The sequence below is a fragment of the Phytophthora infestans genome, genomic scaffold (genome assembly GCF_000142945.1).
Source record: "Phytophthora infestans T30-4 supercont1.26 genomic scaffold, whole genome shotgun sequence".
In the NCBI taxonomy this organism is placed as follows: domain Eukaryota; phylum Oomycota; class Peronosporomycetes; order Peronosporales; family Peronosporaceae; genus Phytophthora; species Phytophthora infestans.
The window spans coordinates 794,372-864,404 of NW_003303733.1; the positions used below are offsets into that span (position 1 = coordinate 794,372).

Consider the following 70,033-nt stretch of genomic DNA (forward strand, 5'->3'; position numbering starts at 1 on the left):
ATGTTGCGCTCCATGATTGCTGGATCCGAGTTACCGTTGAGCTTCTGGGGGGATGCGGTGGAGTACGCGGCGTATATTTTGAACCGCAGTCCCACGCGGAGCAATCAGGGCCGCGCGTCTCCACTAGAGCTGCTAACCGGACAGAAGCCCAAGGTAATTGACATCGTTATCTTCGGCTCTCCGTGCACTGTGATCCGGGAGAATAGACACGGTGCACTTGCGGAACACGCGGAGGAGGGTCTGATAGTGGGCAAGGACGACGATACCAAGGGGTACAGCGTACTGTTCACTAAAGATCGCGTGGTGCGAACCACGCAACACGTGAAGAATGTACAGACGCTGAATGATGGATCAAATGCGCTACTACAATGCCAGTTGAACGCAGAGCGCACGGAAGAGATCGATGACAAGGACCCGGTGAGAGAGCCGTCTAACGACGAGTTGTCCACGGACATAACCGATGGAAGCCAGCCTGAGGATTGTGCAATCGGAAGGAGCTGGAGATCACATCACCGGCCACTAGTGCCAGGCCAGCACGGAAGTCACGGGGTAGACGTGGGGGTCGGAACAAGGGCAAGCCGAAGTCGACGAAGAATTCTGCGGTGGAGAACCCGGTGAAGGCCACACACAGGACAGTGACTCGCTACGGTGGCTCCAAGACACCTCCACGTGAGATCGTTCGTGCTGTGTATCGCAAGGACCCCAAAACTGGTCAGAAGCCATAAAGTCGGACGACAGCGACAAGTGGTGCAAGGCAGCGGGGTCCAAGCTCGCGTCGCTTGAGGACAACAAGACTTGGGAACTAATGGCTCGCACGGGTGCCGTCCGAGCGCTGCACACCAAGTGGGTCTCCAAGTCCAAGACCGACGCAAACGGTAACGCCGAGCGCTACAAAGCGTGGTTGGTTTTGTGTGGAAACGAGCAAGTACACGGCGTCAGCTACACGGTAACGTTCTCGGCGGTCATGGACACAGCGATCACCAAAGTGATCTTAGTGCTGTCATTATTGTGGAGAGTTCCGGCCCGCCACGGAGACGTGCCGAGTGCGTACGTAAAGGCGGAGACTGAGCCAGAGTTGGATATTCACTTATGTGTCCCGCAAGGCATGACTGTGGACGAGGCCAAGATGCGTGAGCATGGTGTGGAGAATAAATCCAGATTGTATTGCGGCTCCACCGTAGCCTGTACGGCCTGAAGCAGGCTAGTCGCCGGTGGGCCAAAACGTTGCACAACAAGCTCATCAAGAGTGGCTTCATTCAATGCGCAGCGGACACGTGCATATACCTCAAGTCGGACATATGACCGTGGTAGGAGTGTACGTCGACGACTTGCTTGTCACCGGAACGAGCGAGGGACTTGGGGACGAGCTGTTTAGCATGCTCTCCACGCTGCAGATCAAGGACCTGGGCATTGTCAGCAAATTCCTGGGTATGCGCGTCACGCTTACACTCGAAGGAGAGTACACGCTGGACCAGGACGACGAGCTGCTTACATGTTTGGACTGCAAGACACACATTCGGTGACGGTGCCGATTGGCCCCGATAACGAGAATGATATATCGGATGGAGCTATCTTACTGCCGAAAGAGACGTCAGCTGGTGGCGCATCTATCAAGATGTTTTTTTTAGTCAATAGTGGGTTCACTCCTCTGGCTTGCGCGGTGCACGCGCCCAGACATCGCGTACGCCGTGCACAAGGCTACGCGGCAGACACACGCACCGACCAAGGCCTGGCAAAGCGATTCGTTCGATATCTGAAAGGCACGAAGGGAGCTGTGATGCGACTGGGTGGTGTGGCCAACAACGCGGGCGGTGTGCTGTATGTGGATAGCTACAGCGATGCCGACTTTGCTGGCGACAAGACTGATCGCAAGTCCATTAGCGGCGTGGTAATGCGCGTAAATGGTGCTGTGGTCGGCTGGCTCTGCAAGAAGCAGACTACCGTGGCCCTTTCTACTAAGGAGGCGGCGCTCGTCGCAGCGGCCCATGCTGCGCAAGAACTCATGGGACTTCGCGAACTTTTCGGCGAGCTCGGTATCCCTGTCTCGGAGCCCTTGGTGATGCACATGGACAGCCAAACAGCTATTAAGCAGGTGCAGAACGAAACAAGCGCTGGTAAGGCAAAACACATCGACGTGAAGTACAAGTTTACAAAGGACTTGGCTGTCAAGGGCATCATCGCGCCGACATATGTTCCGACTGGCGAAATGGCTGCCGACTTGCTAACTAAGTCGTTCGCCGCACCGAGGCTGCCGGAGCTGTACGCGCTGTATGAACTGGACATGCAAGTGAACAGCACACATGGTCGTGGCACCGCAGGTGAAGGCATGCCGCCGTGATGGAAGGAATGTCGGAAGTACATGTGCATGTACATGTACGGGCAAGCTCACGCCGTCGTGTACGCTGTGAAGATCTGCAAGCTGGGTACCCTTGGCAGCTGGGAACGCGGAGAAGATAGTTGAGCTGGGTAGCTGGGTACGCCGAGAGCGTGTCCCAGAGTGTGTAGACCTACATCTTGTAGTATCTGTACTAGACGCAGCAGCAGACAAGTTAGCTATCGTTTAATCTCACTTCACTTCAAACCTCACCACCTCGAGCACACTCGTCTCCTCAAGCATTCCTCAAGCATCGCCTTCCGACACATTTTACATTCAAGGGGCAAACAGGGGCAGCGCCGAGGGTTAGAGCGGTGGGCAATGTGTCTTGGTCTGCCGTACGACGCGCGTGGGGGATCCAGCGGAGGCCTTGTAATCACAGGAGAGCCGCCGATCGACGCGTCACATTCAACGTCCTCGTGGTGCTGGTCGTATGTCGAGATTGGCTGCGTGGCCTTAGATAGCAGGGATTTTTTTAACAGTAAACACAGTATGCATATTACCGTATCACAGCCCGCGGGTCGTGACTAAGTCGGATTTTATACTTGACGTTAATACCAGTATCGGTCGGACAGTTGGAATTTTGACGGTATGGAGTTTGCACTACGTGCACAATAGTGGAGCGATGTAGTGACTAAAATGCCTCTATTCAATAGGATTTTTTCCGTTGCGCCTTTTCACTTTCGCCGTGCTACTTCACGGCTATTTTTTGGCTACTATTAATAGACGACGGGGTCGGTTTTTGGAAAATTGTAAGTAATTGTCTATTTGCATATTTTGCAATACTGGTGGAGATGCTGTAAGTGTTGTTGCTGACTACAATCAATACATTTGCATACAAAAATGCTTCTCATTTTCGTATCAAGCTTGTCATATAGGCTATTTCACTTTTACTCAATAGTAAACCGTTGTAACCAACTCGGTGGACATGCCGTATTCCTTCTGTGATTAAGGACATCCCTATTCTTGAAGTGAATGCTGCCTATCGCTAAGCAAAAACATACCTTCGGTAAATTGATCAGGTTTAATCCTGATCTCGAATGCTACGGTATGCCGTTCGCCTAATTTGGCATGCAGCAACTCAGCGGTCTGATGAATGTATATAGCAATATTGTGCTGAAAGCTCACCTCGCAAGGCACGCTTACTCGTAAGGTAATTTTGCTGGTCAATTGAACAAGATGGCCCACGCGATTCAACCGCCGCAGCTGGTACCGTGGTACACTTCATTGATGCTGTCTTCCATCACCATGGTGTAATGAGCCTACTCTGTGTCCACTATTCTGGCTTACCCGTTAGCTCACGTGTATGAGGAAGCGTAAGATGCGGTTCACCTTAGATTTATGTCGATAAAGAAAGCAAAGCCGATTTCTGGTAGAATTGAGAGCTGTCAATTCCTTTTGTTTGGGGTTTCTCCTAATTTGGTATTCTTAATGAAAGGTATTCGCCGATGAATGGCTGGCAGAGTTCTACTATTCTACTTGGTTGAAGATGCTGACTTCTTTCACTGACGCAACTCAAAAACAACCCATGCAAAAATAGTTTTGGACAATCAGCATCGAATATCACATTTAAAAAAACAATGGCCAGCCTGGACGCAATTTCTGCAAATACTCCAAAACAAAATGACAAAGGTGCCGTACGGCAGCGCCACGACAAAAGAATGCGTGAAGTGTGAGAGATCGATATCTCGCACGAACTTCTCAACGCACGCGAAGAAGTGCAAGGGGATAAAAGCGCGTGAATCCAGGGTTGATATTCGCAAGAGGTCGTGGGTTAAGCACCGCGCCAAGCGCGTCTCCGAGCAGCGCTCTCGCCGCGCTACACAACTATTCCAGAAACTCGAAGGTACCGTGGGTATCTTATATTTTATACGCAATTGTGGTACTTACTATTTGTATCTAATAATGCCAGCGCTCCGACAGGAGCTTTAGAGAGGTGGAGCACAGCGCTCTCTCTGACAAGCCACAACCGAAAGGGCTAAGACAACACCCCCTTAAAAAGCTCAGTCAAAACGGACCGCTGTTTTAGTACATTTTTGCTCAGGTACAGATATTCCGGTAAGCTTTCAGCTAAACAATCACACTGACTGCCTTTTATTATTAGATGGACGAAATCGACTTGATGTCAAAGGCGTGGTTCGAAAAGGCCTACCTTCTTCTGCATCCTGACAAGCGCCATTGGATGCCACCAGAGTTTCAAGGAGAGCCTGCTGAGAGTTTGCTTCAAGAAAAGATGCAAAGTATTCGGTCAGTACAAGGCACAAATGCTCGATGCGGACGCTCATACTATTTTTGGAGAGAGGATCCGCCTTCAAAAATATCTTGCTTATTTACGAACGACGTATAACGAGCGCGTCAAGCGGTGGCTTACCAGTTGTGAGGAGATACAGGCCCAAAACGCAGCTCTCAGAGCTCCAATTCAAGATGAAATTGACAGCTTCAAAGAAGGCAAGAATTGTGCAAGTTTAGCTGAGTTTGAAGGGATATATATGGCGGGTTTTATCGAGAAAGACAAGATATATGAGAGCAAGATGAAGGAAAAGGAGAAGGAAAAGGAGAAGGATCTGACGGACGAGCGTCGCTTTCGGGAGGTGTTTGGTTTTGATTCGGATAGTGAAGAAGGATAGTGAAGAAGATTACGCGATAATTTTTTATGTTTTAATTTTAACCAATCCGATTTACCCCCTAACAACAAGACTCTAAGTACAAAACTAGACTCTAAGTACTAAACGAGACACTAATTACTAAACAAGACTAAAAGTACGAATCTTTAAATGATTGGTTCTGCAGCTCATTGGTATTTTGGCTGGACGACAAGCATATACCCAGCCAGTGTCTATCGTATTTATGGCAAGACACCCCGCATCATTTCAAGAGCTGTTACAAGGCGGTATCGACACAGCAACACACGTGATTAAGCAGGACACAAGGAATGTGTATGTATCATATTTCAGGAAGTTCTGCGAGTTTTGTATCGCCAATGAGTATCCCAACCCAGCACTTACGCGACATCACGAGCTACCTTCTTTACTAGTCGCCTCATGGAAAGTGTCTCTGCATCCGCTTTGGTTTCCAACCAAACCGCAGAGAAGATTCGCGCAGCTGTAGCAAACTACTACGGAGGTTACGAACGTCGAGACGCAGCAGGACCTGACAAGTGGATGGTACTCACAGACGATCAAGGTAACAAGTATCGCGGAGTGGTGTTTTGACTAGCCGGCTGAGTGTTGCGAAGCTGATTTCGCTGCTCAAATGGGAGCTTCAGATGCCAAAAACGCGACCGATTCTATACTGTCAATGTATAGTGCATACTACACGAAGCACTGGCTGAAAGACACCGCCGAGTTTAACCTGAATGCTCTTACAATCAATACGCTAGCATGGTGCATTCGCCTGGACATGAAGCGTCGGGTTGTTAAGTCGAAACATACCCACCTATAGTGCAAGTTATATATTCTTTCATCAGTATTTTTGGTCTTGCTGTAGTATTTTTCGTCTTGTCTTAGTACTCTCAGTCTCGTCAAAACCACATAGTACTTTTGGTCTTGTCAATTCCTTTACGCACTCGAGGCCTTCTACAACTATTTTTTGTTCACCTTCAAACGTTTTGCACATTCAGTATTTTTTTCACATTTTCTGTGCTCGCGAAAACGAATAGAACAAAGTGCTCCGATTGGACATGCAATCGAGAGTTGCATATTTTGTTGTTTCTGGACGCGGAAGTTACTTCAGACAGAGATTAATACAAAAATCAAGTAAGTCGGAAGCAGCTTCCGTTTCCTGAGATTTGCATTTCGTACAGCGGCGTCAATAGGGTTAGGGTATACATACAAAGCATAAGTAGTTATGCGAAACCTTTGTTTTCGTTTCGTCAATGGAAGCGCTACTTCAACGAATGAATACCCTAAATGCATGCAGACCAATAGTCTACCAAATGTAACCATTGGTGTATCGCATACCAGCGTGGAATACATTCTTCATAGCCAAGTGGCTACATGTAGCCTCGAATCTACTGCGTTCGATCGTTGTTCGCGCTTCTCGTCGATCTTCTGGGTACGAAACTGTGAAGGCTCACAGCAGACGATCCCAAAACGGATGGCCAGCCTGAGCTGTTGAACCGGCTTCTTAACGAAGGTCTTCAAGGCAACGCGAAAACTTCCTTACCTGAAGACCCCCCTGCCTAGCTCGCGCAGTGCATGCGTCGACTGGGATCTTCGGTAACAGTGGATTGGAGCGCCGATGCACCCGTCATGTTGAAGCCGACGACTAGCGCTACACAAGCGCAACAGGAAAAATTGGCCGTAGAGGAAGATTAGCTTCTCCAACAGTTTTGTAGACTTTGGCTCGGGTTGGACAAATTCTTCGCTACGACATGCAACACAGGTGCGTGTGGCATTGAATGTCTTCCAAAACACATATAAAAAGGTTTAATCAGTTTAACAGCACTTTAATATAAATTACAAATCGGTATAATGCGCATCAAAACTGTTTTTGGAACACGACCTTTGGGGAAAGTTAGGTTCCGACATGTGTTTAATCACGTTGCTACATGAAAGTCGGGTTAGAATTGTTTCATGAGACCTAAACGTGGCCATCAGACAATTCATCGTAATTAAACTTTAATGCGCGAGTTTCTATGTAGGTACCGATTAGCAGCAGCTAAATTCAAGCCCATTTGGCGGCGAACGGATACGAAATTGATTGTGACCTGCATCTCAAGCTTATTAGGCGACTAGCCAGACTCGCCACTTTGATGGAGCGTCGCTCGCTGTCCCGTCAAGTGCAGCTTTCACGCAGTTGCGACATAATAACGACCAGCAGCGACAGGTCGATGTGCCCAATAGATCAGCTGAGAGTGCGCTCATGTATGGTACTGCTCGGAGCCATTTGAATGGAGGGTTTATCCCTTCGGAGCTGCACCTTGGTGATCTTCGAAGCGAAATAGAGCTTCCGCCGTACGCACTGCGTCCACCATAGCAAACCGCTAGCGTTTTCTGCACCTAGTAGATATATCGAGGACATTGAAAAAAACGATCAATAAATTCTTTTTTTATTTTTAGTTTACGTTACGCCGATTATTGTTAGCTTAGAAACGTATAGTAGTTGAGCTGGTCAAGCTCATATCCATAGTGATGATACAAATTTACCCCTTACGCGTTCGTGGTTTTGATTGTATCACACTCATAGCAACTGTCCTTCTGACGTCAAAGCAAAATGCCAGCGGCGCGTGTCGCCTATTTCAGTTAAAAGAGAAACCCAAAGTCAATAGGATTTAGCTGCGGTGAGTTTGACTGCAAGAAGAACAAAAGGGATCATCCTATATGTTCCAGCTCCTTGCACATGTGTATCTTTGCATTGTCTAAGACCACGACAGGTCTTAATAAATAAAAATACCAATAAATCTGAACAACATTTTTTAAATAAAGAAACAAAACAAACAAGAGTCTTACCTTGGTAGAGGCCACGGGTTCATAAAAGGAGCTATTTGCTTAGCTAAACACTTCGTGGAGCAAGTGCGATCAAATGCCCCTCTAGCTGTATCCCAATGGATAATCCTCAGCATCAAATGCATCTAAGACTGATATCCGCTCTCATCGATTGATTGGCTGCGACACAATGGCAGTCGAGTTTCGCCGAGAACACGAGGTTCGTGTATCTACATAGAAAATACCAAATTTAGCACCAAATTACGATATTTTTAGGTGCATTTATTAATTTACCGTCTTATCCTCTTTTGCTCGCAGAAAGAGAATGGCAGGTTGCCGAAGATGGCCCACTCAAGCCATTCAAATCGGTGTTAAGCTTTCTTGCTGATCCATGGCAAGAGCGGCTCCGTCCTTCTGGACCCAGCTGCCGGCATTTTTGCCTCAAAGTTGGGGCGCTTAAGTCGTATGTGCTGATTCAAGTTTGGAGTGTCTCTTCCAATTGGTTGTTTGTGGATTGTAGCACACACTTTGCAGCTGTAGTAGTCAGTTGCCTCCCCATTGTTGTCAACACACGGCGAAAAGTAGAAAAAAATCTGCTTGAGCGAAAAGTGAGGTGCTGGGGGCGGAACGGTAGGGCCGACGTCTGCCATGGCTGGTAAATTCAAAACTGGGACTTCGTATTGAAGGATTAACGGGCAAAACGGTGGTCGAAGGAAGAAGGAGAGACTTGTAGCCACTCGTGTGCCGATTTGGTAATTACAACCTTTATTTTTACGCATTAATAATGCTTTTGTAAGACGTTTTGCCAAATATTATGCATGTCCAAAATCACAGTAGCTCCCATGCGTAATGAGGCCTAATTAATGTACATTAATGTAAGTCATTATCCATAATTCGGGAGTCCTGTACAGGTTGAATGCAAGACGGCACCTTTCATCCGCTTTGTCTGATTTAGGTGGGTAAGGTGATGCAAGTGAAGATGCCCTCACACAGCTAAGTCAAGCGCTTTAATCGCTGTCTAGGTAGTGTCCGAGATGCACGAGATAGCGGGGATTATTGGCTTTGACCTGACATTGTGTTTGGCTGAAAATATCAAGAATCACGAGAAAAGCCATAGTGACCCCCAAATTGAATGTTCCATGCTCTCCCATGTATTATACTATGAAATGCCAAGTCCAGCCTAATTTTCGGTTAAGATGTGATATATGACTTAGTGCAAACTAACTAGTTTAGCGGCCTACTGATGAATACTTCTACAAGCAATTTGTCGTCTACTACGCTTTAATTCGGGTATGAGCAGGAAAGTGGTAGCCAAACGATCTTGTGAGTGCCTACCAACAAAGATAAAGAAGCTCTACAGCAAGTTAAAACCGTTTCACCGTGGTCCCTGTCTGCGTTGATGAGACTTCCAAAGACGACAGGGACTGGCTGCGTGGTGTAATGGGCCTACTTTAAACCCACTACTTCGGCTTACATATTTGCGCACGTGTATGAGGAAGCGTAATACGCGTTTCACTTAAGATTAGATTAACTATACTTTCGTCCACAAAAATAAATTTACTTAAAAAGGAAAGCAAAGCCGATTTCTGGTAAAATTAAGAAATGATAGATATCTGTCAACGAATGGTTGGCAGAATCCTATAATCCTAGTAGCTGAATACATTGACTTTTAACAGATGAATGCTCTAAGTGCATGCAGACCAATTGTCTACCAAATGTAGCCATTGGTGTATCGCATACCAACGTGGAATGCATTCTTCATAGCCAGGCGGCTACATGTAGCGACATGCGTGTAACCCCGTTCCCCGGACATTTGCTCTGAAATGCTAGCGAGTGACATGCTCAAAGTAACCATTGCCGCTGAAGAAAACATAGCTATGGAGATTATAATGTTCCTTGGCATCATATTCGACGTGGACGCACGATTCGGAGCATTTTATAGCCGTCTTTGCGCGCTACGATGTTGACGGAGTACCCTGTCGACAGCTACTTGCCATGGCACCCGTCCTAGAGCCACCAGGGGACGGTGCTAATGACGCCGTGATGCAGCATAATGCTGAAGCACACCGGGAAACCATGGTTCTCATATTACGCGTCTTTGGTAAGATCATTAAGCAGGTACTTTTTGGTTAGTGACAACTGCCCTCTGAGTAAGCGCCTTGCCCGTCTACTGGGCGTGCCGCTGATCGGATATGCGAGCCACCGGCTGAACCTCGCGGTGTCACTTGTGACAGACAACCTCGGTAAGTGTGCTAGCCAATATCCAAAAACGGATGGTCAGGCTTCGTACTCTGAATCCATCGGCCAAGCTACGGTATACCTTTTTATAAAAAAATATTATTAAAAAATGTTTTTGTCGTAGATTCAAGACAAAACGCCACCCAGTACTCCGTCAAAACACCAGATGGGGATCTACCTTCAAAATACTGCCCCGCTATTTCGAGCTACTCGAATTCGTTGACCGTGAAGATGGGATCCTAGCTGAATTTGTCTCCTCAGCAGCCGAAAACAAGAAGCTGAAGGTGTTGCTGACAGCGCTGGAGCGTTGTCAGTCGGTGTCTATGAGACTGCAGTCTGACGATGTGATGCTATGGGAGGCTCGCGTCTTCTTTGACGCATTACTCAAAGAAATACCCGCCTTGAAGCGATACCTGGGTATCTTTTACATTACATTGTCCATTAATTATTTCTACTAACTAGTATAGCAGCGTAGATGCAAGCGGAGCTATCGTGAGTAATCAAGATATTAAGTCGGCTTGTGTCAGAATTTAGCGTGACAAGCAGCATCCCATGAGCCGTCAAGAGAAAAAGGCTGTCCAGCCTTTCCTCCAACAGCCTGTGAGCGAAGTTATCCCGCAAGGTTCGCAGAAAGAGAGTTCTGCTGTGTCCGTGCTGGAGAAGGCCCGCCTGGAGTCCGTGGAGAGCAAGTACAGACCTATCCATATTATATATCCGCCATCATATCTTGGAGAATGTGTGTTCAGCGTGGCTCGGGCGACCTATGGTATTGACAGCCACTCCTTGCTACCCATTTCATTGGAAATGATTTCGTTTCTTAGGGTCAACGAGCGCTACTGGGATGCTGATACCGCTCACCGGTGCATCGATTAGATTGTATTAATGCGCCCATTAATTGCATTAATGGCCATAATGTATGAATACCTTCTTGGTTTGCCTGATGCATAATGTATGGACGACTCAAAAAAAGATATGCGATTAATGCCACTTTCGGGCGCCCCGGACCTGTAGCTATCCTGAGTCAGTCGACGCTTCTCTTTGAGCTTGATTCGATCTCGACCTGGTTGGCAGCTTCCGGATGCTCGACGCGGCATTTTTTTACTTGGTATCTACTTGGTCTTGTATGTGAGCCAGACAGAGACTGAAAAACTCGCTAAATGAGTACAACTATCACCAAGAGCCTCACGTGCTTGCGATAGATGAGCCAAAACGCGTTAGACATCTCTCTCAACGTAGATTAACATCAGCGCGCTGAACTTGGGGTTTCCCGTTAGATTGAGCAGCTCGACATACGTCAAGACACCGGGATCCTATACATGCCCGCTGGGCTATCCCGATAATGGCAAATTTTCAGTCACCTCGCCAAACGACCTAATGCTTAATATTTTACCTTGCCTGCTTCTCGTAGCTCCTCTGGATAGAAGCTGGGATTCCGTTTCATGTACCCCTCTACAAACGCTTCCGCAGGAGCTGACCAGTGTGCAGACGCGCATGCTGTCATGTTAGGCGAGACGTTGCCATTTTCCTTGAATTGCCGGTGGCACTGATCAATAGAGCGGATTGACACGCCGAGCGCGGCGGTCACCAGTGCCATATCAACGTCATACATGTAGACGAGCACCACATCACGCGAGCGCAAATCAACCGACACCGTCATTACCTTGGATCAATACGCAGTCAAAAGCAAAGTAAGGCAAAAACGAAGGGTTAGCTTTAGCGAAACTGAATGGCGGGTAGTCATCCTCCATTCCGCGATATATCTCTCAACTAGCGAAGGTTAAACAGTGTGTTGCTAAAAAAAAAACAGTAATGTATTCCTCAAAATGGTCTAGTTGACTTTTGAAGTGTCTCGACGAGAGATAGAAAACCAGCGAAAATTAGTACTCAGCCGCTAAATAGTGTCAAAATCACAATAAAGTATGTTCTGTTTTCACAATAACAAAAACTATAATCGTTTGTTAAAAGTTTTAATCTTTTTTTTTCAGCCCAAAGGTTAGAAAAGGAGAATAATCGAAATCATCGTCTGCACTTATTAATTCATGATACACTTACGGCCAAAATTAAACAAGCACATCTAAAAAGTGCCGTTAATCTTTAAATCCTGTCATTTTACGATGTTGTTATGACATGAGTACCATAACACGGCTTTAATACGCTGTATTGTCGCGATTCCGCTCTCTGTAGAGTACATGTAGCTCACAAACAAGAAAAAAACGGTTTGGGACTGTAACGGGTACGTAGACCTTAGTGTACCCTGGTTACATGAAGTGTGACACGTCACACGTCATACTTCGGGATATTTGGTACAAGGAACCAAGGTCGTCCAAAGCCAACCATTGGTCAACGACATTGCATTTCTATAGGTGACTTATAGTTTGTATTAAACCCAAGCTTTAATCTATCTATAAATATACTTAGTTTACATTCTAACTTAATTAGGTCACTTCGCTCTCTTTTAAATAAAAAGGGGACCTGTGAACTGCCGTTCACTGAGAGTTTGTATACTCTCGGAAGCTAATTTTCTCTAGCGCAAGGTGCTGTGTGACCCCGTCACACTTGGTAGCACTCGTAGTCAATCCACGCCACCGTCGGTAGACTACCTGAACCTCTCCGAAGTTCGTTGCCATGGATAGGAACGACTTCTCCCATCTGAACGACTCTCCGTTCGAGTCGGTTCGGGAGATGGCAAGCATCTTCGGGATGGAGGCCCTGCAGAGCCTGGTGGTGTCAACACCGTACGAGCAGGGCCTCATTGCGCATGTGCGCGAGAACCTGCAGGCTCCGGTGGCGGAAGCAAATCCGCCTCACCCGAAGCCAATACGGCTGAAGGTCAAGCCGTAAGAAGGGACGGAAGGCGAGAACTTTCACTACTGGGTCCGAGAAGTAGAGCTCGCGATGGACGCGGCTCTGATCTCGACCGAGCAACTTCGTGTTGCTTTTGCGCTCTCCAACCTTAGTGGTCGTGCTAAGCGTTGGGTGTACGCACGGGAAGCAACATTTCCTGGATGTTTCACATCCTGGGCTCAGCTGTGTGAACAGCTCTGAGCCGCGTTCCTCTCGGCGAGCTACGAGTACCGCCAGCGTTAACGCTTCCTCTCGTGCAAACAAGGCGTGAGCTGCACGAGTTCGTGCAAACGATACGGGAGCTCACGGCGTTCCTAGTGGGAAACTCACTTAACGAACACATCAAGACGACTGTGTTCATGAACGGCCTTCGAGTGGGCCCCGCACGCACTCAGCTGTTCCGGGTACAGTCAAACACCCTTGAAGAGGCGATTCAAGTGGCTCTTCAAGAAGCGTACAGTCGTCACCAGGCGCGTACGCCGGTCTCAGCGTGGCCTGGGAGTTCCTTGTCGACTCCCGGTCGAGCGAGCCCCAACGGACCAGTTCCCATGGAGCTCGGGTCCGCCGAACAGCGTGACATCCGCTGCTTCGTCTGCGGGAAGATGGGCCACTTCAAGCGCGACTGTCCCACGAAAAGACTCCGCAGACGATCTTTCCCGAAGACAGTCCTCATGGGTCGCTGGCAGAAGCCAGGATTCCGGGGACAGGGGAACGCTGGAAACCAGTAGGGGCGAGGCGCCCTACTGGGGAAGAACTAAGTCTTCGTGATGGGTGCGCGGGTGGCGCGTACCACGGGGACTTAGCCCCTGAGAGTCTTCGCACTCTCGTATCGGTGAAGAGCAGCGGCGGATTGCTCGTAGTACACGGTCGTGTACGGGGATACGATCATCCCTTTAGAATCTTGATCGATTCTGGGGCGTCGAAGAATTTCGCACGCCGCCAGACAGTTGCTCGTAATAGCAACAAGTTGTCCGATGCTTTGAGAGAAAGCAAGGGCAACGGGACGGTGTCAGTGCGACTGGCCGACGGGAAGGTCGTCACTGTCCCCAATGTCCAAGTGGATCTGGCCGTCAAGTTTGAAGACTTTGACAGCCTCGAACAGCTCACTGTTCTCGATATAGATCCATATGATATGATCCTGGGCATACCCTGGCTCGAGAAGCACGAGCCCTTGATCGACTGGCGAGGCAAGGCAATCGGTACCGGCCGCCCTGCGCAGTCCGACAGAGCATTGGTGAGTCATGTTCCCGCCTCTGTCAGGACCCGGGACGCCCGCAAGGGCTGCCAGGGTACCAAAGCATCCGGCCGATGCATGGGAGTCGTCGACGTATATGACGACTCCGAGGATGCTGTGATGGTGGCAGCGCCCAGAGGAGGCGCTGGCCAAGTGGGTAACTTAGGTCCACAAGCGGGTAACTTAGTTCCGCAGACAGCTGCAGCTGTCACGAACACTGAGAACAGCGTGTTCAGAGTGGGTAACAGAGTTCCACTCACGGTCGCCCAGACATTAACTGAAGAGGAAGGCTTGAACACGCTTCCTGTGTTGATACCTCAGTACCACACGAGGCCACGAGTGCCTCGGATGTTGAAGCGCCGACATACCCAGACGTAGGTAGCAAAACTCCACGTCACAGTCGCCGTCGACGACGACGCCGCCGCCGCAAGTCGGACCCGAGCTTCGTTCAGATCGACGTCGCATCAAGCGACTCGGAGTCCAGGGCCCGGGCTCCTCTGATAAGGCCGGTGGAAGAGTGCTATCACATCTTCGATGGCGAGACCGGTTTACCCGTCAAGGCATCTGGTGTCCACTTGGAACCGTTGCCAGAGGTTGCAGAGATACTGGACCTCGAAGAAATTACGGTCGAGTATTTCCTGGCCAACCTCAAGGACGGAGAGATTGCCGAGATGGTGCTCATGAGACCTGAGACCACTCGGGAGGAGCTACATTCCTGCTCTGTCTTGGACGAGAACGTCCTGGAAGACCTTAACAAGCAGCGTCAGACGCGCTTGGGTTATGAGATCTTTAAGAACCCCAAGGATCCGGTGTCCCCTTTGGTGACGGAGTATGCGGGCGTGGTGAACAAACACTCACCGACCCAACTCCCACCGGATCGAGGCGTACGGCATGAGATTGATCTCGTGCCTGGCACAAATTATTGTGTCACGAGGCAATGGCCTCTCCCGCGCGAACAGTGCGAGATCATTGACGCCTATCCGAACGGAAAGAGGCGTCTGGTTCACGCTTATAACAAGCCGAACAACGCAACGCCGCCTGCCCAAACACCGATTCCACGAAAGGATGTGCTGTTAAACAACATGGCCGGAAGCGTTCTGTACAGTGCGCTGGATTTGGTAGGCGGATACTACCAGATCCTGATGCGAGAGAGTGACATCCCACTCACCGCGGTGAGCACCCCAAGCGGCATGCTTTGGGAGTGGCTCATCATGCCGCAGGGCTTGTCTAACGCCCCGGCGCCCTGGTGACGCAACTGTTCCGCCCTTTGCGTACCTTTGTACAGACGTACTTCGACGACATATTCGTCCATAGCCGTGCCGAAGGAGGCAAGACGGTCATGGAGGTGCATCTCGGACACCTCCGTCGAGTGTTGGATGTAATGCGATCGAACAAGCTCTACGCCAACATCAACAAGTGCGTTTTCGCGTCACCAGAGATTAAAGTTCTCGGTTGCTTCGTAAGCAACGTGGGCGTTCGGGCTGACCCAGACAAGGTCAAGGCCATCGCAGCATGGTTAACGCCTCGATCCCAGAAGGATCTCCGAAAGTGGTTGGGCTTGGCCAACTACCTTCACAAGTGCAGTGCAGGGTACGCGGGCTTTGCTAACCCCTTGTCGCTCCTCCATCAAACGGACGTCGACTGGCACTGAGAGCGAGAGCACCAGGATGCCTTTGACAGCATCAAGGCCAGTCTCGAGGAGGCCCCTGTCCTGGCCCTGCCGGACGAGACGAAGCCGTTTAGCGTCGTCTGCGGTGCCTCCGATTACGCCATCGGGTGTGCATTGCTGCAGACCGACACAGCTGGACATGAACGCGTCATCTCGTTCCAGTCCAGGCAGCTCAAAGCCGCCGAGTGGAACTACCCTGTCCACGACAAGGAGCTCCTGGCAATGAAATATGCCCTTGTGAAGTTTCGTGCTCACCTTCTGGGCTCCCGGTCCTTCGTGATCTACACAGACCACGCATCCTTGAGGACGGCGACTGACTCGCCTCACCTCTCCCAAAGGATGGCGAGGTGGCTGTCCTTCTTCGCGGAGTACAGCTTCCGCGTCGAATACAAGCCGGGCAAGCTCAACGTGCTTGCGGACGCCCTCTCTCGGCGTTCTGACTACGATTTGGCCCACATCACACGGGTGACAACGAGTCTATATGATCGGATACGCATGGCGTATCGGGACGATGAGGCTGTCGCACCCAGCGTCAAGTTCCTCATGGCAGGAACGAGCGTGAAGTCCGACTGGCTCTCGTCGCAACAACGCTCACGGCTCCACCGATATGAGTTGAAGGATGACCTCCTCTATTACCGGGTGGGGCCCGATGATCCTCCACGGGTGGTCGTACCCAACGACGAGGATCTGAAGTTCGATATCCTCGCGGAGGCGCACGACGCGCCCCCCAGCGGCCACTTGGGCCGCGGTAAGACCTTTCTGTCGGTCTCTCAGGCCTTCTGATGGACCCACATGTACACGTGGGTCGCCCAATACGTAAAGACATGTGAAACGTGTCAGCGGGTCAAACATGCAGGGCACTCTCCGTCTCCGCTACAGAGCCTGCCCGTTCCAGCTGACTGTTGGAAGTCGATGAGTCTAGACTTCATCTTTGGGCTTCCCGCCGACGGACACGGCAACACCGGAATTTTGGTGTTCGTGTGTCGGCTGAGCAAGATGGTACATCTTGCTCCGGTTCCCGTCACTGTTACGGGCGAACAAACCGCAAGGTTGTTCGTCGATGGCGTGTTCCGCTGTCACGGTCTCCCGGAGACGATCGTTTAGGACCGAGACCCGCGGTTCACGGCTGCGTTTTGGAAAGCACTGTTTCCCTTACTGGGAACTCGTCTACAGATGTCCACTGTGGACCATCCGCAGATAGAATTGCAGACGGAACGCGTCAATCGAGTGCTCGAGGACATGTGAGCGCGGCAGCACCACGTACGTGGTCGACGCAGCTTCCTGTTGTTGAGTTTGCGCTCAGCAACGCGGTGCACGCGTCCACGGGGCTCACGCCGTTATTCTTGAACGGCTTCCGTCACCCCAGAGTGCCTCTCACTCTTCGTGGAGACACCGACGCCTCAATTCTAAGTGGGGGAGAGGCTCGGAAAGCCCTTTCCTCCCAGGTCTCGGATGTGAGACCTGTTTCTCTGCGGAAACAAGTGGAATCCTTATGGATACCAAGCTGAGCATTGTCAGCAGGATCCGCGATGCACTGTCAGCGGCCCAGGATAGACAAAAGGAGTACTCCGATAAACATGGAAGAGGAAACTTAAGTGTATTTAAAGTGGGGGGGGGCTTAGTGTTACTAGACACGAGGAACCTACCTCTTGACACTGTCAGCTCTGTCAGCAGCAACAAGCTGAAGCACCGCTTCATTTGCAGTCCTGGCCAGACATGGTGCGTCGTACATCATCGACCTGCCTAAGTCAATGACGACGCACCCGACGTTATATGTTGGACGTCTTAAGCGGTACTATAATCCGCAGGGGGTTGCTGACTCGCAGACCCACCTTGCCCAGCTCCTCGAAGCGAGGGCCGGTCACAGACGTCGACGAGGGCGTTGAAGCAGGCACCCAATCCTCGATCCGTCGGATCATGCAAAAGGCCTTGTCCAGATCGGACGAAGAGGCCCGGCGATCCACTTGCAGATGCAGGCTCGCGACCTCTCGCCCCAACAAGTCCAGGCGGCCCGCAAGACGAGCAAGCTCGCCCTGATATCCGGCCTGGGCGGCAGCATCACCGCCAGTCCCCAGGCCAAGTGCAATCTCAAGCACGAGGAAACGTTGACGGAGACGGTCAATCTCAGGGCCCTGTGTCGGACCCGCAGCCGGAGCACTCGAACGAGAGTGGCGTCCGGGAGGCGCCGAGTACTCGTACTCGTACGAGGGCACCTCCGCCCCTGCTTGACCGGAATGGAGAAGTCCACTTCCACGTGGTGCGAATTCTCTAGGAGCAATGACGTCGCGGTAAGCGACAGCTCCTCGTGAAGTGGAGGGGTTATGCCCACTCCGAGAACTCGTGAAAGCCGATTGAACGGCTCCTGATTGACTGCCCAAAGGCTGTCGCAATCTGGGAACAGAAGCGGCGGCAGCTTCATAAGTAGTCCGGGGCTTCTTGCCCGAACGGGGTACGGACGTTGAATACATTCCGTACCCGCGCTCATCGTGAGCGCTAGAAGTCGCACGCTTCAGGGTGTCCCTTGGCAGCATGCGCTTGCTGACCAAGTGGGCAAACCGAACACGAATATCACGCTGGTCCAGGATGCGGGACAGCAGCTGATCTTCACGGAGTTCCCGCAACTCCGTGGGTGAGTATTTAAGAGACTCCACCCATGCCCAGAACATGTCGTCAAAGGAGCGCCAAGTGGGACAGTTCTCGGGCAGAGCCCAGGGGTATCCCCAAAGAGGATAGAGACCACCCCGGGTCTCTGGCTTCTTACGACAAGTCGTGAAGTCCTTAAGGGGGATGCGGTGTGGTGCGAGAAGCACACACCGAGCAGCCTCCAAGTTGTCAACGAACAACTGTTCCTTCTGAGCAAGGGCACGTTCGTAAATGCCCCTAGAAGTGTGGCCGCCCACAAGGCCACGAGCAGAGATGAGAAGCTCTAGGAAGAGGTCAGCCCCAGAGATCTCCTCGGGAGGCCAATACCCTCTGAGTTGATGGCAGCTCCCTGGCTGACGGGTGCCACCACCGAACCCCCACGCACACGCTGGGCACCTTAAAAATCCTCCTGCTGCTGGTCGAGGTCATTCGTGACCTCCCGGGCCTCAGCGATAGCACCCGCCTCTTCCTCCTCTTCCTCCTTCTCATCTTCTTCATCCGAGGAGTCGAAGAGGCCCCGATGGGAGTGCCGAGTCTCCTTCTCCTCGCGGAGTGAAGACTTAGAAGCTGTACGCTTCTTAAAGGGCTTGGCGTCTTCGGCTTTAGAGGCCTTAGCACGCGCAAGACCCTCAGCAAGCAAGAGACGTTTGCGAGGTTTCTCTTCCTCATCGCTAGCAGCTTTGGGAGTGCCCTTATCCTTGACGGCCGGACTCTCAGAGCGCACAGACGTCCTGGGACTGTGATCACCTTGATCACTAGCGAGCGACTGCACGCTGTCGTCCTTGGCACTGGGTTGTTCCCTTCCACAGAGCCCGCAGGAGCATCGTGCGTTCTCTCGGACTCGGCTTCGTCCTCACTGCCAGAGTCGAACTCATGTTCCACGAACAGAGGGTTCGGACGATTGTCTGAGGCAGAGGGCGACGGGCTGCGGCGCTTGCTTGTTCGCTTGCCCACAGCCTTGTCGCCCAATGAACCGATCGCCTCGTAGGCCACCTGAGTAGCCTCCTTAAGTGCCGAGTCTTTGCCGTGAGGCTTAGTGCTCTTGGCTAGCGCCTTCCCAGCAGCAGCCTTGGAGCGTGTCTTCGCATCGCTCTTTGCAGTGCCACGAGGCATAGTAAACGGTCGAAGTGGAGACCTAGAAGAAGAGCGCACAGACTGCTGCTCGAGGCTCTAACTGTGAAGTGAGCCTCCGCCGCGCCCGCGCGGCCAAGTCGATGGTTTTCGACTTTGAGAATGATAGTTTGTGACGAACACTTCTTCATTCTGATTGGTCGGTAAATCGAACCTAAGTGGGGGAGGATATAACGGGGTATGTAGCCCTAAGTGTACCCCTAGCTACATGAAGTGTGACACGTCACACGTCATACTTCGGGATATTTGGTACAAGGAACCAAGGTCGTCCATAGCCAACCCTTGGTTGATGACATTGCATTTCTATAGGTGACTTAAAGTTTGTATTAAGCCCAAGCTTTAATCTACCTTCAAATATACTCAGTTTACATTCTACCTTAATTAGGTCACTTCGCTCTCTTTTAAATAAAGAGAGGACCTGTGAACTGCCGTTCACTGAGAGTTTGTATACTCTCGGAAGCTAACTTCCTCTAGCGCAAGGTGCTGTGTGACCCCGTCACAGGGACGGTATCTTCGTGAGCTTTAGACCAATTATTTTATGTTCCCTTCTCGCTGTGCCCATTAATAATATTATGAGTGATGTACGAGCCCGAAACAAATGCCTAGTCTGGTGTCTTTTATTATACCAAGACTTTCGTTTTTTTTACATGCAGATAGCTTTGTGTAGAGAAGGGGCAAAATCGTTCTTTTTATGTGATCTACTCTCAAGAGTGCGAGCTTTGGCGCATTAGAGGCACCTTCAGTACCCGTGCCAAAACCGCATCGTAAACGATAAGAATTGGAAGTCGTTTAATGTAATTTTCCGGGAGTGTGCAAATAATTTTTTTTCAATTCTGGAGATCGGAAACGATATTTACCAAACCTTTAAATCCGGGTTAAGGCAAAATAAACTTATCTCCGTTACATGTATGCTAGAATACTTGGTGAGTAAATGTACTCCAGGAGTAAATTTTAGCCTTTTAGGGACCAGAGGTAAGACATTGTTACAGAGAGTTAGAGCGTGTTTGTGTTTGCCCTATGTCCATGCACTTCTATTAATTCATGTTTATAGCACGAGTTGCGGCAGTGTATTGCTTAGCTTTTTCTGAAGGCCCAAATGGTAGAGAGCATGTAAGGCGACAGCACTCATACTGGATCGGCGTGGGATGTAGATTCGCATGTGTGTTTACCAGAAAGAAGATTATTTCAAGGCGAGTCGAACGTTCAACGCGTACGCTTGCTTGTTCCTGGGCTTGTGCACGGGAATTTCGCGAGATTGTTGACAAGCAGCGACAAAGGATTGCATCCGAGTAGGTAGAAGAGTATCTGCCTTGTCGCATCGGCTTGTTATGTACAAGAATTTTGGTATTAATATAATAAATCCCCCAAGCCTCGTATCGTAATCGCTCGACCGCAAAACCACCTGAGCGCCTCAGATCCTTATGCCGTGTTGGTTTGGCGGTTTGTGTCGGAGATAGGCGCACAGCTGCGTGAAGTTTGTTTGATAGCCAACCTTTTCTCTCTTCGTACTATCACAATTCAATCCCCTGTTGTCGTCTCCCTCTCAATCCAGGACCTCTTGACAAGAGTCTAGTGTCTTGACACCACTGCACGATCGCCAATGTCCTCGCCGATCAGGTCCTCGGACACGGACTTGGATAATCACGCTAAGAAGCGACCTCGTTCCTCTCACGACGAGTTTATCCGTCAGTTCATACCAGCTACTGAGCTTCGTCCGCGTGGCAGACCCCGCGCATCCAGCAAAGCGCCGCTTAGTGCTACACACGAGATCCGTCAATTAAGAGCTCAAGTAGCGTCCATGAAAGAGGAGCTGCAGAAGCTGCAGACCAAGTGGACGGAGCAGCTTCCGGACTCACGGACGTTGGCCATCGCACAGAAATCCGCCCGCGAAAAGCGTGAAGTCATCCAGACAGAAGCCACGCATAACAAGCTTCAAGGTATTCTTCTCCAGCAGCAATTGATGTTTGCCACTCTGCAATCCGCCCTCCTCCATGGGCCTCTGCACTCAAGTGGGAAGGAAATACTCAAGACTCTACATTTCAACACTCAACTCAGTCGTGACCCAGGCGAACGTGAGAAAGCGCTCCTGGTGCATCACGAGAGATCCGTCGCCACGCTGCCGTCCGCCGTGGACAAATTTGCGCAAGTCGCGATCGACAAGGTCCTCGCACATAGGAAGGGTGCAGATCTCGACAAACCCGTGACGCCGCTGTCCCAGATCGACATCACGGGCTGCAAAGACTTCTCCCTCATTTCGAGCGTCTTCATCACTGAGATACCACACACCTCTCTGGAGAACGTGCACGCGGCCATCTTGAGATATTTTGACGACATCCCAGCGTGGATGGAGCGCCATTTTGGCATTGCCGCCGAGCGCAAGAGACTCAACAGCGCAGAGTCTCCAGCGGTGTATTGGCGATTAAATCTGGAGGGTGGTGGCCAACCAGCAACAGTGAACCACATTTTGTGCTCGGAGCTTACGAGCTCGAACGGTATGTTCCACATCGACGCTATCACAGACGATCCGTTGAATCCCGTGTCGTCGACAAATGTGGTGGAATTTGGGCTCAACGGGATTACGATTACCCCGCGGGTACATCCAAAGACAGGCAAGGTCACCTCCGTGACACTGCGGTGGCTAGTGGTCTACCGCTACAACCTGTTGCCAGATGACCCTATTATTCGGGAGGAGCTGGAGAATATCAGACCTATTCTAAATGGTGATCTAATCACCTCCGCGGTATGCGGGTATCTTCAAGAGTCCAGCCCTCAAAGCGATAATTTTGGTGCAGTATAGATAGGGCTTCGAGGGGGAACAACTGGGCCATAGGGTCGCAGCCGGTAGTTGATGTGAAGCAAGCGTGCACAAGGTACGCCACGGGGACGCAAATCCTGTAAGTATTAATAATTGATAGCAGGTCTTAGGTATTAATAGATAAGGACTTGAATAAAAATTCTACCTTGGGTAGAAGGAATTTACCCAGCTATTTCAGCAAGGTTTTACTCTGGTTTTTGCAGATTTAGAAGAACCTCAAACGGCCACTGCATGTCGGTAAAGTTCAGAATCTACGGAGGAGCCCGTGACAGGAAAGATCTTGTCGGTGACGCCGCGGTGGCTAGTCTTGTACCACAACAAGTTTCTACCTGATGACCCGGTACTCGCGAAAAGGCTGGAGATCATTCGAACTATTCTGAACGGTGATCTCATCGTTTCTTCAGTTTGTGAGTATTGGCAAGCAGTCAATTTCTAGACATTGAGTAGAAAATGTAAAAAAGGGTGCAACAGTGCTCTTCACTTTTGTATCAGCCAAAGTTTATCAGGCCAACTTATGGTGCTGGGTCGGAATGATCGGAAGGTATTAGTAGCATGGCCCGAATCTGTGTTCTCTATGGTCTATTTGGAGAGGTAACTTATTTTAATATTCCACCTCCAAATGCTAAAACAAGCTCTTCCCATTTAAAAATGGAATGAACCCGATTGCAAATTTGGTGTCACTTGATATTTCTGAAGTAGCAGGGCAGCTCCGTCTTTTAAAATGCACCGTCCAAGGCTTGGATTAAGCATCACGAACAAACTTCAAACACGTTTGGAATCCTACAGTACTGTACCGGTACTGTATCACAAGATCAAGTTTGTTAAAGGCAACATCAACGTGTGCGCGCCAACATTTCCTGTTTGTAAATACAGGGAGTGGCAGTCGTTTACTTTTAATGACCTGTACCATTCACATGTACATACGCAAGTGAAGCTTAAAAAAAACTGTTGTCCGTACATGTGACGTTTGCTGCTTCTGTTTCGAATCAAGTGTCACGGGTCGTGAGTCGCGACTCGGTGGTGCTGCAGGATTGTGAGATGCGCGTGGAGGCTGGGGCGTGGGAAACACGGCAAAGCAGTTCGCTGAAAACCAGCCGCGTAAAGTTTACGGTAAACACCGAAAAACAGGCGCGAGTGTCTCCGCTCGTTCTTCAAGCAGCCAAGAGGAGAGACAACTTGGAGCACTACAGTCGAGATTTGCCTCGTTGGCTTGTGAACAAAGTTCACGTAGCGTATACCTCGATTCCTCTCCAGCAGCCTAGTCACGCACCCCAGTACCTATGGTTGTCATGGCCCCCCTTCCAAGACTCTCCTCTTCCAGTAGAGCCCGCAGTTGCCCTGAACCTGGTACCAGCGCACACGCTGTCAAGAAGCGTCGCCGTCTGAGCGAGATCCCCGATACCAACGAAGAGGTTATCTCTGCACTCACGGAAGGCACCACTCGTCCGCGTGGCAGACCGCGAACCTCGACTAAACCGTCTCTCACCGCCACATTAGAGATCCGAATGCTGAGAGCCCAAGTGGCGTCCATGGAACAAGAACTTCAAGGCCTTCAGTCCAAGTGGTCTAGGCAGATTCCAAACGAACGCACGCTAGCCACCGCGCAGCACTCTGCTCGCGAGAAGCACGCGGCTGATCGGTCCGACACGATGCACACTGAGCTACAACGTCTACTTCGACAGCAGCAGCTTCTGTTCGCTTCGCTGCAAACCGCCGTTCTCCATGCTCCACTACACTCAAGCGGGGAAGAAATGTTCAAGGCGCTGCACTTTGACACGCAGCTAGGGCGGGAAACGGGGGAGCGAGAGGAGATGCTCGTAGCGCACAACGAGCGGTCCCTCGCCACGCTACCTTCGATTGTTAAAAGGTTCTGCAAATTGGCCATCAACAAGGCGTTGGCAAAGCAGAGCGAAGCAGCCGAGGAGAAGTCCGTGATGCCACTGTCTCAAATTGAGATCACTGGGTGCAAAGACTGCACGTTGATATCGAGCGTGTTCATCTCAGAGATCCCACACACGTCGTTGGAAGAGGTGTATGCGGCTGTGCTAGCGTACTTCGACGCCATTCCGGTGTCGATGAAGAAGCATTTCGGTGTTGAAGCGAAGCGGACGAGACTGAACGATGCAGAATCTTCTGTGGTTTACCGCCGCTCAACTTTCAACGGCTCTGGAGTGCCAGCGACTGTGAACAACATCGTCTGCTCGGATCTTACTGCATCACACGGCATGGTTCACATCGACGCTGTGATGGAGGATCCTCTGCACCCAGTGTCTGAACTAGCATCGTCGCAGTACGGAATCTGCGGTCTCACCATAACTCCTCGGAAAGAGCCTGTGACGGGGAAAACCGCTTCTGTGACGATGCGTTGGGTGGTCGTGTACCGCTACAATATGCTGCCGTGTGACCCCGCTGTTAAGGAGGACCTAGAAATCGTCCGACCTATTCTAAACGGTGACCTCATCACGGCGTCCGTGTGTACCTTCATTCAGCAGAAACAATCCGCAACAAAGGCCACTGAAGCTTCCTAAATTCCTGGTAGGACTCCTATTATAATTTTTATCACTTAAAAGGATTATCAATCCTATCTTTTTTAACTGTACATGTAGTACAGTACATGTAATGCGTTTCATTGTTTTTAAAAAAATTTAAAAGTCGGGTGCTTTCTATTTGGGCATCGCTCTTAAAAGGAGTCCTCAGATAATCTATCAACATGTAATAGCTAAAGGGTTAGAATACAGTGTACTATTATACGTTTACATGCAGTACGTGCTCTTTAATTTAGAAGGGTCTAGCAGCCAGAGCTTGTCTGCTCCACTTCAAATATATGAACATAACACAATAAATAAGTTGTTAGCTAGTATTAATAATACTTTTTAAATGTCGTGCCAAGTATTGGTACAGGGTATTGACTTAAGACTTACTTGTATTTAATTCAAGTAAGCTACAAAGGAAGTTAATACCCTCTACCCATTTTTTGGCACACCATTTCTATTTAAAAACTTTTTCGATGGCAAAGAAGAGCGCTGTCATATCTGCAGCTGTAAGTGTTCCGACGAAGCGTACTCTACCCAAACGAGCGCTAGTAAAGAAGACGTCACTCGAGATTTATAAAAAAACTAGTGATACATGTACTCAGCTTGGTAGAGTTTTTAACATAAATTCCGTGAGTTTAAAAAATTTCTTTCCAAGCTTATCATTTATTCGCTCCAGGTATTAGAATTAAAACAAGTACTACTAATGCATGTATTACTATAGTAGTACTGTATTACTACCCCTCGTACTCTTACGCTTTGCACCTCCAACAAATAGCTTGACGTTCTGGTTCTGAAACAAAGAGACTTAAGTCGGACTAAAGAAAACTTCAGCCCGGCAAACCAGAGACTTTCAGCACTTTAGTACAGTAAAACATTAAACAATCACAGCAAACGACCATGTTGAAGCGGTTCATGTAATGATCAATCTCATTTTTTTTAAATACAAGCAACTTGTCCAGCAAATCTAAGAAAAAATATGAATAATTTGACGATACCGAGTGTATTACTGTAATAGAATCTAGATCCTTGCTTTAGATACAGTCAGACACGCGCTTCACGATCAAAGCACAGCTTCACGATCAAAGCGCATTAAGTGGTGCACTATGGCAGCGCAATCGCTCTTGCTATTTCCGATTTCGATTTGTTCGCAGCTACCTGAGCTCAAGAAACCACTTCCACCCAGGGTGGAATACTTTGTGTAATCATAAAACACAATGCAAGTGAATTCAGCTTTCTCGGCATACCTTCCATGTACTTTAGTATTATATCTGAATACGTTGTTGAGCAACAGGTTAATGTTAAGATTTTCGAAGATTCCAGTCTGGACTCTGGGGCTCCCGCCTTTCACATTCCAATTACGCTTTCCCGAACATGACGATACATGAATCTTAGAATCTCAGACTTGATGCGTGGAGGGATCGGGTGTGGCTTCCACCCATATGAAAATGCATGTACTGTAAGCGTGTTACTACTCTGCGTCGTACATGTACTGTACCGGTACTGTACTGTACGTTAAATCTCCATTACAGTAACGGTACAAGTTTCAATACCGGTGCATGTCCGGTATTTTTGTGCGCTGGAGTCGAAACTTTGGACAGGCGAACCCAGCGTGCGTCAGTACAAAGGACAGTTCAACAATTTCCTCCTGTGCCGCGAAGCTCGTGCATCGACGTCCAACGGAGCCTACAGTAAACTGCGTCACCGCCTACCGTCCTGGAACTTCTAGTAGAAGCCATGGTTCTGATGGACCTTTTTCCCGAGATGAGCCCGACGTGCTCCGACGCAGAATCTCCAACACAGTCTCCCAAAAAGCGACAACGAGCGTCTCTAACCAATGAAGACATCATCGCTGCAATTAAAGTAGGAACCCAATCGCGCGGTAGGCCACGCGTTGCCAACAAAACAGCACGCACTGCTACCCATGAACTTCGGCTACTGAGAGCGGAAGTAGCCTCCATGGAAGAAAAACTTCACGGTCTACAGTTGAAATGGACTAAACAGCTACCAGACCAGCGCGTGTTGATCACAGCGCAGCGTACCGCCTTTAAAAAGCGCGAAGTTGCTGTGACCGAGGCGGCACATATTAAGCTCCAGGAGGTGCATCTGCAACAACAACTGATGTTCGCTACGCTCCAGGCTGCAATCCTTCGTGCGCCACTTCACTCAAACGGTCAGGACATCTTCAAGTCGCTTCACTTCGACACTCGCTTCGGACGCGACCCCGAAGAGCGTAGTAGGATGCTGATTGCACATAATGAACGCTCTCTCGCCACCGTACCGTCACTAATGGGCCGGTTCACACAACTGGCCGTTAACAGAGCGCTGGCGCTTCAAGACGGTAAAGATCAAGGGAGGAAACCGGTACTACCACTTTCACAAATTGATATTACCGGCTGCAAAAACTACACGCTGGTTACCAGTGTCTTCATGTCGGAGATTCCGCATAATTCACTAGAGGACGTGTACGCGGCTGCGCTGGCCTATCACGATGCCATTCCCGCTACAATGAAGCGCCATTTCGGTGTTGATGCGACGCGAGCGAGGCTTAACCGACCCGATGCACCAGCAGCATACTGGCGACTGACCCTCGACGGAGTCGGACTGCCAGCCAATGTGAACCACATTTTGTGCTCCGAGTTAACAGCTTCTCATGGAATGATTCACATGGACGCAGTTGTGGACGATCCTATTTATCCCACTTCGCAGTCCAGCCCTCTGGATTACGGCATCTCTGGCCTCACAATGACGCCTCGGAAAGACCCATTGACGGGAAGAACGGTGGCTGTGACGCTCCGATGGGTTGTCTTGTATCGGTACAAGCTGCTCCCGGACGAACCTGCTCTCAGAAAGGACCTGGAGATCATCCGACCGATTCTGAATGGGGATCTTATCACGGCGTCGGTGTGCAATTATATTCACGAACTCCAACTGCGACGAAGTTCGCGTAACTAGCTGGATGCACACAAGTATTATTCTATGTACAGTGGCAATGTTGAGCGTTCGTCCAATAGACTACAGGCTGTACTAATAGTTACAATCTTCCATTTACCTTTGAGTTGCTACATACTGGTGGTATGTGGAACTTTTTTCAGACACTGTTACGTTGGACCTCTCTTATTACTACCTGTAGTAGTATTAGCAACGTAGTACTATAGTACAAAATTTAGTAGTATTGGTATAATTTGGAGGACAACCGTGCTTCAATTATACTACTGTAGTACTAGTACATAGAACATGGTTACTGTAGTACTTATCTTTAGCGCTCCTAAATGAATAATGTATTATTAAGGTGAAAAAAAAAGCTTTAATATAATTCCTTGAAGAACTACAGTACTATTATAGCACCAAGTTTGATGTTAAATTAGTAAATAATTACCTTCAATTGTACGTTTTATCTCGTTATATTCTCGAAGGTACATGTTTATCGTTCATCAGTGACCAGTGCATTATAAGGATGTTCTTTACTCTACAGTATACATCTATATTTTACTACACTTCGAAGTACATGTATCAGATCTGGCAACTTGCCAGGGGCAAGAGCGTAAAGGTTTATGCCTGCTGTAAAAGCCGCAGTAATTTGCACGCAGTAATCTCTGGACATCGAAAGTAGACACATCGACTGAATAACTCGGAGACAGCGGGCTCAGAATACAGCCTGTATCTAACCCCGCCGTCGCCTATTTATCATATAGCGGACAAGAGGTTTAAAGCTTTTAATCTCTATTAGAACTGCTAGCTCTTTAACTACTGAGCATTTGCCTAGTGATTACATAAAATTCAGTTTTAGTTCATTACTCTAGTTTTACTTTAAAAAAAGAACACGCAAACGTATAAGATGGAGTATGTTAGCCAGTGCTCATGAAGTACTGTAGAGCTTGCTTAGGCAATAAGAACTACTTCTATCATTTTAAAAGGTATGCGCAGAATGTTTCTCAAAATTTGAGAAAACTTCATTTACTGTTAATGCAACGTACGTGTGTAGCATGTATAGTATCAGCTTACATACGCAGATCTCGCTGGCAGTAGCCCGCTAAGGCCCTGGTCTAAGTAAACTTGTTCCGAGAATAGCAGAAGGGATTGGGTTGGATCAGAACGACTTTCAGGTCAGAGTACGTGTATTCTGGATTTGGCTCCGAGACAAGTGTCAGGTCAGGACGAGTTCTCAGTGCTTGAAGCCGGTGTACAAGTACGTGAAATCCAATGCAGTGTATGAAAGCAGAACACTATCTCATTTCCGCTCCACTCTCCTCCAGCTCAATGGACTCACACGACTTCAGACCTGCTCACACCGACCAACCCACGCTCCACGATGGAATTGTTCGGCTTCCGATATTGCCATCCATTTTGACAAGCTGACTTACTGCCTGATAATGTGTGAACCAAGAAAGCAGCACACAGAGTGGGCACTTGGAGCGAAATATACTGTGGCAGAGACAGCAAACTCGTTCCGACTTCAGAACACCTCCACAAGGTGTTCTAAGAACCTCACACAGAACGGTATAAACTCGGAACGCGTACCGAGAGTCGCTCTGCTCTCAGGGCCGTTCTTAACCACGCAACGCCATGCCATGGCAGAAATTAAAGCCAGATGATTGGCCAAGAATTTTTAGGGGTAGGGTGGAAATGCCACGCATGGCATAAGTCCCGTGCCACCAAAAGTGACTTTGCCACGGTGACATTAGGTAACTTTTTGAAAAACGGAGGGAAATCCAGTAAATTTGCAACAAAATGGAGGGGGATCTAGGCGCAATTCTAACGCTACTGCTAGCGCTCTTGCCGATCGTTGCTTTAGCTGCTGAATCGCGCCGCCAATGTCGACACCGCGTCCGGCTAGACTGGAAGGCACACGGAAGGCTACTAGTGGATGAGGGTCAGTTCCAGAAGTGCTATAAGATGTCTTATGAGTTATTTATGGCGCTTGCTACGAAGTTGGATCCATATCTACGTGTTGACGAAAAACAGTCTCGCAACAGGACTGGTGTTGAGCCGATAAGCCCCGTTAACAAGCTGCACATGTGCTTGCGTTGGCTTGGAGGCGGTTCGTACCACAACATTCGGGTAACAAGTGGAGTTAGCGTGTCGGCCTTCTACGCCAGCATCCATGAAGTTGTGGATGCAGTAGTCGACCATCCAGATCTACAGCTTCAGTTCCCTTCAACCATAGCTACTCAACGTTACGCTGCAAATCAATTTGAAAACCTTAGCAGCTCTCGTGTAATGAACGGATGCGTAGGAGCTATCGACGGCTGGTTGTGCCCCATACGGGTGCCGAAGAAGGACGAAGTTTCGAGAGTTCGCTCCTTTTTTTCGGGGCATTATCGACATTATGGTGTTAATGGGCAAGCCTGTTGCGACCATCTAAGTCGGTTTACAGCCGTGACATGCTCTAGTCCCGGTGGAACTGGAGATGCGGTTGCGTTTCTAAAGTGGAGACTATCTAGCGTCGTTAGTAAGTTTCCAGCCGGATTGAACGTGGTTGCAGATGACGCTTACACCAACACCAACCAACTCTTAACCCCGTTTCCTCGACCAAGAATATCAACTACGTTCCATGACAGCTACAATTTTCACTTGAGCCAACTGCGAATTAGAATTGAGATGGCCTTTGGTCTACTGGTGAGTAAGTGGAGAGTTTTCAATGCGCCGATGGAAATCGCCTTTAACAGAGTGCCTCGCACTATAATAGCTGCGTGCATCTTACACAATTGGTGTATCAACCGGCGGCTTCAAGAAGATATATTCTACCGAGTAGATAACGATGAGGACTTAGCGGAGGCGTTGGATGCAGCACTGGAATCGAACGATGCATCAAGAGATGTTACTGTTGCTTCGCAAGATACTTCAAGGTATCGTCAACTGTACGACTCCTCTGACTTACTTGTCGACACGGACATCTATAATTCTTCGGAGTGGATTAGAGGTGCTGTCGTCGATCTTCTTGAACGCGATACCATTTTGCGCCCGCAGTTAAATCAGGCCAGACGACGCAGAGAAGCACAGGAGCAGTGAATCCAACTTGCATGCATTAAATATCAAATAGGTACTGCTATTACCTTGTTGGTTCGTCCTCGTGATAACCACAAGATGTTCATTTCCCGCAAGATAGAGAAAAAGCTGATGTTCACCCACACCAGACTTCACAACTAATCCAGCTCCGCCAGGCGGGATTCGTACTGCTGTAGTCGTTTTGTGTACAGCCCAAGGCTGTTCGTCAGTGCCACGTCGGTTTCTCCATTGGATACAGACGCACGTTAACTATTCTTCACTTGGGAGATCACTTGGTGAAGTTTAGCAATCCGGCCAAGTAGCATGTCTTCCTCATCAGTGTTTGGTGTGACGGCTTTAGTCGACGCCGCTGTTGAGCTCTGATTTCCGATAAGAACCTCAGCGATGCGATCAAAGGTCGTAAGAATGTTGTGTTGCCACTTAGCTGACTTGCGTGAAGAGCGATCGCCATTTGACGAGCGCTTCAAGTTCATCGAGTCGATTTCATCTTCCTCGTGCATGCCCCCTTTCACATACGACTCCAACTCTGGCTTCTGCTTGATGCAAACCTTGACATACGCAGCATCCAAACTTCCATCGCAGAACTCGTAAAAGTCGTTGGAATTTTGGCCGGATACATCGAACTTCGAGAAGGCTTTGATGTATTTGGTGTTCACTTTCTTCCACATGTCATAAAGTCGTGGTGCATCATGCTGGACGATGACAGAAGGGTCGATCCCGATGTAGCGAGGGTCATTGAAGGTGAAGAGGCCATTGTAATCCGTTGTGTTGGTTTGAAACTCCTTTGCTACTTCCTTCCAAAAGGACGTGTTCTGGTTTACCTCACCCGTGTCTATTTGGTCTCTCGTTGCCGCGTCGTCGGATGAAGCAAGACGCGTAGCAAAACGGTCCGAGAAAAGAACATTGAGAAGTCGAATGCAGCAGTGTTTTGTTTTGCGCAAGCTTGGATCCAACAGGTTTCCATCGTCAACAGTTGCTTGAACTGCTCTACGTGTAGCATCGTGCCTCTTCAAATGTTCAACGAGCGCAAGCTTACCGAGCTTCCTGGACACTCGCAACTTTCTCTCGCTGCACTCCTTCCGCAGTTGAGCCACCGACCACAACGCATAGTCCTCACATGTCGGCGTCGGGACCGCTCCCGGATTTTTAACGGTCCAGTTGCGTACTTGCATTTCAATACGGTCAGCGGTGACACCTTGGCTCACCGGTTGTGAATCGTTACTACCAGGCTCCGGTACACCACGTTCTTCGGCATTTGGAAGAACAACAGCGCGGTCGCCATCCTCCGTATAAATATGTTGTGGATAGTTAGATCGGGGTTTGCTGACTGCAACATAGCAGGCATTTCCACCATTAATTTGGGTGCCACGGTCCGTTATATCGATCACGTTGCGCGCACCAGGAGCGCAGTACCCACTGGCACTATCTTCACTAGCAGCACGGTCTCCACTAGCAGCAAAGGATCCACCAGCAGCAAAACCACCTTCAGCAACGCAGTTCCCAGAAGCAACATAGCATTCGTCAGCAACACGGTCTCCGTCGATGCCATTGGCATGGCGGTCAACAACATGGTCTCCACCAGTAGCACGAGTGACCGAAAGGCCTACGCCAGCGACATGACCAGTAACGGTACCAGCAACATGATCTCCGTCACCAGCAGCACGGTCTTCACCAGAAATATGGCCTGCAGCATCAACTACAACACCGCACCAACCTTTACCAGCTTCGCAAGTCACGACCAACAGAGCGAGCTCCACCTGCAACATCAACCCCACATAATGCAAGTGGAGTGGACACAACGCCAACAAACTCAGAGGAGGGTTTCCTGAGAGCATCTACAGGTGGCGTACCGCTTGCTGGCATGACCTTGACGCGCTTGGGCCGACCAATTTGCGCGCCTGTGGTCCTCCTCGCGCTCTTGCCGTTGCCGGGCATCTTCGTTTCCTTTTGGCCAGCAAGATTTGTTTTGTTTTTCTTTATCGTAAAATTTTGTTAAAAGAAAAAAAAATATATTGGTGGCAGCTGCGTTCCTAACGAAAACCTGCCACACTGCCATGACGCTGCGACAAGTATGCCATGGCATGGCACTTATGGCGAGGAAATACCATCGGTCAGTAGAAAACTACTGATCTGTCCCCAACGCGGCGCTGCCTGCACAACTACTGATTTCACAGCTACTGGAGTGCTGTTAAGTTCGCATTTGCATTTTCTCATAGTCCTGCCTCGTTTGGTGTTAAGTTCGCATTTGCATTTTCTCTTAGTCCTGCCTCGTTTGGTCTATCAGTCTCTGACTCCGGCGAGCTGGCTGCTCGCGACGCTGGGTTCGTCTTCCCCGCGTAGATTGATAGACCCAGACGAAATTGACTGACTCGTGTTCGAACACCATCTTTAGGCGCGCTGGCACGTTGGCACTTGGCTCCCGCGTCAACTCTGTGTACCCCACCCATTGAATAAGGTAGTATACGAAGTTATTGACCCACCGTTTGGCGAATATTCTTTCTACCTCGAAGAGCTGAGCATTGTCTCCTCTACGAGCTCGGCGCTCATTTGCAAAAAGACCTCCTCCTCTACTGACAACGTCACGTAACCCACCACCTATGGACGATGCACGCTCTGCGTCCAGCTCTCGGTCGACTTCGTTCGGTATGCTAACTTCTCTGCTTAGATGAAGCTGCCAGAAGGAGCCGTCCAGACGGCGCTGGATCGTTCGGGCTTGACGCTGTCGGGGGTTGAGCGGAGGCATCGACCAAAATGGCGAATGCCACCGAAGTGCACTCCACAAAAACAACCATATAAATAAAGGCGTTTTGAGCAGCTAAAAAATAGTACACCGAAATAACATGTTGACGTTGAAGTAGCTGGGTACACGACGTATCCAACTGGTTACTCTTAGGGTACGTTAGTAGAGTTCTATCTACTCACAGAGATTGACTCCCCAGTCCGTTTGCTGCTGATATTTATTGAGAGTGAGGATCAGTAAGATAATTTATTGGAAAGAAATACCTTAATTATTAATCAGCAGTCAACGATTGCAATTGTTTGTGTCGTTAGTTTCCTTATTTGTGTTGGAAACTCAGTGTCTGCAATATTGGTTCGCGTCACGTATACTCCCCCATACGTTTGGCTGGAGCGGTCTGAGGTATCAACTTTTGCGTCCTCCCTCAAAACACCCATGATTATAGCTGTAGCGATGTCAGAAAGATCTACCACGAAGGGAGAACTCCCATAATTCGGAGGCGGCTTTCGAGGCATGGTACGCTTAAGGCAAAAGCGGTTTTGTTGAAGGCAGCAGAAATGTAGCTATGATTAGAGTTAGGTACGGATCGAACTTTATCATTTTCTACTGATTGCCGTCTTTTCTGCGCCGCATTGGGGACAGATCAGTAGTTTTCTACTGACCGATGGTATTTCCTCCACTTATGGCAGTGGTTAAGAACGGCCCTCAGCCAATCAAAAGGCAGAATTTTCAGAACGAGTTTCGGTTTTTTCTACTTAGACCAGGGCCTAAGGATGCTGCATAGCTACCTGGTGCTTGTTTGTTCACGTTCTGTTTGATTATTCCATGCAAAAATACATAATTTTTGCCCACAAAACACAAAGAGCGAAACAAAGAGCAGCAAAGCGTGAGTCGCTTTGAGTTGCGGCGTTCGAATATCCCGCCTAGAGCATTCCGCAATCAAAACGGCCAACGTACATGTACGTGTAGCAATCCAGTGTACTCTACAGCTCAAAGAGGGCTAAAGTGCAATTGTAATCGTAGCAGCCCGCGTACAGAGTAGGCGATTGGATGGCGCAGCTATTGCAGAGCGCGTGCTTGCAGGGCCGTCCAATGGACGATGGCATCGTCCAGGCTGGATTCCAGACCGGGGTGCAGAATGCCAGCCTGGTGCCAGGCAGCCAGCATGTTGATCGAGCATCCCAGATCATCTCATCAACATCTAGCCGCCATGATCGGCAGTTCCGGCTTTCGCTATTGAGACTCCCACTTTTACGGAACCATACTCACATCAAGTGCTTTGGGGCTCCTCTTCGAGACATCGCAACTCTGAATGCGGTAAAAGCACCTTCTTATTTTTACGCAACGGCCCGTTCGCCGTCGTAATCGATGCACGTTCTGTGTCCTGACCTTTCTAATTCTATATTTATAGGTACGTAAGGTGCATTGCATCAGAAAGGTTTTAGTATTCTTGCATTTTTTGAATTTCAAAGTGCGCACTGTTGCCAAAGAGATTAAGCTAAATGGTTTGGCCGCTCGATTGAACACGCTCGTCGAGCTCCGTCGTTGATGTTATATTGAGAAAGGCAGCTTTCCCGTGTACGGCATGTAGCTGATAGCTGACCGACCAAACGTGACGAAATAGGAAAATAACTAGGATGCATCCCTAAATTTCACTTTGAAGACAGTCAAGTGTCCATTGCTCAGAGCATTTACTTTCATACTTGCTGCCTGCTTGACCTACTCATTAAATCTTGGAGCAGTGTCAATAGAGGGACAAACGGAAATTGGTTGTTTACGCCTGCGAGGGTTAATGTCCACATTTCCCACAACCGCTATATCAGTTTTTGCAGATCCCGTCTGCGTAGCCACCTCTGCAACTCATCTGCTCCTCCTCCAGCAGCCGACAACAATCAAGTCGGGCATTTTTAGTTTGCAATTTTCCAGTCCGGCAACAGAGCGGTGATAAGATACTGACTCGCCCATACTAGCGATTTTTCATGAGCGTCCAGTCTACCAACGTGATCCTGATGCCCCCACTGCCAGACATGGGCTCTTCCGCCTACTCCACAGCGCCCAGCAGCCCCGAGATCGTTGCTGTCTCCAGTCGCAATGGCAACAAGAAGCGTCGCCGTCTTTCGCCCAGTCGCGACGGCAATGAGGAACTCATCTGCGCGCTGACCGGCGAGAGTCCAGCGCCTCCGCGGCCTCGCGCAGCCAACGGAGCGCCGCTCAGTGCCACTCATGAGATCCGTCTGCTACGGTCTCAAGTTGCCGAAATGGAGGAGGAACTCCGCGTGTTGAACAACAAGTGGGCGGCACATCTCCCGGACCAACGCACGTTGGCCATCGCCCAGCGCTCCGCCAGAGAGAAACACGGTGCGATTCAGACCGAGACGGCGCACAATGAGCTGCAGCAGATGCTTCTGCAACAGCAGTTGCTGTTCGCCACCCTTCAGTCCGCAGTGTTGCGTGCGCCGCTGCATTCCAGTGGACAGGCAATGTTCGAGGCTCTCCACTTCGATACGCACCTTGGACGCGATGCCAGCGAGAGAGAGAAGCTGTTGCTGGCTCACAATGACCGTTCGCTCGCGACGTTGCCGTCCATCGTCCACAGGTTCGCACAGATGGCCATGGATAAAGTCATGGCTACGCAGGATGAGCACGGCACCAAGCCGGTTATGCCGCTGTCGCAGATTGACATTACCGGATGCAAGGACTATACGCTCATCTCGAGCGTCTTTGTGTCGGAGATCCCGCACACGTCGCTCGAGGAAGTCTACGCGGCCGTCCTGGCCTACTTTGACGGCATCCCGACGTCCATGAAGCGCCACTTTAACGTCAACGCCAAGCGCGTCCGACTCAACAGTGTCGACTCGCCTGTAGTGTACCGTCGCTCGACTTTTAACGGTGCGGGACTGCCAGCGAGCGTGAATAATGTGGTCTGTTCGGAGCTTACCCCGTCTCATGGAATGGTGCACATCGACGCCATTACGGAAGATCCGTTGCATCCGATAAACAGATCTACGCCGTCGCAGTTCGGCATCTGTGGCCTTACCATTACGCCTCGTAAAGACCTTGTGACCGGTAGAACGGTGTCGGTCACACTGCGCTGGATGGTCGTGTACCACTACAACTTACTGCCGGACGACCCGGCCATCAGAAACGACCTGGAAATCATTCGCCCTATTCTAAATGGCGACCTGATCACAGCTACTGTGTGCGGGTACATTCAGGAGCGACAGCAGAACTCGCGCACAATGTAGACCGTAGCGTAAGTCCTGTAGTGTTCGTAAAAAGCCTCGTGTAAAGTAGGAAATGCAGTAACTTTTGTGTCAAACGATCTTTTGACCCTATGGACGCGCTCAGCGTCTCCATGGACCGGACGCGGGTGCGAGTCGGGCCAAAGCGTCCTGTTGCAATTTGCCTCGCTGTACAGTATTACTGTACGACGGATTAATACTGTACGTGTAATAAAAACGAGGTTCGTAATACAGTCCCGGTATGATGCTTCATGTACCGACGCAAGAAAAACCTGCTGCAAGTTTACTATATAAGCTTAAAAAGGCTAAGTACTTTATTAATAATAGCACTTGGTGCCAACAAGTCGCAGATCGAACCTCAGCCAGAGAGATTGAGTTTGTAATACATGCACACGAAGAGTTCAAACTTCATAAAGTTTTGGGGGGTTGTAACAGAGCCTTGCAAATCTTCGTCGTGTATCCAATTGACTGGGAGGCACACTTCAATTGCTTGCTTTTATGTCGGGTGTGTCGACGAGCAAGGGTGATGGATGGATCTGCTGATTGCATTCGTTTACTGACCCGTCCTCGCGATCCGCTGCTCGTGATGTCTTCGTGGCCTCGAAGCAAGCACGACCCGATTTGGACAAATGGCAGCAACGCATTGCGGCTTGTCACCACGCAGACCAGCTTTTTTTGTAAGCTTGCTGCTGCCACTTGAATAGTGTACACCGGCTGGAGACGCGTGACCACCGTGGTCACCACGTGCACTGCACGCACCACTGTGTGCATATACGGTACGCGATCTCTCGGACACTCAGACTGAGATTCTCAGTGAGAGTTCTCTGTCTCTGCAAAGAACCAGTCGCGCCACAAGCAGCAGAAAGGAGCGGCAGATGTTTACTTGGGAATCCCAAGTTGGGATACATGTAGTAACATGGCTGACAGTAATGATAAGGGCTGCCGCGCCACCAGCCGCAACTTCATGACATGGCTAAAGTCGACTGTGGGGCGGGTCAAGTTGACCGTCAACCACAACGGAGACTTTTGGCGGTGATCAAATGTTGCAGTCCACAATTGCGTTGGTGCCACCAATGGTGGAGACAAGCTTGTCTTTGCGTATTATAGTGTACGCAATACGTACAGAGGCATGTACAGAGAGAGGCCTTATCGCCGTGCATCAACGGCGCTGATTGCTGAGTGCCCGCCAGCGATGACTCGTTGCCAAAAGCCCGCCGCGGATTGGCCACGTGCTTCCCATCGACGCCACTTGTTCCTTTCTCAGGAAACAGTAAGCAGCCTCTATTAATACATCGCGCAGTCCCCACATGATGAAATCGGTGGCTACCCGGACAACAGGACGAAACGCTTCATCAGCTGCGACCGGCATCGGGTCCTTGCTGATGCGTCTCGGACCCCCCATCCGCATCATCATCCACTTCGATCATCGTCCAACTTTTAGGCGACCTGAGTCCTGACCGCGTGAATTAAAGAGCCGACTACGAGCTCGTCTGGCAGGACGCGAGCAAGCTGATATCCGTCTCGCTAGGAGGACAACACGAACGCAATTCGGGCGTTCACCCCGTGTTCAACGCACCGGCTGACTTTTGCAAAGCATGACAAGTCGACAGAAAGATCCTTTCATGGCCATCGCCACGACCAGCGGCAGCTCCAGAAAAACCGGCACCAGAGGTCGCAACGCGTCCGGCATGCCGACGCGAAAGGCCGCCGTCCCGGCCGCGGTGCGTTCCTCCCTTCTTGTCAAGTATAATAGCTAAGATTGTCAGTGCTAACCGTGCTGCTTGCGCTGTACAGCATGAGGTCAAGGAGCTACGTAGCGAAGTCCAACGGTTGGACGAGCAGTTTACGGCTCTGTGCGCCAAGTGGAGAGCGGCGCTGCCCGAACGCGACGTGTTGCTGGCAGCCTGCACAGCAGCTAAGCAGAAGACGGTTACTGGTCGCGTGGAGCAGCTCAACCTGCGCCTAAAGGACGAGTTGCTGCAACAGCAACTCTATTTCTCAGCGCTGCAGCAGAAGCTCACAGAGGCGCCACTATGGTCGCGCTCTGCACTGTGCCAAGATCTGTTTGACCGTATGCACGGCTATTTGCATCTCGTCGGGTCAGACCCGGACCGGCGCAAGGAGCAGCTCCAAGCACGCTTCGAAGTGGGTGTCCGGCTCGCCCCAGAGCTCGTGGACAACTTCACACGCGAGTTCGTACCACTCACGTCGCCGGTTCTGCCGATTTCACGCACCAGCACGGCAGCAACCACGATCTCGCCGCCACTGAGCGGAAACGACACGGAGAAAGACGGCAGCACGTGTGGCACACTCGTCTCCAACGTCTTCGTGTGTAAAGTGCCAGCCAATGCCTACATCCCACGGATCTTCCAGACGTTGGTCGACAACCTCAAAAACACCTCGATCGAGCTCGAACGCCGTCTCGGCGTCCTGCTTGAAGTCAAGGTACCGACGGTACTGTTCCCTTCAGACGTGCCTCTGTTATCTTACAGACCGTCGTGCTGGAAATGCTCACTAATTGCCAATGTTTTTATTTTTATTTTTTACGTTTATTGTAGCACGAGGTGGAAATGGGGGAGTCGACGTACTACGCACGTGTCGAGCGTCAAGACGGTGAGATGCGTCGCGCGCACACGAACCGTGCGTGGACCGGCAAGTTGATTAGCGACGACTTGGCCGTCATCGTGACGGATTTTGTGGATGAGGACGATGACGAAGGAACTGACGCAGCCAGGAAAGAAGCGCAGGACGTACAAGTCGGCAGCGATGGTGTGCCATTGGTGCCGCCCACATCAAAGTCGGGACTTCGTATCGACATTTGCTCGATTGTCACAATTGCGCGCGTGAAGGACCCAGAAACGCACGAGCCGATCGTTCTGATGCGTCGTCTTCGTGTGCATCGCTACAACTTGCCGCCCAACTCGCCTGTGCTCCACCGCGAACTCAACAAACTGATGTCGTATTTTAACGGAGATTTTCACATGGCAATGCTCAGTGACGCGTATATGAACATGAGCAACGACGGAAGTGAATGCGGCCGATCCGAGACGGAGGACAAGACGGAGGTGCAGTGGACCAAAGCAGAAGCGGAAGATACCGAGTCGGACGAAGATCGGATCACGAAAAAGCGGAAAACCTGCCCAATCAAGCTGGAAAACGTCAGTGCAGTCGAGACGAGCCCAAGCGAGACGTGACCTCGAGTTTATTTTTTTGCTGTAAGTCAAATGCCCGCTGGAAGGCACAATACCTAAACACATAGACAAATAATTTAACAATACTTTTTTTTTTAAATGCGAAAATGATATTGTACACGAAGCAATGCAGCTCAGATTTTTACTTTAAACAATGGTACAGACCAAACAAAAAACTAACACGACGGAAGCGCTCTTGCAGGGCTGCCTTGCTCCAGTTGTCGACAGAGCACTTCCATGAACAAATCTCCGTTAAACCAGGGCAGCGTGGACCGGATCTCGTCGTGCAATCTCGGCGAAGTGGGTGAGAGATTGTAGCGATTGACGCTCAGACGCTGCAGTAGCACGTGTTCCTGGCCAGTCACGGGATCTCTCTCCGACGTCATTAGCAACCTGCAACAAGATAAAAATTCCGTCAGATCCGAAGATAGCAATCGTGGTAAATCAACAACTTCAACAACTCAGCATCGAGACAGTATCGGATACGTACGAGAGACAGGAGTCCAGACCGACACTTCCATCTGACTGGGGTAGCGAGCGTCCCTGTCAACAAAATCGGCAACAACCACCGCCGACTCCGACGTGATGCAAGCGGCCAGTGTCGTGTTGCTGGCTGAGAAAAATTTGGGCCCGTTGCGATACCGCATTTGCGTGTAGGCTCGAGCTTCGCCTAAATCCTGCATTAGCCCGAGGTCGCAGTGCACACCCACGTGGGCTTTGAGTTCTGTTGACAAGTTCTGGAAATAATGCAACGCCGCCGCCACTGCCTCTTCCAGTGGTCGGTGCGGAATCCGACAAAGGAGGATGTTGGAAACGTAAGTGTAGTTGCCATCGGCCATGACACTCGTGTGTGAAAATGGGTTGCTAAATGTTGCACTTGGCAAATGTTGTCGGGTGAACCGACCCATAAGTGCCGGAACGATTCGAACACCCATGGCACATTGCGACTGGAAGTGGCAAGTGGGCTGAGAATCGGTCATGGTTTCCGTAAGCTCGGAGTATCCGTGCATGCCGTCGTAGAGTTCTTTGCTCCGTGATGGGGTCAGGAACGGGGATTGAGTCATGACATGTTGCAACGATGCTAAATACAGTTGCTGTTGCAGCACTTGGTCTTTGAGAGAGCGGTTCACTTGTTCTGCCTGCGACGAGATCCATTTCGCTTTGGCTGCCATGCAGGCTTTTTATCGAACGGTAGGGTCTGGTATGTTTTCTTGCCATTTAATACAGAGTGAAGCCAATTGAGCTTCCATTGCTGCTGCGTCGGCACGTAGTTGCCGTAGCTCGTGCTGGTACGTTCACGACAAAAGTTATTAGTAAATAATTTGCTTGCCACTTTTTGCTAAATGATTTATTTCACGAACCGTGGCTGAAGGTGCCGATTTGCGTTGCGGTTTGTTCAGGCCGCCGAGGAAAATGTCTTCTTCTGGTGGCCGGGTTGGTTGCTGTGCCTTGATAGCCATGAATTTGGCCTCGAGTTCACGGGCCGGTGAAGAGGGTTGCACCAACGGCTGCAAGAGGTACGTTCGTCCCCGCGTCGGCAAGGGCGGCATTTGCTGCACGAGAGTGTCCGGTGCCATCGCAAATGTTGCAACCTTGACCTGACCGCGTGTCAAGCGTTTTCAGAAGTGGAGCTTTTCCCAAAACCAGTACCATATGTGAGTACAAATCCCGAAATCAGTACCTTTCCCAAAACCAGTACCAGTACCAAAACAAAAATAAAGTGGACCACTTTATTTTTGTTTTGTGCTATTGCACTATTAAATAGTACAAATTTTGTACTAGTTCCACTGGAGCATCTAGCCAACGGGCCTGAGCATCGTGTGGGTGGACACTGATCGCCTATAATTGCACTGCACAAGTCAACCATGACGGTAATACGTCGTCCCTCTACAGTGTGCTGACGGATGTGGTGGGAAGGTCGTCCTATACCAGAATGATGTCGCTCCATACAGCGCCTGTACTCGCAACTACTTCGCTGAGAACATGGATATGTGGGTCCAGCTATTTGACTCGAACGACGCGTTTTTGAATTATTTCAAGAGTGACAACTACGGAGACAATTTCGAGAACCTGCAGGTAGTCTTATCTTGCTATGCCATTGCCACTGTGGACTGAAACTTCCAAAACAAAGACTTTACTAATCTCACTTTGGTGAACGTGTCGTTAGCAATTTACAGATTCCTGTCAAAATAGAGCTGACAATAGTAGTTTTGTTTGATTTTCAGCGATATATAGTCAAATGGTCTGATAGAATTTAATTTTTAGTGGAGATTCGATGGGATATAAACGCTGTGTCTTGTATGTAGGTTACGTTTGATTTTATTACTCCGGAGTACTAATTAATTAAGAAATTTACTGGCATGCGACTTGAGTTTCCTGTGGCTTGAGATGCAGAAGGTTCTTCTGCAGGTAATTTTGCCGCAGTGCTCACTTGACGACCGGAAATGATATCACGTAAATTCGGGAGGGATACCGCATGCGGTATTAATTGTGAGTTAGCTAAAGCTGTAATCTTGCATAAAATACGTTGCCAGCCGCCCTGTTTGGAACCGTTGTCCCAAGGTTAGTTCAGATGTACCATGAAGGCTTGTCATATCAAGCAGATTCATAGTAGATGCCTAACGAATTTGTTAAGGTCGTAAAATTTACAAATGCTTGGGCGAGAAAAGCTGTAAGGAGGAATAGTTTATCGACTATCCTTAATAAAATCGCTTTAATTTTTTATGTCAGAATGCAGTTTATTTCTAAATCCTTAATCCTAAAATCAGCTTACTCCAAAAAATCGTCTTACTCCAAAGATTGTCTTACTCAAAAAATTGTCTTACTCCAAATTGCGTCCTACTCCAAATGGCGTCTTACAAAAAAGGATATGATTTCAAAACGCGTCTTAATCTAAAAATTGTCTATACTGACATAAACCACCAAAGTCAAATACAGCATCAAGAATTGTTGGCAGAAGTATTGTATAAAAACAAGACAAAAAGAATATGTTTGTTCTCTCGAATGAATTAAGTATATAAAGCCAACTACGGAAGCGAAAGTCGATATATTCCACATTCTGGGCACAAAGGCGTAAAGCCATTGTTTCTCAAGTAGTCGTTACTGCAAACTTTATGAAATAAATGGCCGCAAGGGCTAATATAGAGAGGGGGCTGCACATTTGGCAAATACTCGCCACAAGTCCGGTGTTCACAATTCATTCCATTTGTAGGACGAGCGTCAGGATTGTTAAGGTTTGTGTAGCAGACAAGACATTCATCACTTCCATCGTTTTTTTCAGTAGCTTCGAGAGTCCCAACCTTCTCAGCTTCCCCATCGTTAGTACGTAAATTTTCATTATTAAGCCTCCGTTTTTCTTGATACCGCGCGTTTCGCGCTTTTCGTTTCTCTTTTTTTTCTTTGTTTCCGGATCACAATTGTTCTTCCGCACATGTTTTTGGAGGTTTGATCGACTGGAGGATGCTTGTTCGCACACGTGACAGCGAAAGTCAGGAGACGCGGAAGCCCCAATTGCGTCCATTGTACTTACAAAGCTCCAAAATAGTCTGAAAGAAATATGTTTCTTGTATTTATAGAATCCTTAGCGCTACAAAAATAAAGTGGTCCACTTTATTTTTGTGTGGGTGGTTTTGGGAAAGGTACTGATTACGGGATTTGAGCTCACATATGGTACTGGTTTTGGGAAAAGCTCTTCAGAAGTGAGTGTGCTGGCGCAAGTTGCACTCTGGATAGGGAAGGCAGAGAGCAACATACTGGAATCAAGTCATCGAGGATGAACTAGGCTGTGGTTACAATTGCGCTCCGCATTCACCGTAAACCAGACTCGTAAAATGGTGGTATATGTACCGGTAAATCGTGGAAGATCAGTTTTCGAAAAATGCACACGTACTTTAAATACTTGTACACTCTGTGTAGGACTACGAACACAGTAGAACTTGCTAATACTGAGTCGATGCACTTCAGTACATGTAGTAGTGTTGATATTAATACAAGAAGCTGATACAAAATGAAAAATCTTTCATTTCGCTAATTGATACTTCAAGCTAACTCTAACCCTACATGTATGTCCCCCTAAATACCGGTACAAGCTATTCACTTCCCAAACAACAGTGCAGACGTAGAGACTTTCCAAAACAAGGTGATCGTCAACGCACGCTTAATTACCAAAATAGCCTTGATAATTCTATCCCCACGAGGACAAGCGACTGACGTCATGGCAACGAAAGCAGGCAATGCCAGCCCCACCTCGTCCTCCAGCGACGACGCGTCGCCCCACAAGCACCACAAGGCAACCGACCGCACGCGCAAAAATGCCAGCAAGCCCAAGCGCAAGAAAATACCCACCTACTACCGTCGTAAGGCACGTGCCCAACCTGTTTAGTCGTGAGATAGTCTTTTGCTTTTTCCTAACCATCAAATGAATACAATAACAGGAGGAGATGGATCGGCTGGAGGAAGAAAAGAAACGACTTGAGGAAGCGGTGAAAGATCTAGAAGACCGAGCAGACGTCCTGCGGCCGAGAGAGGCACTGCAACGGTGTCAACACAGCAACAAAGTGTTGCGTGAAGTGTTGCACGCTCAACGTCGGGCGATCGCAGGCGCAGCATCAATTATTGCGCATCATTTTGTACGTTTATCTTTCAGTTGAATCCCTGCTTTTTTGCAGTACCCAATGATTGTTTGTCCTTCGACTACAGCGTGAGTAGTGTACGGGGCCGTTTGACACACCGACCAAGCTAAGCAAAGACCCGGTAAAGCGCAGAGCTGCTCTAATGAAGATGAGGAGCCAGCGATTATCGTGCGCCTACGAGTTCATGATGGAAATGCTGCGCCACATGGACGTCACGTTGGACTTTTGCGAGCAAAAGAGGTTCACGGCGACCAATGGCGACGTCTGCTCCGAGCGCTTTGAGATCGTTCCACTGCCCGTAGCGCGCAGCGTCAAGCGGGTTTTTACGACACCGTGGAGGCATTTGTGTCCAACATGGAGATCAGTATGTCTGAGGTGGACGGTGACATCACTATTCGAGAAAATGACGAGCCGCAATTGTCCATAAACGTCCCAGTCGCGCAGCATCGGTTCGTGACTACCATCGCTAATATGGTCCAGATGGACACGAACAACGCTGCGTTTGCAGAGTATCGGCCGCCAGGTCCGGGAGTGGAAGAGATCGGTTTCTCCATTAATGACCCTATCGACGAGGACGAACTCTATCCTTACAGACCGGAGACTACATGTAGAGTTCGACAAGATGTCACGGTTATCATTATGGTAGCGAAGCATCGTGATAAAGAAGGCAATCCTCTTATTGTATTCTCTCGCTGGTGGTCGCTGTGTCTCCGGAAATCCCATATCCACGTTCCCAAGCTCATTGCCGACCGGATCCGGAATGGCCTCGAGAGCGTCTCCGCCTCCATGCTGGCTGCAGCAGAACGTGCTGGCGCTGGGGGACCCACTGGGGGCTCAGTAGCTGTCATATAAAATGTGTAAGTACAGCGTGGGATGCTAATACATGTACTTATAAACTCGTCTACTGTACGTGGCCTCTCCAATAGTTTGGCAGGTACAGTACAAGTGTCGTCCTGATGGTTACGAAGCTGACCATGTAAATGTGCACGTAGTTTAAACGACGGTACCGGTACATGTACAGTATGAAGCTTGAACGCTGTCGGTCAGTTTCCGAGCATGAAACACTTCAACTTCAACGATTATGGCTCACCATTTTAGAAGCAAGTCACGCAAATGTAGCCATGTCTGGCGTGACGGATGATGATGCTCGATTGCAAGCCCGAAGCTGCTCCATGATATCACCAATCGTATCTGTGCCGAACAAGCCGCACGAAGGAGAGAATCTGCCGATGCCAGGACGTGCGAAAAATCCCATTTCGGGGCCTACTCGCGGTGACGACACGCCTCCGTCGCGTCCGGTGGCAGCGTCGGCCGTCACGCCGTCAAAGACGAAGAAGCTCAAGAAGACGTCGAACTCGCGCCCAACGAACACGAAAAAGTCAAAGAAGAATAACGTCCGGACGTACTGCAGGCGAAAGGTTCGTGTGTTGCATCAACTTTTGAAAAGTGCCCGCTGACTGATTTTTACGTCGCTGCAGGCTGAGATCGAGGAGCTACTGGCTGAAATGACGCGCTTGAAGAAGCAGACGGAGAAGTACAAGAACCGCGCCGAGATCTTGCAGGAGCGAGAAGAGCTTGTGCGTCGTGAGGAGAACAACCAAGCGTTGCGTGAGGTGCTCCACACCCAACGCTTAGCTTTTGCGAGCTCTTTATCCATGGTATCCCAGATTCTGGTGCGTCCGTGTTTAATCTTTGTATTAATAATAGTGAAGTGTATTTAACGCGTCTTTTCACCCAACCAGCGAGACAAACACGCGGGTCCTTTTGATACGCTCACGCATTTGCCAAAAGACCCCAACATGCGCCATATTGCGCTTCTCCGAATGAAACACGAACGGCTTCAGCGAGCCTACGAGTTCATGCGGGAGCGCCAGCGCTTTATGGACGTCACTAAAGAGTTCTGCGACCAGAAAAAGTTCCAGGCAACAAACGGCGACTTGTGCTCCGAGAGATTCGAAGTGGTGCCTCTACCCGAAGCTCAAAGTGTCAAAGCAATTGTCGATGCTCTTGAATATTTCGTCTACAATATCGAGATTAGTATGTCGGAGGTGCTAGGAGATATCACCATTCGCGAGAATGATGATCCTCGCCAAAGCAGCTCCGTCGCCCAACACCGGCTAGTCACTACGGTCGAAGACGTCTTGCAGATGGATACAAACAATGTGGCCTTTAACGAGTATATCCCGCCAGGACCGGGGCAGGACGAGGTTGGCTTCTCCATCAGCGACGCCGTGGACGAGGACGACGCCTTCCCATACAAACCCACGCGGGTGAGGCAGGACGTAACGATCATAACGATGGTTTCTTGGCGTCGTCTTCCCGACAACAAGCCGATTATTGTACTTGTCCAGTGGTGGTGTCTACGTCTTCGACGCAGCACCATCGACGTCCCGCCTAACGCTGTGACGCGCATCCAGAACGGTATTGAACACATCGGTGCCGCCATGATAGAAGCGGCTCGACACGCAGACGCGCAAGGCAACTTGCAAGTAAATTGAGCCTCAATAGTGCAAATTTCTCATTACGTAAAGGGTTAACCCTTGTTTCAATTCACTTGAAGTTTAGCAGATACCTCCCACGGTTGTTGCATTTCAACTTTCACACAGACGGCACCTCCTCACATGTCAAACGCCGAGTCTCCCACGTCGTGCAGCAGCACTGAGGCTCGGTCTGCACCGCCGCTGCTATTGCCGAGTGTTGCAAAGACCAAAAGGAGGCAGACACAAGTCACGCGAAAGGATGAAGGACAGTCCAAGAAGGCGGCACTGCGAGCTCGGACGTATTACCGACGCAAGGTAGGGCAGAACTTGCGATTAAGTTGTGGGGGCTTCAGTTGGATGATGCGTAGGAGGAGACGGAGGTGCTAGAGAGAAAGGTGCAGGGTTTGCTGTTGCAACTGCAACACCTGGCACGACGAGGGGTGGTGGAAATTCGACGTGATGCACTTGCGGTGAGGATGAAACGGAATCAGGCACTGCGAGAATCTATCCAGGGGCAACGCATTATTTTTGCCAACACGCAGTCCTTCATCTCGGAATTTCTGGTACGTTTTTACTGTTGCATTGGAACGATGAAAATTGGAATTGACAGAGTGTTGGTCATGTGCAATTGCAGAGAGCACATGATCACAGCAAATACGAGCCAGTTATTCGACTTGGCAAGGACCCACGAGAGCGACTCGAGACGCTGCTGGCGATGAAGCAGCAGCGTCTACAGGAAGCAGTCTACTTTCTGTCGGAGCGCTCGCGGCAGATGCGAATGGACACAGAATTCACGGATCTCCAGCGCTTCACGTCCGGTAACGGGGATGTCTGCTTGGTGCGCTTCGATATCAAACCTTTACACTCCGCGCGTAGCGTCATGCAGGCGTTCGAAGGTGTGTTGAAGTTTGCTTACAACTTGGAGATCAGTATTTCCGACCTACTGGGACATCTCACGAACAACGTGACATTCATGCAATATTGGGAGGACGGCACGGGGCCGAACCCGGACAGAGCAGTTGGCAAAGAACTGGGAGTTGCAGTCTGTAATTATGTCGAGGACGACGCGCTCTACCCGTATCTCGAGTCGGACCGGGTGCGCCAAGATATCACTTACTTTGTGGTCATTGCGAAATATCCGCGCAATCTTCCTGGTGCGTTTAGCGACACCGACGTCGCTACTAGTAGCGTCAGTTTCTCCAGTAGCAATGCTAGTGAATCTGGAGCCACTGTTCGTGAATGTAGCAAAAACCAAGACGAGATGGTGGAGGCGTTGAGGTGGACTTGTTTGCGTCTGCGCACGCCCTGGACAATGAAGTTGCCTCCCACATCCGAGACGGCATGGAGCGAGTCGACCAAGCCATGTTCACAGCGATTCGCCACTCTGTCGATGGAGAGATATCGCCGCGAGCTGCCCAAGCAACACTGTGAACTGTGATATACAGCTTCTCTAACTATAACCCGCGATCAATTCACGACTTAGCAGACCGTTAGCATCAGATTGGCACTTTCTAAAAGTGGCATCATGGGCACCCCTATGTGCTCCAAAACTAAACCGGTAAAATATGTGTGGATTGTGAAAAGACAAGTTAATGGGTAAATTGCATTGGCTAGCACTTGCATGAGTCTTCCTCGCTAATGCGTGAGCGATTTAAAATTCTTTTTTTTTCCTTGAGTGGGTAACATACGTGCTATCTTCTTGCTGTTCATTCCTTCGCGACTAGTGGTACCGGAAACACATTTCTCCATTAAATGGATGTCGCCCAGAAAAAAAATATATTAATTAAAGACGCCGGCAACATGATATCAATCAACACGTAATCATTTCGGTACAAACGACTCCATTTGCGCTTTTAAAATTTGTTGTATTGATACCGTAGCAATTTCTCGAAAGCGCTTAAATGGCGACATGATGCATGGAATTAAGAGCCTCTGTGCTGACGAGATGCAGTAGCTACACTTGTAACTTCTAATAGCTTCCGTGAGGTGGTGCATTGCGAATTCTTATTATTGTACCCGTTTTTAAATAGACATTGACAATTTGCATCAATTACTTATACATGTTTTACATTATTTAGTGCTCGCTAGCTACACGAGAGCATCGAGCTCTTCATCGACACGACCAGCAGCTGGGACAAGCATCTGGACTTGGTGCGTCGCCAGCGGGCTATCGGCCGGCAGCATGCTTCCCGCCCTGCCGGGTGGGGAAATAGATCTTGCGGGGTCTGCACGGGGCCTGGCGGCGGCATCCTCGCTGCTGATAGCTGGATGACTCGACGATACCATCGAAGTCCGCCCTTCGGAGTGCCACCTGCAGGCACGCACCCAACGGGCAGCCTGCCGCCCGCCCTGCCGGGCAAGCCACCACAGCCCTTGAGGATCCGCCCGCTGTTGTTGTCCCCTTCGCTCCTTCCGTCTTTGTTGTCCTTCCTGTCCTTGGTGTTGCCCCTCTTGTCGCCGCCGCCACCCTCCTGCTGCATGCCGTCATCGCCACCCTCCTGTCACACGTGCCGCCGCCGTCATCGCCCCTCGCCATCTCCCTCCCCGCCTTCTGTAAAATAATAATGTTTAGTGTGTGGGCCACAATATCTAATACATAAACTAATAAATTGGTTTTGAGGGTTTTCAAATAGCGTACCCTAGTTTTGGTACAGGTCCGATAAGGTCATCCGGTCCGATAAATTTTGGTATGGGGGGGGGCACACACATTTTATTCTGGCCTATCCATCGATATTGTCACAAGTCTGGGTATAAATTTGGTACAGTTGCTCGGAGGGCTCTTTTTTTCGGGCAAATATGATCCCTTTTCTTAGAAAGTATGCTAATTAGACTAATTCTTCTGCCAATAATTTAAATCTTCTCGTAAAGCTAAAACTAACTTGGCGTGAAGCACTTTCGAGAAATGGCATGTCATCGACAACGAGTTTAGACGAGTGGACCTGAAGGATTGATTATCGTCGCAAAAAATGCGGCAACAAGTCCGAAACAGAGACTACTGTAAGCGTGATCAGCGCCTCACTTGGGCGAACTTGCTAATTTCTTTCAAAGGTATGAGCTCAAGTGATCGTATTCATACAGGATATTATGAATATATTTCTGTTTGAGATCTGCAGCAAAGCTGCAGTGCAAAAGCGAATCAGGTGAAGCTTAAGGTAAAGCTAGTCGTTTACAAAATTGCGAATCAGATGAAAGCTAGCTTAAGAGAGAGAGAGAGACGACAAAAGAGGCAATACATACATGGTCGCAGCGTTTGTATTTGGCCTGTTATGGCCCGACAACAACGAGAGCTTCTTGAGAACGGAAAATATCGTGTTGTCAACTAACTAATACAAAAAAAAATCAGCAGCATAGTTGCGCAATATCACGTTAAGAATGTCATTTATTTTCTGTGACTCTGACTATTAATACATGTAGCATAAATGTGTTGTAAAACGAATCGGGAGTTTCTGTTTTCCATTTCTTGTCATGAATTTCGAGAAAGGAGCTTCGGAATACTTATTTCTCGAAACGATGAGCCCAAGAAATGAAACCAAACAATGACCAGCTGAACCCCCTATTTATTGCTATATGTACGCAGTCTGCGGCTGCGAAGAAGGCACATGAGATGCTTCGAAGTCTAGCTTAATCCTAAGGACACTGTATAACTTTTAGCTTCAAACTTACAGCTCCGAGCTCCCGCACGAACATCGGTTGTCGACTAGGTGCTGCAATAGGATGTCAAACTGAATATAAAGTAAGCATTTCACCCTAAAGCACCTTGCAGCGGAAATAATTAACATAGTTACTTTTTCTCAACAGATTAAAGTGTTCTGTCGGAACTGAGCCCTACCGTATTATAGTCAGATGCAGACTGATTGTGTACGCTATTGGTTAGGGTACGCTAGTTGCACGGGATCGCTACCTTATCCGTCCCATGTTAAAGAACTTTCATACCGTTCCAATCTAACAAAAGTAAACAGCTCATGGCGCTATGTCAGCGGATTACGAGGCGCGAAGTTGTAAGCACATCGATGAAACGTATTACGGTAACCGATGCTGGTCCTTGAATCCGTTTCCAATGCTTGTTCGGTATTTCCTCAATTAGGGGTCTTCATTCCTGAATTTGCTCAGCTTTACTCAAACCCCAACTTTCCATCATGACCAAGATCGCCATCGTGTACTACTCCACCTACGGCCACGTTGCCAAGCTCGCCAACGCTGCCAAGAAGGGCATTGAGTTCGTCGGCGGAGTTGCTGCCACCATCTACCAGGTGCAGGAGACGCTCCCGGAAGAAGTTCTGACCAAGATGCACGCTCCTCCTAAGGGAGACCACCCCATCGCCACCATCGACACGTTGAAGGAGGCCGACGGTATCCTCTTCGGATTCCCGTGTCGTTCTGGCTCGATGCCGGCACAGGTAAAGGCGTTCTTCGACTCGTGCGGTGGCCTGTGGGCTTCGGGTGCGCTGGTAGGTAAGACTGCCGGCCTTTTCTTCAGTACAGGTACTCAAGGTGGCGGCCAGGAGACGACAGCGTTTACGGCGGTGACGTTCCTGGCGCATCAGGGTATGACGTACGTTCCTCTCGGATATCGTGGCAAGGAGCTGCTCAACATGGACGAGATGCACGGTGGCTCTCCGTGGGGCGCTGCACACTGGCCAAGAGTGACGGCTCTCGTCAACCGTCGGAGGTGGAACTGGCTCTGGCAATTACGCAGGGTAAGTCCTTCGCTGAAGTGACGAAGAAGCTGGCAGCTTAAGGCAGGTGAACTCAGCATGCTCAAGCTTATTTCCTAAAAGGAAATCGAGAGCCACATGCGTGCATTTTGCTTTGCCGGCACCTGATGAGTCTTGAGCTTTAGAACGCAACGTCAAGCGCTTGACGTTATATTTTACCACCGATAAGAGAAAACGACGATAATCTCATGACGCTAGTTAATCACTCATGGATTTCAGAAGACGACGTCCACTCTGCACTCAAAATATAACAGACGTATACGTGCAGTACAGTGTACATGTAGCACTCAAACACTCACATGTCTCTATTGCCACTCACCAAACACCAGAAACCACCGTTCAGCCTATCCATACCACCTAACGACAAAACCGTATCACTTTTACGGCAAACAACCAATCCAATACAAGCATTTACTATCATTTCAGCCAATTATTCCACACATAATTGAGCGTCGGTAGTAGTGCCTGACCGCCTCTCGATCATTCGACGATCCACCCAGCACCAAGCCCCCCTTCTCCCTCCAACGCATAACCTCCCAAGCAACCATGCCCACCAAGATCCTTTGGATTACCATCACCCCAGTCATGCCGACCAGCGATGCAGAAATGCTACTGGAATCGCTGAAGGTGTTCAAGGTGACGAAGGGCCACCTCGTATCATGCGGTCTGTACACCCATGCATCACCTCATGCTATGCGTGTTCGTCTCTTGGCCTGCAACTTCTCGACATGCGCTGCAGTCGTGCCTTTCTCCCCGTGCTCTTTACGTGGCAAGACCCTCGCCTGCCAACACCTCAATCTAATGAGAGTGGATGAGGCAGGCGCGCACACATCACCTGCGTCCTCCCCATCCCATGCTCGCCTAACCGCCGCAATGAAGGAAGTGGCGCGTGAGTGGGAAGCACAAGGGCTGAAACCGTCACGGCTTCGTAGCGGGTTTTTGAGGTGCTTTAACCTCGCCGAAGAATTCCTGCCACCTCTCGCGGTGGTGCAGAGGTTTGTCCATACCTACGCTGCTTCGCACTTGCGCAACGATGACATTCTGGCCTCATTAAAGGCAAAGATACGCGAGGTCGCATTCACAGGAGATGAAGAGGCAGCGGTGCCATTTACGCTCACGTGGGAGAGTGACTCTTCTGTCCATTGTCGTAAATGGCAGCGACAATGATCCCTTCCTCGTTGGAGTGACCAGTAAAAGGCTCCTGCAACGAATGGATCGATCTCTGACCTCCTTTGTCTTCCATCTTGACGCTACCTACAAGTTGTGCCAAGCCTCTTACCCGGTTCTCGCGGCCGGAATCTCTGACAGTACCCGAAGTTTGCATCCAGTTGCCATCGTCATTATGTCGCAGCAGTAGCAGCTTCATTACGCAAGGGTCATTTCTGCTGTGCGCAGAGTATAGGAGAAGATCGTTGGAAAGCCGCTTACGGTGCATTTTGTGATGTCTGCTGCAGACAAGGGACAACGAAACGCAGTTAATAAGGTTTTCGCGAATGACAGCTCGTTAGTGCACTTTATGCGCTACTTTCACGTAGCTAAAAAGGTATATGAAAGGGCTAAAGGCCTTTACCCTTTTCTGTTTGCCATGGTCCTGCGGGACATGCTTGACCTTCGCTTTGCTGTCAGCGAAGCAGCTTATGAGAAGAGCAAGAAAGTTATACTTGCTGAGTGGGCTTCCTGGCCTGAGTTGGCACCATGCTTGAAGTAGTTTAATTCAACGTGGTTAACGGGGAAGTTCTGGCGGTGGCAGATGTACCACTCGCTTTCTGGGTACCAGCAAGTCTGCCGAGCAGTACAGCGCTGCCCTCAAGCGCGATGTCACCGTGCATCTCAAACTGAAGATGGGACTGCTTCTGGAACGGTTTCTCGATTGGTGCTGTGTGAAAGGTGCACGCACGTCTGTGTTTGCATCCAAAGTTGTGGCAGATGCACGTTTGCACCGTCGGGTGCGCGAGATGGAGCGATATACCTTGCTTGCCGAAGTAGTCTTCAGCAGGCACAGCATTTCGTTCATGTTAGAAGACCCGCCAGCCGATCCAACCTCCCCCGACATTGTGTATGTCCGTGCGCTCTCCGCGAGCAGACCTTACGATGAGGATCAGCGCCGCCGGCACGAGGACTTACCCACCTCAGCACAACTGGCCTATCACACTGTCCGCATGGAAACTCAAGGCATGTTAGAGACTGGGTGGAAGGTTAACGTCCGCGAACACTCATGTTCGTGTCTGTTCCATCAAAAATTTGCGTGCTGCATTCACGTTTTGTTCGCTTTGAATTCCCGCGGTCACATCGACCTGTACGATCGCGTCTCGTGTACAGAGGACCGAGCATAAAAACGTCGCGATGGTCTACGTCGTCAAGGCCCCGGACACCCGACGTCGAACGGGCACGCGCTGGCTATCAACTAATCTGTGAGCGACAAGAAGCACAAAAAACCAATCGCTTAGCGGTCGACACAATTCATTCATTTTTTGTGTTGTAAGCTTATCATTTGAGAGAAAGCGCTGCTCGACAGCAAGCTTACAAGTTGCCGCCGTGCAACGCTGCCTCATTGAGAGGCTTTGGCCTTGCTTACGTCTTCACCGTACAATAAATGTATCATGTAGCAGGTTGCTACGACGATAAGATCACGGTTCACACAATATGATGCAATCATCCGAGCCAAAATGACACGAATCGGAGGCGTGCGCGGCTGCAAAGCTGACAAATGCTGTTCAGAGGACATGTCAGTATCAGTGATGATTCAAATTGGCATAGACTGGTGAGGAATCCCAGTTTAGCTGGAGTAAATACGTCCACTCAAACATAATATCATCTGTCACGTCATCGCCGTGAGGCAGTCGACACCATATCATTGATCGGTCTATTAGAGAAAGGTTTAGTCAGCTCCTCGCGTGAAGTATCTTTTAAGACAGGTACATTTTGCCGATAGTCGCGACAAACACCAATATTATGCGTTGCAATTGTTCTGCTGAGCTCTTTATGATATTTTTGAAGGGTGTTTCCACTATCTTTCGCATGCATTGATTCTACTTGCATAGCTGCTGCACATACTGACTTATTTGCATAGATTCTGACTGATAGAGTGGCGTAGACCCTTTCGAGTGACATTTACTGGCTCCGATATGTATGACGAACATACGAAGCCACATGGCTGTTGGCAGATTATCAGATCGTAGATATCTTAGACTTGATTCAAATAGTAGCTCATGTACATTATATGAAGTACTTTTGCTGCTTACTTATCAGCTCGGCGTGCTATTTGATGTGTCCGTGCATATATCGTAAGGTCGTTAATGAGTGTATTTGCCATGCGCTCGTGATAGCCCAACCTATGTATGGGGTCACTGTTTCTTTATCGGGACTTTTGTGTCGTCGTGCTAGCTTTCTGTGGTTACGCTATTGGTGTATCAGTCTGTATAATCAAGCGCGTCACTAGCTGGGCACAGGCCATTCCGCAGCGATACAGGTATGCTGAACGCGCATCTGTTAGCAGTAGCCAACGCGATATATACGCGCGAGGCGGGTACAACTTATAGTCGTCCGCGATTTAACCGAGCTCTCATCTCGGCCATTATGAACAGGACACTAAAGTACAATATTGCATTCAGACACATCGACTTGCCACGTCCATCTGTACGGTCTGCACTGTCACGCGTGGTAGTATCTATGTAAACAGCAGCTTATTCGTCGCACGTAGTTCCCACTCAATACTGTAGTTTAAATTTGCGAGCGCCAATTAGTGCAATATACGCTATAAGAGCTGATGGTACAGATAACATGGTTTTGCGTGTGCCCACGTGAGCGAGTGTACGTGCCATCTACGGTGATGCGTATGCGGATAGGAACCACCAATTTGCAGCGGTGCACAGTTGATTCCATGTGCTAATTATTTTATGAAACGCGCTACGCTCTGTAGGTGCGTCAACATTATTGACAGCGCCATAGTCAGTTTACCGTATGTGCGGCTCCAAGCCTTGCACCGTCAGCCAGTAAACAAAACTATGCGGGGTAAGGGGCTATAAGGATGCATATCCAAATCACCTGCTCTTCTGCTGCTTCTTTTGCTCAATGTACCTGACGTTTCGGGCGGTCAGCTTGCCAGGGCGGCTGTGCCTATTTTTCTTCTTGAGGTACCCATCGCCTTCTTGACGTTCGCCAGGCTTTCCTGGCGGCGCACTTCGGCCGAATCAGGTGGTGGTGGGGGGGGGGGGGGTCCTCCCCAAAACTCAGCCGCTTTTGGGGCGGTCCTCGCAGGCGATACAGCGCCGCACGATGTCCCGCCCGCTGATTGTACGGAATGCGTAGCCGTACTGCAGCTTCCCGCAGCAGACGCAGCGCGCTCGGGGGTCCGTCGTAGACCGCTGCGGGTTCAGCAGAAGCGGGTCAATCTTCGCCTCCCATTGCTTGCACGTAGGGCCCACCATTTTGCAAACTGTGAGTATGTTAGCAAAATATATTGTTTAACCAATTACTTTCGTCCAAATATTAGCCAATAGCACGGTACTGTAAGGCTGGTATTTATTATTAGGCAAAATATTAAAATGTTTTAAAATATTACTATTTGGCTTTGTTATAATCTATTATTATCAGATTTCCAAACAAATACATACTTATCATGCAGTATAAATTGACTAAAACAATTATCTATCGTGCGCACATGCATTCGTCGGATGCGGTGCACGGGAGCAGATAGCGCAATGACCGTGCAGCCGCGCGCCTTCATTGCACGGTGACAGTGGTGAGTGCCAGGTAAAGTACAAAATATATATATTCGCAAAGTCCCTACAAAGAGCGCTGGTCGTGAAGCCTTCTTTAATATTAAAAATACTATCGTCTCTACTTTAGAAAGTCTGTGGAAAATAGCATCACAGAGCTCTTACAAATGCGGCCTGTGAAGCTTATGTTAATCATACTAATACTATTAATATCGTCTTTACTTTGAAAAGTGTGTGGAAAATAACATCGCAGAGCTCTTACAGAATACCGGTCTGTGAAGTCTACATTCATAATAATAAATATCTCTATTTGCAGATCTCTTAGAAAATAAATGGTTACTGTGCCCGATTTGCAGTACATACGACAGGTTTTGCGTAGCTAAATGTCAATAATCAATCATCTGCGCAGCTCACCTGGTTGTTTGCAACCAATCGATGTGTTTTGTTCGCTGCACAAATGTTTACCTTACGTCCAATCGCGAGGGCGAGAGGCGGTCTGATCGTGCAACAGATTTAGTCAGTGTCGCAGGTCGGCATGTTTTGCCCAATCAGGGCGCGAGTTAATTGTGTCCGCTTTTTGGCCATGATTGTAGTTTAGGCATAGTTAAGTCAAGTCAGAAAGGTAGGCGCGGTCGGTAGGATGGAAGGAAACTGTATTAGCCAGGCCGGGTGTAGCCATGCGAAAAGGCAGGAAAAAGCAGCAAGACGGGGAATGCGACGGACAGACGGACGGACAGACCGACAGGCTACAAGGTTAGGGAGCGGGAAATGGACTTCGCGGTCATGTACAGCTCGTTCTGTGGGCTCTTAATGCAGAAGATGCTGGTTCGAAAGGTGCTTGGAGTGGATCATTCCGCCAAATTTTGCAAGAGAATTATAAGTTGGGAGAGACCCGGTCAACGAAGCAGTGTATCGGATGTCAAGCTAATATACTCCTATTTGTACAGAATGAGGTAGGGCAAATCGTTGACAGTCGTCTTACCCCCTTGAAGAGCAATGAGGAGACAGCTGCGCTATTCCAGTCTGTAAAGCTAATCGTGAAAGCTGATAAGGATGGGGACATCAATTTAGTGAGTGACAATGCGAATAGTGTATGCGACATGGCAAAGTACGTTTGGAGGCGTGGTACACGTCAAACAGGACCCAGTTCATGTCATGATGAGAATCAAAGAAAAAACTGCGAGCATAACGAAGAAGAAACATATAATGCGCTCAAGTCGCACGAAGCCGCTTTGGCCCGACCTTGGAGGCACAGGGCGTAAATTCGTGAGTCGCTTCTTTTAAATACGACTAATATAAAGATTCATCGTATATTTCGCTCATAACCCATGTCCTTGTCGAGCCTCGACCCCCGAGACCCCGAGTCGTCCGATTGTTTTTCTTTGGATGCGTACAAACGCCTACGTCAAGTCCGACGAGAACAAAAAAAGGAGGCGTGCAAGTGGTCCACTTGTGCGCTGGTAAAAACCATAGTTTTTAGTATTACGGTTGACGCCAGCACCAACAGTAGATTCAAGCTGAGGCACTGCAGCTACACAATCATCGCGACGAAATTAAAATTTATCATTGCCGATAGGAACAGCTTCCAGATTCATGATAGTGCTTCAAACTCGAGTATAAAGGTGGTTGCTTCAGTAAACAGCCTTCTTCTAGTTCAGCCACGGCGACAGTAGCAAAATACGACAGACCGCATCTCTTCACATTCGCTCGCAATCGCCCCGAAATTGAATACGGCAATACGAACAAACAAATTTTCCAAATCCAGCTTTTAAAAAATTCTCCGCGATTCAAAACTTTTGACAAGCAAGCAGAAGCTATTTGTCTGTGTGTATATTTGTACGAGCTGCGTTGCGACGGCATCTGGTCAAAGAGCAAAAGGAATCGTCTCTAACGCGGGAAGATATAAAGCTTGCCGAAAACCGAGATTTTAGTCTTAACTTTAAGCTTAGCGTCCCACCAGACGTGATTAGGAAGCTCAAGCAGCAGTAAAAGAAGGCTCTGTGTTCCACAGACAGTTTGCACTCCACAATTAGCGTTGGAGCAGCGATTCATGAATGGATGGAGGGACCTCGATACCTCAATGTGATGGGGTCACACAGCACCTTACACAGAGGAAGGGTATTTAATACCCGAGTGAACGTTAGTCCACGTGTTCCCGGCCTCAAGGGAACGGTTTGCTACTAAGAGGAGTAGATGTAAGACTGATGTAATTTAAAGTAAGATTAGTTTGGGCTCCATTCAAACTAGATGATACCTACAGTGGAGCTAAGTAGTCATGCCATGACTGGTTCCGAGAGCACCTGGTACCGTGTATCAGGTGTCCACAAGAGTGACGGGTCACTCTTTATGTAACGTGGGGTACGCTGGATTGTACCCCGTTAAATCTCCCCCCCCTTAAATGAGAATCACCTGGTTTTCCAATCAGAAGTGAGAAAATTAAAACACCCAAGGGTGAATTCTCACACTGAGCAGCCACGAGACTGGCGCGGCTCTCAGTCACACCCACAGTGACTTGTGCTCCTAAAGCTCACTGGGTTTTGCATCCCTATGCTCACAACTGTGTTGGCCGCAAAGCCTACACTCAGAGCTGCCTTAGCACTTGCGGTAGCGTGCGTACAGTGCTTTGGCATAGGATGCAATAACATCCGAACGTGTGGCATTCGTCCACAGTTTGCATCAGAGGACACGACAGTCCTCACGAACGCGTTCGGAGCATGGTGGCTCCCGCGAGGGACGACACCGAGAAGGCCAACACCTCCCCCAGCATTAGAGGGAGCTCTCAGCTCACCTCGGGCCATGCCTTTGACTCCGGCAAGGATCCATCCTTGCGGTCAAAGCTTCTGCCACGCTCTCTTCGCTTCTTGGTCGTCATACCAACGGCGCATTGGTGTCCTTCATCGACACCGTGTACCGTGACGGTACACAACCGTGGTACAGATGTGTCCCATCGACACCATGTACCGTCCGGTACTAACCTTTGGTGCGGTACGCCCACCACAAGGCTGTCATGTTTGGCGGCAACAGCTTCTGCTGTGCTGCCGCCTTAGCTGATTCATGACCAGTGCTCACATCATGCACGACACATATGCAAGCACAGTGTACAGGTCCATGCGCCCGTACACCAGGTACGCTGTGGACGACACGTACCACAGCTACCATAAGTGCTCCGTGCACTTCGTGTGTCATGCACGACGTGATCATTATGCGGAACTCCCGGCAGGCTGCTCGACAGCAGCCAGCGCCGATGCACGGTACGTGCACTGACTTACAGCGCATACGCGCAGAGCAGCATCGGGTCGTGGTATGGTGCATATCCTTTGCACCCATACCAGTGTGTACCTTGATAGTACTCGGCCGTGGTGGGGCATATCTCGCCACCATGCCACTGCGGCGTCGGTGTCTGGTATTGACACCGAGTGCCCATGCGGTACTGAACCATGGTGAGGCAAGCAGCCATTACCACGGTGTCATGCTCGGTGCGGCACCAGCTACGACTGCGTGCGTTGCCTCGACCACCAAGTGGTCACTTGTGTGTGCACTTGTGCACCCCACTTGAGATATGGCTCCACGGCCGGCGCGTTTCGTACATCACGTACCGCAACCGCTTTGTCAGCGGATGAGACTTTCCGCTCACCATGCTCGACAGGTCGTTCATGACCAAGGGACATGTGCAGCGATTGTATCCGGTCCGGGCGTCTGGTTGCATGTAGCCACAACACTGCTTATTCACTCAGCGATGCCGAGGCACCTAGTGTCAGTAGCTTCCGTCGCCACTCTGTCTTGTTTGGCTGGAGCTGCGGCAGATCTAGTCCGGCTGCTCACCTCCAGCCTGCAGTCGATGTACATCGACGCCCGGCTCCGTAAGGAGCTTGGTCTTACCTCAAGACCAGGGAGGAAAGGTATTTCCGAGCCTCTCCCCCATTTACACTTGATACAATTAAGGCTCTCGTGGCTTGTGATAGCCACCGGCAGCATGACGGCTACCTGCCTCGTGGAAAGTTAGGGAGGAAAGGCTTTTCCAAGTCTCTTTCTCACTTAACCTTGAGCCTACGGAGTCTCTCGTGGCTTGTGATAGCCACTGGCAGAAACGACGGCTCTCCTCCTCGTGCACTGCGCCGGTATGGACGACCGCGTCGGTCGTGCCAACCGAAGGCATCCAGTCTTCGCGTCAGCAGTTTGAGTCTGCGCGACTTGACGTCGAGCAAGTTGCTCACGTCTGGCGAGGCCGAGACAGCCTCGCGTCTCGAGCTAATGGCTCTGTGTGCGGAGCTATGTTACCCGCCTTGGTTGTGGAACTCGGTTACCCACCTTGGTTGTGTGGAGCTATGTCACCCATCTTGGTTGCGGAGCTGTGTTACCCGCCTTGATGTGTGGAACTCTGTTGCACACACTGGAAGCGCATACAGCGACCTCCTAATCAGTTATGGTCTGAGTGATCTTGCGTGGAGCTCTGTTACCCACGCTCGGAGCACTGAATGTCGGTCTCCTTAAGCAGCTTCGCTACTTGCAGAACTTGTTATCCGCAGTGTGGACCTATGTTACCCATCTGGTGAATGCCCTTCGGCACCACCACTATCGAATCCCATACGACGCAGCGCCCTTCGGTGTTGGGATCGGTGGTGTGGCAGACCCGCACACACACCGAACAGAGTTGGTGTTCACCGACCGAGGCAGAGGAGCCCAAGCCCTGGCCTCCGAGTCGCTTGAAGCGACGTCGGCCTGAACAAGGTTCAGCCCCGACTTGCGGCGGCTGACGTGATGTGGCACTTCGTTACCCACGTCGTGACCCACGTCGTGATGTCTCGTTGACGACATCAGCGGCACTCAAGACCTCGTGTGGCACTGTGTTACCCACACAGGAAGCATGATCAATGCCTTCCTCTTCAGTTTTAGTCTGGGCGACTTCGTGTGGTAATGTGTTACCCACACAGGAACCATGATCAGTGCCTTCCTCTTCAGTTCTAGTCTGGGTGACTGCGTGTGGTACTGTGCTACCCACACAGAAACCATGATCAGTGCCTTCTCCTTCAGTTCTAGTCTGGGCGGCTGCGTGTGGTACTGTGTTACCAGCACAGGAAGCGCATTCAGCGCCTTCCTCTTCCGTTTAGCCCTGGGCGACCGTGTGGACCTACGTTACCCACCTGGTTAGCGCTTAAAGGCATAGCCACGGTCGAGTCCCGTATGGCGCGACGACCTTCGACGTTGAACGCTGCTGGTGTAGCAGGTCCACACGCCGGGCAAAAGACCCATACCCGTGGCATTGCCGCAGCGGAGCATGGTCTTGCTGTACGCAGAGCTGTCGGTGCGTTGACAGCTCCGTGGCGCTTCTGCGTCCTGGCGGTCTGAATAAGACGCCCCAGTCATGACGGAGGTGGGAACATGACTCACCAATGCTCAGGCCCTTCTCAGTCTTGCCACGCCAAAGACCGGGCCGTGTCTTGTGTTCGGCATATCCATGTTGTTAATGGCGAGTACTGCGAGCGAAACCGCGATGCGCAAGTTCACCGAACCCAAACGTTCAGGTCCGTTGAGGACCATTAATACTTACTTCACCGTACCAAAGGCTCGTTTACCTAGGACCAGCGCAAGGCCGCCACTCTGACATATAATGCAGTCGGGTGTCGCTAAACCAAGCGACGTTCCGGCGGCGTATTAACGCCTCAGAACGTATCAAACGCTCAAGAATTACCGTACCCCCGTACACCGAGTGTACTACCAGCAGCCCGTCACTGCCCTTCACCGGTTTGAGATAACCACGTCTCTCTTGTGGTAAGTCCCGTGGTGTGCACAGCCTGCACACCCATCACGAAAACTTAGCGCTCTTCAGTAGGTCATACCGCCTCTACAGGTGGCCGTGGAGTCTTCGTCCACCTGGCCGTGACCTGCGCCACCGGACCTGGGGTCCACGGGCTGTCTTCTTCCCGAGGACTGGCGAGGGACACACACGCTGGTAGTGTTCATGTCCGCCGCATCCGTAGCAGCGGGCCAAGCTCTCGACTGAGCTTAAGTCCATGGGCTCGGGATCGCTGTACGCACCGGTATCAACGGCCTGCGTGGCAGCAGGAGCAAACGCGTCATTGCTGCGGTGCTCCGCTCCCCGAGGAACGCCATCCTCAGCGTGGCAATGTTCCTCTTCCCGAGGAGTACCAGCTTGCTTGTGGCAGTACTCTTCTTGGAGAGCGATTCGAATCGCATCCTCCATAGTTGTTGCTTGCACCCGGAATAGCTGGGTGCGAGCAGGACCGACCTTCAGGCCGTCCATGAAGAATGTTGTCTTGATGTTTTCAGACAGAAGGTTCTCTGCCAGAGATGCCACCAACGTGCGCATCTCTTGCACGTATTCCTGCAGCTCACGTTTACCTTGCTTACACACGAAAAAGCGTGGGCGCTGGCGGAGCTCGTTGTTCGCCGGTAGGAACGTGGCTCGAAGCTGTTCACACAGCTGAGCCCAGGATGCAAAGCATCCAGGAGATGTCGTCTCCCTGGTGTATGCCCAGTGCTTGGCATGTCCACCTAGGTCGGACAGAGCGAAAGCCACCCGACCTGGCACGTCCGAGATGAGACCTGCCTTCGTGGCAATCTCCACCTCCCGGACCCAAAAGGGAAGACTCTCTCCTTCCTTCCCCTCAAATACGGGGACCTCCAGTCTTATCGGCTTAGGCCTGGCTGCCTGGGGAGCGGCCACCCGAGGCCCCCAAGCTCCCGCGGACGTGAGCGATGAGACCACGCTCGTAGGTCTCAAATGCAGCCACACGTTCATGTTGCTCGGCAGGCGTCGTCACCGCTAAGCTGCGGAGGACATCTTGTCCAAAGATGCCTCCCATCTTCCAAATAGACTCGTACTGTGAGTCGTTCAAGCGACGAAACTCACTTCGGTCCATCGTGGCTCAAACGCCAAGAGCACAGAGAATTCAGGTAGTTTATTCTACCCGCGAAGGTGTAGGATTGACTACGAGTGTACCAAGTGTGACGGGTACACAACACCTTGCACAGAGGAAGGGTATTAACTACCCGAGTGAACGTTAGTCCACGTGTTCCTGGCCTCAAAGGGAACGGTTTGCTACTTAGAGAAGTAGATGTAAGACTGATGTAATATTAGTTTGGGTTCCATACAAACTAGATGTTATCTATAGTGGAGCTGGAGCTAGGTAGTCATGCCCTGACTGGCTCTGAGAGCACCTGGTACCAAGTACCAAGTGTCCACAAGAGTGACGGGTCACGCTTTATGTAACCTGGGGTACGATGGATTGTACCCCGCTACACTCAACGTGCGTACAGACTGCTGAACTGCCGTCTACGTGTAGTAATCAGGTGGGTGTCAACCATAAGCGGGATTTGTGTCCCGGCATCCCGCGAGATGTAAGACTGGGCCTTCGGATTTCTCCGGATTTTATAACGAGAAATCAAGATAAATCCGAGCCAATTTTGCGGCCAAGCGATGACTGATGGGTCTAGTTTTTGTATACTTTTTATTAAAAAAGTAAGTAAAACCAGCTTTACCCCTAGCCCTACATTTGCCAATCGAAACTGTAGATCTCGACGTACAATGCAGGATTCCTCTCCGTCTCCCGTGCTGAACGCCGGAGCGCCTCAGCCGAAAAGCGCCAGTATCAGCAGCTTAAGCTCTGGACGCCTCCACCGCTGCAGCTCGCGAATGTCTCGAAAGCGGCGACGGCAGGAGACAGGAAGCGACAAAAACAACTGAATTCGGAGCTGCGTTCCCGAACCTACTATCGACGCAAGGTATTATTAATACCCGTGAACTTGCTCTAGCATAAGTTATGGCTGTGTTATGCTGATTACAATTGATTCAACCGTCGTAGGAGGAAAAAGAGATGCTGGAGAAGAAGTGGCAGGCGATGAGCATTCATCTGGAACACTTAAGACGGAGTATGACTCGAATGCGGCAAAACCAAGAGCTACGGGACTCTATTCGGGGACAACGGATTGTCTTTGCCAACACACACTCAATCAAAGTAGCTTGCTATTTGCGTTTCTATTATCCCGGCCACCAAACCTTGGACAAACTTTGGTCCAAAAAAGGTAACCCTTCCCTTCACAAAACCCATAACGATAGTTAGATATAAGGGGTAAAATCGGGTGTAGATTCCGATTTTGAGGTCTATTTTTGCGTATCTGCAACCATTGATCTCCCAATCGGCCGTTTAAAAAAGGCTCTATATCTTGCAGAATTGTTTGCAATTGTGGGCTTGGCACGTACTAACATGCATGCATATTCATTGGCAGAGCCGGGATAACAGGTGGGGATTTTCAGAACCGGATTGATAAATTCCAAATATTACCGCAATTTGACGATTGTTAGAAAATTATAAACTTGTTAAAAAGAACCCGTCAAAAGAATATCTAGAGTGTAAAGAACATACAACGGGTCACCCGTTCATATTCCTAATCGGCTACAGCTTCATTGTCATCGACGGCGTCATCCTCTTCCGTGTCCTCGTTGCTGCCCTCTGGTTCCGATGCAATTTCGCATTCATCACCTTGCTGCAGATATTTTGTCTCGTATTTCTGGAGGCCTCCCAGATGGTTTTGGACCTTCCATCTGTCATGATTAATTTGTCGACCACTGAAATGATAAATATCAATAATAACTGAAATGATATGAAGTACAGCCTACCGAGGTGAAATTCTTGTCGTGGTGCTGCTCCCAGTGCGCCCATATAGCTGAAATGGTGCCCGTAGCAAAGCCTAAACACTCTTTGACATGATAACGAACTCCTCCTTTCCATAGATGCGGTGCAGAGGCCTTCTTTTGGCGGAGGAACTCGTAGGTCTTCACAACCAAGTACTTCTCAGCAGCAGTCAATTTCTTACCGGCGACCATTTGAAAAGTAGTGAACATTATTAGATGCTGTGAAGTTCTTACGAGAATAAATAGACACCAAGCTATCTATTAAGGGGACACACAACGAAATCGGCTCTACGGTTGCGGAGTTACATTCCTCTAATTTAAGATAAAATATATTACCATTTTTGTCCAAGCCTTTTTGGCCGGGATAATAATTCTGACAGACTCTAAATATGTGATTTGATATATGCAGAGAGCGGAGGATCATAGTCGCTATGAGCCCGTTATTCGACTTGGGACGGACCCGCGAATGCGATACAATACACTACTTTGTATGAAACAGCAGCGTCTGCAGGAGGCGGTCTACTTCTTAGCCGAGCGGTCAAGATACATGGCCATAGACACAGAATTCACCGACTTGCAACGCTTCCAGTCCGATAACGGAGACGTTTGCGTAGCTCGCTTTGATATCAAGCCACTTCCAAAAGCTCAAACAGTTAGGCAGGCATTTGACGGCGTGCTCAAGTTTTCCTACAACCTGGAAATTAGCATTTCAGACCTTATTGGCGACATTACAATCCGGACTGGTGACTTCAATCTCTCCAATTGTCAAGGTGGACATGAACAATGTAACTTTCACTCAGTACTGGGGTGACGGCACGGGTCCTCGTACAGACCGAGCGGTTGGCGATGAAGTGGGGATCGCAGTGTGCAACTACGTCGAAGAAGACGAGCTGCATCCCTATTGCGTATCTGAGCGTGTACGTCAAGAGTCTTGACTCAAGACATAACGTTCCATGTGATGGTCGCCAAGTATCCACGACGCCGGCCGAATCTGTCCGCAGCTGCTGGTGTGGCTTCTCCAAGCAGCAAGCGGGGGGCTACAGCCAGCAATGAAACAAAAGACGACATCGTGGTGGTACATGCCTCCGAATCTGACGTCGGATTCTGCAAATTCGAAGCCCTTCCCCTTCATTCTGGCTGTCGAAAAGACCCACTATTTGTTGCAGAATTCTTTGCAATTAATAGCCTGCCACGTACAGCGTTTCTGTCTCTACGATTGGCTTAAGCAGGATAGCAGCCGGAGATTCCCAATCATTTTGGATAAATTTCAATACGACAACAAAGAATCACCGTGCTCACAAGTGCGATACGCAGGTTGCGGCGCAACTCGCATCAAGAGCACTGGCAACAAGCGTTGTATCCGTAAAAAATACACCTCACGATTTCTGAGTGTAATCGCTGTCGTGGCACTTTGTATTACTTGTACATGTAGTTCTGTACTTCTTTTCAGATCTTCACAGCATATTTAAAAAAAAACATTTTGTAATTCTCATTACTGCCAGTAAATTGTGAGTACTTTTCCAAAAAGCATTGCCCTATTTACCTTTAAGCCCGGTATGCCTCGTGCATTGTGTTCGCTCTCCGCTGGCCACGACGCTTCAGCGCCCAGCCCCCCGGCATCTGCGCACGCACTGCTGTCCCTTATGCAGTCGGTAGCGCCCCCTCCTCCCACCTCGCTTTGGAAGGTCGACATCAAGCCAGACATTCCGTCAGCTGCGTCTTCTCTCACGACTTCACCTGCTGGCAACAGCGAGATAGAAGAAGAAGAACGTGCAGCGGCCCAAGCGGTAAATGGCAAGCAAAAGGGCAAACACATCAGTGCAACCCAACCCAAGAAACCTCGGAAACGAACATATTACATGCGGAAAGAGGAACTTGCCATTCTTGGCAAAGAATACGAGGAGCTCCAGACGGAAATGCAAAAATACAAGCGGCAAAACACCGTTTTAGAGGACAAAGAAAAGATGCGCCGCCTAGAGGAGGAGAACAGGGGAATCCGAAGCGTTATTCACGCGCAACGACTGGCATTTGCCAATACCCAGTCCATGATTGCGCAGTACATGCGCGTGCAAGAGCACAGTCCTTTCGAAACTTTTATCCAGCTGGGGAAAGACCCTGTGGAACGTCACGCCACGTTGCTATCGCTGAAGAAAAGGAAATTGCACGACGCGCTGCAGTTTCTAGTAGCAAGACGGAGATTCATGGACCCGTCGACAGCGTTTTCCGACAATCAGAAGTTTGAGAATGCACACGGAGATTTCTGCTACATGGGGTTCGATGTGACTCCATTTGCAGGTGTCCGATCAGCACGTACAGTTTTTGACGTGCTGCAGAATTTTTCGTACAATTTAGAGATAAGTTTGTCGGAGCTACTGGGAGATATTACCATCAAGGAAAACGACGACCACTGGGACCCATCAGTGTCGCAACAAAGATTCGTTACGAACGTGGCAAACCTGGCAGAAATGGAGACAAACAATGCCCTGTTTGCAGAGTACTATGAACGAAATGGTCCGGCAGCTCTTGGCGTTGAGTTGCCAAATGAATCCGAGGATTTAGGGGCATTGGGGCATGGAGAAGAGCTTGGTGTGCTAGCCTGCGACTTCGTAAATGAAGACGAATTGTATCCATATCTGCCAGGCCGTCGAATCCGCCAAGATGTGACGGTTTTGATGCTCGTTTCGACGTGTACGAGGCCCAAAGTGAGGCCTCCGATGCAAACTGGACCCGTGGAAATGGAGCAGCTGGTGATTCTTACTCGCTGGTCACTTCTCCGGATCCGCAAGTCGTCGATTCACTTGCCGTTCGAAGCAACGCAACGTCTTCGCAACGGCATCGAACAGGTGGGTGAGGCTATGCTGAATAACGTACGCTACGCTTTATCTCCACGGGAACCAACCTTGCCTTCTGGAGATTTGCCACCAACTGCCATTCCTCCTGTGACAGCAGCCATGTTACCGCCATTTGGGGGTCTTCCTCCGCTCTGCAGAAGACATTAACCACATTTAATACAAAAAAATGTGTGGTGTTAACAGTAAAGTAAGTATGACCGTACATCGTTTAATAATAACGCACGTTTTAGTTCGTTTCTACAGGTACTACAGTGAACTTTCCTATTCCGCCTCATCTTGTGAAGTCTGAGAACAACGCGTAATGGTCCAAGGCTTGTAGCCACCTCTATCGACAGTTTTTGCATCTTGGATTGCGTGTAGCATGTCGTTTCCCATGTTGATGGACGTCTGAAGTAGGAAATCCATCGCCTTCGTGGACGCAACACCATTTTGGTCCGGTCGCAACGTCAGCAACACCCAGCGAGTCAACACAAGACACGGCACGAGTTTGTCGTGGTCTTTGCCTTTGTGAACACGTCGAGATCCTCTGGAAATCGTGATCACTGCGTTGACGTCTTCTCTTAAGAATTTATCCGGTCGGAAGGGATGCAGCTCATCTTCATCCACTGAATCGATTACCAGTAGCCCAAGAGGCTCAATATTCCTCTTCTCGTTCGTATCGGTTGGGGAAGATACAAACTTCGGCTCTTGCAGCTCCGAGAAGACCACAAAGTTCGACTCCGTGGGCAGATCCGGCGATGTATCCACTTGAAGGCGACTGTGCACGACACCAGACTCTTCTCCAGTGTAGGGAGGGACCATGGTGCCCATACGTTTAGCGTATGCCGAGGCTGCTCGATATGCGTGTTTGATGTCCTCCACATCCACGCCAGAGTCGAGCGGGTGCACGTCAAAGACCACAGAGCATAGAGACCCCGAGTCTGTAGGGAACTGGGCGGTCTCACGACGTTGTTCGGCTGGGTCTCGTAAGAATTGTATACGTTTATCCATAAGTTGCTTGGCATCTCGCAGTTTTTGCGCCTTCATCCCTTCTAAAACTGAGCGACGTTGTTGGATATCACAGCCGAGATGGATAAACGTGTTGATCGGGCATTGGTCCTGTTGAATAGAATACTAGGTTGATAAAAAAATAAATGTCAGTATCGTAATAAAAAGTGGCTTCTCTAGGTCCGGATTAACAGCGCACCGAGAGTTCCGAAAGCGCGGACTGAGCACTGAAGAGCTGAAAGTGCTGGTTGCGCACAGCTTCACGTAGTAGATGGTTGTGCATCTCCTGCTCGAAAAACTTGTGGTCCCCTCGTGCTCGTTCGAGACACTCGGGTCTGATGGACGCAGTGTGTTTGAGATATTCCAGTTGAGCTTCTAGTTTGTCGATCTGCTTCGTCAACTCGTCCTTCTCCGCCTACAAGTAATACCACAAAAACCTGTTACGTCATATAAATTCGTAGCCTCCCATGTTGTTGCTATCCATATCTAGATGTACCTTCCGGACAAGATACGTGGGTTTCCTGGCTTTACACGTCGAGTTGCTGCGCTTCCGAGAGCGCGGTGTCTCGCCCTCCGTCCCGTCGTCTGAGCTGGCTATGTGGTAGTCAAAGTCGCGAGTGCGTTTCTTGCTGTCCACCGCTCTGTCGACGGCCTTCCCAAGAGGCTCTACCTCCTGCGTCTCGGCTCCTGCCACTGCAACTGAGCGCGGTGACATGGCCCGAATAGGCGTTAGACCCGCAGCGGTGGCTCCGTCTGGGTACAGGAACACCAACAGCGTCTTGTCACTGTTGTCTCTGAGCGTGGGAGACCGCGGCGGTAGTGGGTTCAAGTGCGGTAGAGGCCGCTGGCAGTCGGCCGAGACGTCTAGTGATCGCTGGAAGAGAGACCGATCGGGTGGCAGCGGCGGCGACGT

General features: G+C 49.8%; 12 protein-coding genes across 12 annotated transcripts in view; 10 read left to right on the forward strand and 2 right to left on the reverse strand.

Moving 5' to 3' along the window:
- Positions 1-3,997: 3,997 nt before the first annotated feature.
- PITG_12434 (uncharacterized protein) lies at positions 3,998-5,001 on the forward strand (the record flags this gene model as incomplete). Its single annotated transcript, XM_002900278.1, has 4 exons — positions 3,998-4,220; positions 4,404-4,432; positions 4,479-4,621; positions 4,749-5,001. 4 exons carry the CDS (start codon positions 3,998-4,000, stop codon positions 4,999-5,001), a joined length of 648 nt encoding a protein of 215 aa, XP_002900324.1.
- Positions 5,002-21,357: 16,356 nt separating this feature from the next.
- PITG_12435 (uncharacterized protein) lies at positions 21,358-22,356 on the forward strand (the record flags this gene model as incomplete). Its single annotated transcript, XM_002900279.1, has 1 exon — positions 21,358-22,356. One exon carries the CDS (start codon positions 21,358-21,360, stop codon positions 22,354-22,356), a length of 999 nt encoding a protein of 332 aa, XP_002900325.1.
- A 1,829-nt stretch (positions 22,357-24,185) lies between these two features.
- PITG_12436 (uncharacterized protein) lies at positions 24,186-24,902 on the forward strand (the record flags this gene model as incomplete). Its single annotated transcript, XM_002900280.1, has 1 exon — positions 24,186-24,902. The coding sequence occupies one exon, from the start codon at positions 24,186-24,188 to the stop codon at positions 24,900-24,902; it is 717 nt and encodes a 238-aa protein (XP_002900326.1).
- Positions 24,903-26,669: 1,767 nt separating this feature from the next.
- On the forward strand, positions 26,670-27,860 carry PITG_12437 (uncharacterized protein; the record flags this gene model as incomplete). The annotated part of the gene is made up of 1 exon (XM_002900281.1): positions 26,670-27,860. One exon carries the CDS (start codon positions 26,670-26,672, stop codon positions 27,858-27,860), a length of 1,191 nt encoding a protein of 396 aa, XP_002900327.1.
- Positions 27,861-35,630: 7,770 nt separating this feature from the next.
- PITG_12439 (uncharacterized protein) lies at positions 35,631-36,896 on the forward strand (the record flags this gene model as incomplete). The annotated part of the gene is made up of 1 exon (XM_002900282.1): positions 35,631-36,896. The coding sequence occupies one exon, from the start codon at positions 35,631-35,633 to the stop codon at positions 36,894-36,896; it is 1,266 nt and encodes a 421-aa protein (XP_002900328.1).
- Positions 36,897-38,334: 1,438 nt separating this feature from the next.
- Positions 38,335-39,891, forward strand: PITG_12440 (uncharacterized protein; the record flags this gene model as incomplete). Its single annotated transcript, XM_002900283.1, has 4 exons — positions 38,335-38,614; positions 38,688-39,365; positions 39,452-39,820; positions 39,889-39,891. 4 exons carry the CDS (start codon positions 38,516-38,518, stop codon positions 39,889-39,891), a joined length of 1,149 nt encoding a protein of 382 aa, XP_002900329.1.
- Positions 39,892-40,260: 369 nt separating this feature from the next.
- On the reverse strand, positions 40,261-41,334 carry PITG_12441 (uncharacterized protein; the record flags this gene model as incomplete). The annotated part of the gene is made up of 3 exons (XM_002900284.1): positions 40,261-40,477; positions 40,571-41,223; positions 41,275-41,334. 3 exons carry the CDS (start codon positions 41,332-41,334, stop codon positions 40,261-40,263), a joined length of 930 nt encoding a protein of 309 aa, XP_002900330.1.
- A 3,189-nt stretch (positions 41,335-44,523) lies between these two features.
- Positions 44,524-45,567, forward strand: PITG_12442 (uncharacterized protein; the record flags this gene model as incomplete). Its single annotated transcript, XM_002900285.1, has 3 exons — positions 44,524-44,712; positions 44,792-45,034; positions 45,076-45,567. 3 exons carry the CDS (start codon positions 44,524-44,526, stop codon positions 45,565-45,567), a joined length of 924 nt encoding a protein of 307 aa, XP_002900331.1.
- Positions 45,568-46,595: 1,028 nt separating this feature from the next.
- PITG_12443 (uncharacterized protein) lies at positions 46,596-47,213 on the forward strand (the record flags this gene model as incomplete). The annotated part of the gene is made up of 1 exon (XM_002900286.1): positions 46,596-47,213. One exon carries the CDS (start codon positions 46,596-46,598, stop codon positions 47,211-47,213), a length of 618 nt encoding a protein of 205 aa, XP_002900332.1.
- Positions 47,214-51,167: 3,954 nt separating this feature from the next.
- PITG_12444 (protoplast secreted protein 2 precursor) lies at positions 51,168-51,970 on the forward strand (the record flags this gene model as incomplete). The annotated part of the gene is made up of 2 exons (XM_002900287.1): positions 51,168-51,892; positions 51,929-51,970. The coding sequence occupies 2 exons, from the start codon at positions 51,332-51,334 to the stop codon at positions 51,968-51,970; spliced, it is 603 nt and encodes a 200-aa protein (XP_002900333.1).
- Positions 51,971-66,924: 14,954 nt separating this feature from the next.
- Positions 66,925-68,280, forward strand: PITG_12445 (uncharacterized protein; the record flags this gene model as incomplete). The annotated part of the gene is made up of 2 exons (XM_002900288.1): positions 66,925-66,966; positions 67,081-68,280. 2 exons carry the CDS (start codon positions 66,925-66,927, stop codon positions 68,278-68,280), a joined length of 1,242 nt encoding a protein of 413 aa, XP_002900334.1.
- Positions 68,281-68,394: 114 nt separating this feature from the next.
- The window catches only part of PITG_12446 (uncharacterized protein), a gene marked incomplete at both ends in the record, with an annotated part of 1,687 nt that continues 48 nt past the window's right edge, over positions 68,395-70,033 (reverse strand). The window contains 3 exons of the mRNA XM_002900289.1: positions 68,395-69,231; positions 69,320-69,535; positions 69,617-70,033. The exon at positions 69,617-70,033 is cut by the window's right edge and continues 48 nt beyond it. Of these exons, the coding sequence (XP_002900335.1) occupies positions 68,395-69,231; positions 69,320-69,535; positions 69,617-70,033 (1,470 nt within the window). The remainder of the gene's footprint in view (positions 69,232-69,319; positions 69,536-69,616) is intronic.